Consider the following 72,089-nt stretch of genomic DNA (forward strand, 5'->3'; position numbering starts at 1 on the left):
GGTTCATACATGCCTTGTGGAGTTGGAAGACAAAAATAAATAAAGCCACATTTCAGTTTTCAATGTGATTTCTTAAGAGTTCTATTATAAAGATTTAGGGAAAAGTAACCTACAAAGATGGGATATTTATAATTTGTTTAGCGATAAAAAGGAACAAATAGGCGGCTGAAAAGTGATGGAACACTGCAAAAATTGTTCATCTATTTCTATCACAATCTGCTTACCAACTTGTGCTTTCATTGATCGTTGCTTTAATTTTCTTTTCTTTTCTTTTTTGCCAAATGCTTTAAATTGTTTAGAATAATCAATTTTTCGTCTCAAAAAGCAAAAGATTTTATGTACAGTAGCTTTGGAAAAACTACATCAATCCCTCTCTAATCTTTGTTTAAAATTTATCAAATATATAAATTTATCTAAATGTGAAATTTTTATGAATGTCAAGTATGGCTTTATTTTGATAATTGAGGCACTTTGGGTTCGATTGTTACGAGAGAACTATTAAGTTTTTTACTTGGTTCCCACAAAAATTGATAGACCGAGGCAGGCCAATGTTTGGCAATCACTTTCATGAGTGAGGAAGAAGGTGCACATCAATGTCATTTGGTGGTAATGGTTGCACTTGCTGATTTTGGTTGGATAGATGGATCGTTAATATTGATCCACTTTTTAATTATGTTGAAGGTCAAGTTAGTGGGCAAGGGCGAAGCCAGAAAAAAATTTTTGGGGAGGTCGAAGGAAATTTTAATTTTTTATAGTCTATATATTTATAATTTTTAAATGATTAAATTGAATTTTTATAATTTTAGGGGGCTAAAGTGCAATTTTCCTTTACTAATTTAAAATTTAAAAAAAATCTAAAGAGCCTAAATGAAAATTTTCCATTTTAGGGGGGTCGGGGCCCATGCCTGCCCCCTGGTTTCGCCCCTGTTAGTGGGGTGAAAGATATTACGATTGCGAACATGGTGGGCGCAAATGCTAAGTGGCAAATAGATATGCTCTTGCCAACTTTGGGGCGAAACATAGTTGATCACACACAAGGCTGTTCGGTTCCATCTGATGTACTTGGACGAGATGCAGTTAGTTGGGGTAGTTCCCTATTAGGGCAGTTCTCCTTACCTCACTTGTATCACGACTTTGCTAGTAACTATTGGCAAATATCCATACTTTCAAAAGTCAAAGGTATGGATGTCAAAAGTTAGAACTGAGAATAAAAGTATTTATGGCATTGAAATTTGGTTTGAATTTTGGCATGGGATAGTTGCAATTTTGGTCCCTAATTGTATAGGGATTTTACAAGTTGATCCTTGAACCTCAACTATAAATAGGCCTAACCATTTCTCATTTTCTTCATCCCATATTTGTTATTCTCTACTTAAAGCATTGTTCTCTCTCCCTATTTGTAAATTTTTACTTGTATTTTGGAGTGAAATATATTTGGTAATGCCCGAGGACGTAGGCAAAATTTGCTGAACCTCGTTAAAATTCTGGTGTTCTTTATTGTTTATTTTTGCATATTTTTTGTGAGTGTGATTGTAGTGATTTATTGTGCTATTAAATTACGATAGAGGGATATTCTGGCTAGGAAGACCTGGTACTTAAGTGATCCTCATGATCCACCTCTCTTTCTTGAGAATTGAACTTAGTGTGATTTTTCAGTACAATAATTTTACTCTTTTACACGCTTCTGCGTAACAATTGGTATCAGAGCTAGATTCGTACTTGGGGAATACGATCGTTTACACCACTATTCATGTACATGACACTGTTCACGTATACAGTAGTTGGGATTGAGGAGAAAAATGGCAGAGGCATCGCCATCAGCAAGGACTACTGTGACCAATGCAAAATTTGAAGTAGAGAAATTTGATGGTACCAATAATTTTAGTATTTGGCAATGTGAGATTCTGGATGTCTTATGTCATCAAGAGCTGGATATAGCCCTTGAAGAAAAACCTGACAAGATGGATGACAAGGAGTGAGCCAAGATTAATAGACAGGCGTGTGGTACAATACGTCTATGTTTGGCCAAAGAGCAGAAGTACTCTGACATGAGGGAGACATCAGTGAAGAAGTTATGGGATACACTAGAAGAAAAGTTTCTAACTAAAAGTCTTGAAAATAGGCTTTATATGAAAAAGAAACTTTTTCAATTCACGTATGCTCCCGGTATGTCGATGAATGACCATGTGAACTCATTCAATAAAATTTTAGTAGACTTGCTAAATTTGGATGAGAAATTTGAAGATGAAGACAATGCATTATTGTTGTTGAATTCCCTTCCTGATGAATATGATCATCTTACCACCACATTGCTTCATGGGAAGGACATGATCACATTTGATGCAGTCTGTAGTGCGTTGTATAAATCTGAGACTCGAAAGAAAGATAAAAGATATCATAGAGATACAACTGCAGAAGTCTTAACAGTAAGAGGTCGTTCACGCAGAGCAAACCTAATAGAAGGGGAAAGTCCAAAGGGAGACCCGCCAAAGATGAATGTGCCTTTTGTCGTGAGAAAGGGCATTGGAAAAGGAATTGTCCTAAGTTACAAAAGGGCAAGGCTATTTCTAATGCATGTGTAGCGAAGCATGATGAGGAGTTCGGCTTTAGCTTGGTTGGCATGACAATGGCATGTCCTACGGATGAGTGGATTTTGGATTTGTGATGTACTTACCATATGTGTCCTAAAAATGACTGGTTTTCTAGTCTTAAAGAACTAAAAGGTGAAGTTGTTCTTATGGGCAATGATAGTACTTGTAAGACAATGTGAGTGGGTACAATCCAATTAAGGAATCACGACGGCTCAATCCAAGTCTTGATAGATGTTCGCTACGTACCTAGCTTGAAGAAAAATCTCATCTCATTAGGGGCGCTAGAATCTAAAGGGCTCACAATCACTTTGAGAGATAGATTATTAAAGGTAGTAGTCGGGGAATTGACGGTGATGAAAGGCACAAGAAGAAATAACTTGTACTTTTTAAATGAAAGTACAGTTATTGGATCAACATCAACAGTTTCTACAAAACATGCAGATTCAGAGGCTACCAGGTTATGGCATATACGATTGGGACATGCTGATGAAAAAGATTTGCAGACTTTGGCAAAGCAAGGCTTGTTGAAAGGTGCAAATTCTTGCCAATTGGAATTCTGTGAACATTGTGTTCTGGGCAAGCAGACGAGGGTAAAATTTGGTTCAGCAATTTACAATACGAAAGGAATTCTGGACTACGTTCACAGTGATGTGTGAGGACCTACCAAAGTGGCTTCTTTGGGAGGTAAGTACTATTTTGTTACTTTTGTTGATGATTATTCAAGAAAAGTATGGGCGTATCTAATGAAAAGAAAAAATGAAGTATTAGATGAATTTCTGAAATGGAAAAAAATGTTGGAAACTCAGACTGGTCGAAAGGTCAAACGACTTCGATCAGACAATGGTACTGAGTACAAAAATGATCTATTTCTACAAGTATGTCAAGATGAGGGCATTGTGTGACACTTCACTGTTTGAGATACGCCACAGTAGAATGGGGTGGCAAAACGTATGAATTGGACTATACTGGAGAAAGTTCGATATATGTTGTCCAATATTGGATTGGGCAAGGAATTTTAGGCTGAGGCAGTTACATATGCGTGCCATCTAATTAACCATTTGCCATCAGCTACAATAAATGGAAAAACTCCTATGGAGATGTGGACTGGTAAATCTGCTACTAATTATGATTCTTTACATGTTTTTGGTTCCACTGCATATTATCACGTAAAAGAATCTAAGTTAGACCCAAGAGCAAGGAAAGCATTATTCTTGGGTATAACTGGTGGAGTAAAAGGATATTGTCATTGGTGTCCTAATACAAGGAAGATTGTCTTTAGCAAAGATGTGACTTTTGATGAATCAACCATGTTAAAGTACAAGATGCACAAAAGGATGGTAAAACCAGTAGTATTTTGCAGCAGGTGAAGCTTGAAAAGGTTAATGATGATCCAGCTAATATTGAAGAGACAAATATGAAGAAGTTTCGACCCAAGAACCTCTACAGCAACAAGATTCAATTGCTTATAGGAAGCCAAGAAGAGAGATTCGTAAGCCTGCTCGCTTTGATGATATGGTGGCCTATGCACTTCCAATTGCAGATGATGATGTTCCGTCTACTTATACAGAAGCAATAAGTAACCCTAATGGTGTAAAGTGGTAGCAAGCCATGAATGAAGAAATGCAGTCTCTTCATAAAAATAGGACTTGGGAGTTGGTGACACTACCTAATGGAAATAAGGCAATTGGATGCAAATGGGTATATGCAAAGAAAGAATGATTTCTTGGTAAAAATGAAATTCGATACAAGGCTAGATTGGCAGCAAAGGGTTACGCTCAGAAAGAATGAATAGACTACAATGAAGTGTTTTCTCTAGTTGTGAAGCATTTGTCTATTCGGATTTTACTAACCTTGGTTGCTCAATATGATCTTGAACTAGTTCAGCTTAATGTGAATACCGCGTTTTTACATGGTGATTTGGAAAAAGAAATCTATATGACTCAGCCAGATAGATTCAAGGTTGCTGGTAAAAAAAATTGGGTTTGCAAACTGACAAAGTTGCTTTATGGATTAAAGCAATCTCTGAAGCAGTGGTACAAGCGATTTGATCTGTTCGTGAAAGGAAAAAGGTACACAAAAAGTAAATTTGATCATTACGTGTATTTTTAGAAGCTACAAGTAGGAACTTTCATATTCTTGCTCTTATATGTTGATGATATGCTGATAGCATCTAAGAGCAAAGTTGGAATTGAGAAATTGAAGACTTAACTCAATTTTGAGTTTAAGATGAAAGATCTAGGTGAAGCTAAGAAGATTCTTGGCATAGAAATATGTAGAGATAAAGCTCATGGCAGAGTTAGCTTGTCTCAGATAGCTTGTCTCAGAAGCAGTATTTGAAGAAGGTACTACAGCAGTTTGGCATGAACGAGTAGACAAAATCTGTAAGTACCCTGTTGGCTTCTCATTTCAAGCTTTCTGCACAACTATCTCCTTCAACGAATACGGAACAAGAATACATGTTGCAAGTTCCGTATTCTAATGCAGTGGGTAGCTTGATGTATGCAATGGTGTGTACAAAACCCGACATTTTACAGGCAATTAGTATAGTAAGCAGCAGAGGCGAAGCTAGGGGGCTGGAAAAATTTGAAATTTTTTTTAGTAAAGGTAAAATTGCACTTTGGCCCCCCTAAAATTATAAAAATTTGATTTAATCCTTTACAAATTATAAAGATATAAACTATAAAAAATTAAAATTTCATCCGGCCCTTCTAAAAAAATTTTCTAGCTTCGCCTCTAGTAAGCAGGTATATGCATAATCTTGGAAAAAGACGTTGGCAAGCTGTGAAATGGATTCTACGGTATATTCAGAAGACTGTGGATGTCGGATTACTATTCAAGCAGGATAACACACTTGGTAAAAGTGTTATTGGGTACGTTGATTCTAACTATGCCGGTGATTTGGACAAACGAAGATTAACCACTGGTTATGTGTTTACATTTGTTGGAGGACCAATAAGTTGGAAGTCTACACTACAGTCTACAGTTACGTTGTTAACCACAGAAGCCGAATGCATGGCTATAACAGAGGCTGTAAAGGAAGCTATTTGGTTACAAGGTATGGTTAAAACCTTGGGATTGGTTCAGGAGCATATTAACGTGTATTGTGATAGTCAAAGTGCTATTCATTTAGCAAAGAATCAAGTCTATCATGCATGCACAAAGCATATCGACGTACGATTCCATTTTGTGTGGGAAATTATTGATAAGGGGAAAGTTTATCTTCAGAAGATCAAGACAGCAGATAATCCCGCAGATATGATGACCAAAGTGGTAACAGCAACCAAGTTTGAACATTGTTTGAACTTGATCAATATCCTGCAAGTTTAACAGTTGAAGAAGGCACTATTAAGTATTGTTGTCAAAGGTAGAAAGAATTGTGTAAAGATAAGACTATCCTAATCAAATCTTCAAGGTGGAGATTATTGGAAAATATCCATACTTTGAAAAGTCAAAGATATGGATGTCAGAAAGTTGGAACCGAAAATAAGAGTATTTACGGCACCGAATTTTGGTTTGAAATTTGGCATAGGATAATTGCAATTTTGGTCCCTAATTGTATAGGGATTTTACAAGTTGATCACTGAACCTCAACTATAAATAGGCCTAACCATTTCTCATTTTCTTCATCCCATATTTGTTATTCTCTACTTAAAGCATTGTTATCTCTCCCTATTTGTAAATTTTTACTTGTATTTTAGAGTGAAATATATTTGGTAGTGCCCGAGGATGTAGGCAAAATTTGCTGAACCTCGTTAAAATTCTAATGTTCTTTATTGTTTATTTTTGCATATTTATTGTGCTATTTAATTACGATAGAGGGATATTCTGGCTAGGAAAGACCTGGTACTTAAGTTATCCTCGTGATCCACCTCTTTTTTGGGAATTGAACTTAGTGTGATTTTTCAGTACAATAATTTTACTATTTTACACGCTTCTGCGCAACAGTAACAGCTAGGAAAAGGAAAGATTGATTTGGAAGCGGGTTTGGAAATTGGCTGTGCCGCAACGAGTGCGTTAGTTTATATGGTTAGTGTTGCGACAGAGAATCCTTACTAATGAGAAGCGTCATCATCGGTGTTGATGAATATTAGTGAATCCATAAGAGTTGCGAGGGAGAATCCATATTGTAGCCTAACCAACAGTTTACTAAGTTGGTATTGCATGCCGTTCGCCACTGCGAGCCTGTTAGGGCGATTTGGCGTTAGTTATTTAATCAATCAACTCGACATGTTCTTTACCAAGCTGCTGGCTGCTTAGATAAAGGAGAATTTTAGTGAAGTGGCTCGCACTGGAATATTAGCAGGGTAGATTTGAGAGAGGCTAAATAGGTATATTTTTTAGAATGAAAGTAAGTCAAAGTCTATGGTTGCCAGGCACTGTTGGGCGGAGGCCATGTCTCATGGGGTGGTCATGGTAAAAGTTAAACTCGATGGTGGAAAAGTGAGCGGGACCGGTTATTGTATGCCGTTCAGTGGTTGAGTCAAGGTAAACATCGATATTGCTATAGACGTTGCTTCAGGCACAGTTGTTGTAAGGGGTTGATTCGGAACTCTTATGGGAATTGGCTATCTGGGTTCAATCGAAGCATTGGATAGATCTCTGTGCTATGGGAAAAGTTTCAGGAGATTGATGGCTTGCGGGTAGCATAGGGTAAAGGGTACTGTTAGGTGATCTTGGAGAATGATAATTAGGAAGCTACACAGGTAATAACAGATGGACTCGTTGGTATCATTACCAATAGCTCAATGCGACACATTCAAGGTTTATTGGAATTGCAATGGGAGGTGCCGATGCAACATGGTTGTGGACTTTATGGCCAAGGCGTTTCACAAGAAAGCTGCTGCCCTTCAGCAGTTCGAGAATCCTATACAAAGGTTTTGGGCGATATTAGCTAAGGATATAGGGCGCAATAGTCTGTAGTGGTGTTGCTACTTTCTTGTTTCAAACCAATTGTTTTATTTAAAAATTCCTATTAACAATATATCAACAAGAAGGAATTGTATTCTCCCTTCTCAATAGAATAATCAAAATTTTCTTCCTGATTTTCCACTTTTTTAATTGAATTTAAATTGTTTCAGGAAAAAAAAGCTAAAAATTAAGAGGAAAATTCTTATTTACTATTCTCCTATTAAAAAAGAATAAAAATAACATAAAAGAATAAAAATAACATAAAATCACAGTTTTGTAACTCAATTCTCTATTTCAACATGCATTTGGTTGAAATCATTATTTTAAAATTAATTTATTCTAAAAAGATCCCAAAGCCCAAATGAGTCCGAAGTACTAGTCAACAAAGAAGCCCAACTATGTAGAATCTGGCTTTCTTGCAGGGTCCATTTTAACACTGTAGATTAGGGGTTTGGCTTCTCCAGTTCTAGGGTTTTTCGCCATTTTTCCTAAATGAAGACTTAATTTATTTCTCATCACTGACTTCCTTCCACTCTCTTCTCTACAACCCATTTTCATTCTCTTTGAAAATAAAATGCCGCCATTAACGTCTCTGCAACTCCGTCGGCTGCTTCACCGTTGCGTCTCTTCGCCTTCTCCCTTTCAGCCCCATGCTTTGCTTTCTCCGAAACCTCAATTTACGCCCACCCATTTCCCCAAATTGCCATTTGTGATCTCTAAACCCTTCTCCACCCAGAACCCTAACCCTCAAACCCCAGATCCGGTTGCTTTATCTATTTCGGCTGAACTCCTCAAGGACCCTTCTTTAGACCCTCTCACTATCACCCCTAGACTCCAGCTTCACTTTTCTCACATCAAACCAACCCCTTTGTTAATCTCCCAGACCCTCAATCTCTCCCCTGAAGCTGGCCGAACCGTTTTAGGGTTTAACGATTGGGTTTTATCGGACCCCGATTTTAACCACACCGATGAAACGCTTTCGTTTTTCATCGATTATTTCGGTCGAAGAAAAGATTTCAAAGCTGCCCACGATCTCCTTGTCAATCACAAGTCTGTTGCCGGGCCTAAAACTCTTAACTCCTCCATTGATAGGCTGGCTCGTGCTGGCAGGCCAACTCAAGTTCTGGGGTTCTTCGAGAGAATGGAGAAGGATTATGGTTTCAAAAGAAATAAAGAATCACTGAAGTTAGTAGTGGAGAAATTGTGTGAAAATGGCTACGCGAGTTATGCTGAGAAATTGGTGAAAGACTCAGCCAACGAGATATTTCCGGATGAGATGATATGTGACTTGTTGATCAAAGGTTGGTGTGTTGATGGGAAGCTTGAAGAAGCCAGAAGATTAGCTGGGGAAATGTATAGGGGAGGTTTTGAGATCGGTACAATGGCGTATAATGCAATGCTTGATTGTATATGTAAGCTTTGTAGAGAAAAAGATCCATTTCGACTTCATTCGGAAGCTGAGAAAGTTCTGCTTGATATGGATTTTAATGGGGTTCCAAGAAATGTGGAGACTTTTAACTTGTTGTTGAATAATCTTTGTAAGATTAGGAAAACTGAGGATGCAGTGAAGTTGTTTTTTAGGATGGGGGAATGGGGGTGTTATCCGAATGCAGAGAGTTATTTGATTTTGATTCGTAGCTTGTATCAGGCTGCTAGAATAGGAGAAGGAGATGAGATGATCGACGGGATGAAATCTGCTGGATTTGGTGATCAGCTTGGCAAGAAAGAATATTATGGATTTCTGAAGATTTTGTGTGGGATTGAAAGGGTTGAGCATGCAATGAGTGTTTTTAAGAAAATGAAGGCTGATGGGTGTAAACCCGGCATTAAGACTTATGATTTGTTAATGGGGAAATGGTGTGCTCATAATCGGCTAGATCGAGCCAATGCACTCTACAATGAAGCTCTGAAAAATGGGGTGCCAGTGGAACCTAGGCCGTATCGTGTTGATCCAAGATATATGAAGAAAACTAAAGCTGTGAAGAAGAAGAAGAAGAGGGAGACTTTTTCTGAGAAAATGGCTAGGAAGAGGAGACGGCTCAAGCAAATTCGACTGAGTTTTGTAAAGAAGAGTAAAGGAAGGATGCGCAGTGCCTAAACTTATTTTTTTCCTTACTGAAAATTTAAGTGAAATGACAATGTCAATTGGAATTTGAGGTTCTTTTCTGATCTTTGGTCATTTGTCTTTTTATGATTTATGTTGTAAAATTTCAGTTCTTGTTTTTACTCTAATATTGGCAACATTAGAAATAAAAATTGTTCCGAGTAATTCATCTTACTCAATCTAAGACCTTACAACAGGAGGATTGATGGTTTAGGTCTTGAGTTGTGACATGCATTTTTAGTTTTCAAGAATCCTTCAAATAGAATAGTTGATCAAACATTGCAGATGCAAAATATATGTGACTTTGATCTTAGGACATTGCTATTTTCTAAATTTACTGCAAGGTGACCCTGCAACCCTGTCCCTCGTCAGTGTACCAGGCAATGAAAATTAAACAAAAAAATTGCCTTCCTATAGGCTGTGTCACCCCTTGGTTATGATGTATTGCCAGCTAAGTCATAATGGTCAATTGCAAGTGTCGATACCTAGGATCTATTTTATTTGTCTTCTTCTGGTTTATATTTGAAATAGGTTTGAGTTTGGCCTTTCTTACAGGTTCCATGGTAGTGTTATGGTTATTCTGAGTGCTTAGATTGCAGAATTTATAAGCAAAATCTGTGCCTGCTTTTGCTATTCTGTTGATAAACTGGTACACAATGTTGGAAATGTTGATTTATCATATAATAAAGATAGCATATTCTAGTTCCGTGTTTGCATTAAAAATGTAGGAATTTGCCTATGTTTGGAGATAAAGAGTTATATAGATATTAAGTGAAAGAAACGAAATGGGCAATATCATAATGTGGACGGCTTCCTTACCGTTTTAGGTCTTTCAGCCTCCTATTTGTTGCCAAGGCAGTAGCTTACCAGCTTCTCAGTAAACTACTAACTTTATACCCCTTTTTGGGGGTCTTTTGGTGGCCGAGCCTGTAAAAGGTAGAAAACTAGCTACTAGCGGGGAACCGGAGTTGATATTCTGAGGTGCACCAATGATGCTTAAGTCAATAAATGTTGGAGGGGCAAGATAGGGAAATTTAGACAAATATAGTTTTTAAAATATGACTCAGAACGCAGTGTCTTTCATTTATATTTGATATTCTGTATAGTTGGCAATAATCCAACCTCTCTTTTGGCTCGTGTGTCTGGTAACTCAGCTTGACTCGAGCATATGGTCCATTTAGCTAACGGGTATACTGGTTGGTCTGTTTCCTCGAGGCCTGAAAACTCATCTTAAGTAAAGGCCGGTTGAATTTGGTCTCTGAACTCGTTTAGGTTTCAAGTACTGTGATATCTACAGAGTACCCTAGTTTCCGCTAACCATGAGATTTCAATGCTGTAATTTGATGGAAATGTTTGAATTCAAGAAATGAAAACTCTCTACGGCACTAAAAGCTGCAGTGGCATCCATGTTTCAGGGTGTATGAGGTTATGTGGCTTGACCATTTTGAAGCAGGTAAGTGCCAAACCAGAGACGTCAGCACCTTTGGGTGTATAGTGTGTTCTTGTTCTGATATTGGTATGTATACATGCTGGTATGAACTGATTCCATAGGTAGGCTTTGCCAAGTCAGATGAATTAAGTTGTACAGATCTTCCCATGTGCTCAGGATTTCCCTTCCAGAATCGAACAGAGCTGTCAATCACAATGAATCAGGATGCAGGCTGAGTGAAATGGGGGGAGAGGTCTTGTTGGTCGGAGTTCCTTTGGAGGAAAAAAAGGTTAGAGGGTGTTTGGAATTTGCACTTTGACCCAAAGTGGTAAGGGTGGGAAGAGAGATGGGAGGTCTAATCCAACCGCTTTGCCACTTCTAGTGTTTATTGTTAATAAACAAATCCAGATAAAAGTGTTTGAGATTCCATAATTAAAGGACAAATAACAATTGGATCGCTTTTGTTTAGTGTGTATTTTTATACAGATAAAAATCACATGCAAAGGTGCTAACATGTGGTAGCTTGCAAGCATGTGATGGGAGGGCTTTTCTTAATTTTACCTTTTGATTCATTGAATGAATGTTACTCCAGTTTGGGAGTATCAAATTTTAGATTTTCTTGTATTATTTTGGAGGGCTCCCCCCGGTATTAATATTTTTGTTTCAAATAGACGTAGTACGTGAATTTTAGACCCAATACTTCATCAAAACCATACAAAAAGGGAAAGGCTTGTGGTTAACAAAAGAGAAAAAAAGATGCTTTGCGTAATCTTGAATTAATATTTTAAGGGTAAAATATTTGTTTTAATTATTATTATTTTATTTAATCAGTTAAATATTTTAGTCACAGTAATAAAAAAGGATGATATTATTTGCCTAATAATAAATTTAATTTTCCAATAATTACACATTCCATCTTAAATGTTAAATATAATAAACTCAATAAATTTTATCAGTTGTACTCTTTCTCACTCTAGCAACACACCCCTCAACCCTTTTGTCACCCACCGTATGCGTCCCATCACCATTTGGATCACATTGGTTTTTGTCAATTTGCAGCTTGGAAGTTCTATCTAGTTTTAGTTGGGTAAACTTAAATATGAAATGGTTACTTACTCTCTTAAAATTGTGTTTTTGGTTGTCCATCGCAAGATTATATATAGTAAAATCAACTTTTAAAGTTTACTCTAAAAAATTAAAAAAATACATAATTTTTAAAAAAAAAAAACTATAATAAATCCAAAATTGCATAAAACTATAAAAGATATATAAAAGTTTTTTATGTAATAAGTGTTATTTGATTTATCACCGCAATCTACTTCTGTTAATTATTTGTGGCAAACCTGGATATGATTTTGCATCTGTTTTAATGTTGAAATTGGTTCTTTTGTAATGAGTCTATTATGCAGATTTATTCCACTGGCATTCCAAATGAATGCGGTGGACACAAAATCTGATGAAAAAGGCGTTAATAAAATTAAATAAACTTGTTTGAATTTAACTAATTTCGATTACAATATTGTTATTTTGTCCTAAAATACAGGTCCAATACAAAACCATCAAAACTCAAGCTTAAAAAAATTTAGTAATATATTTTCATGTATTGAGCTATTTTAAAGGCTGCTTTATAATCAATTATCTAAATTGAGCTTTTTCCTACATCAAAAAACCAAGCAAACCAAACAGAGTAACCCACAAACCCAAAGACACGATTCAAGAGAAACGACCAGCTCCCAATAACCGAGCTTCTCATAAAGCCTGAATGTTTTCTTTGAAAATTTAGCTATAAAATCAACAACCTAATTATGCTCCATTGGTGTATGCCTGCCTTCTCATAATAACACGTAATATATGCTCCTAATTAAGATACCCCATAATTGCTTGCACACTATCACTTTCTAAAATCATCTTCCTAAATCCCTTTGCCAAGTAACTTCCAATCCATCAAGTATTGCCTGAAGCTTTGCTTGGGGCATTGAGATATTTCACCCAAAGCCAACTACCCAGTTTTCTCGACTTCTGTATGACTCCACCTGCTATTGTAGCATTCAAATTATTATCACAGGCATCATCAATATATATTTTGGTCTATCCCCTTAGTGCAATGCACCATCTACTTCCCTAACATTGCCCTCTGCCACCTCTTACATGTCTCACCCAATCACTAAGAGAGGTTCTAGTTGTTTATTTATAAAATTTGTTCGATTTTTAGATTTATGATCAAATCTATAAAATACATAATAATTAGAGGGTTAAATTTATTATTATACTAATGAAAAAAAATTCATGTAAACTTTTCGCCATTCAATAACAAAGAAGTAATTGAAATATTTAATTTTTCAAAATTAAATGATTATATCTAAAAAATTAATAATTAAATGATAAAAATAAAGTCAAATATATAATTAAGCCACTATTCTTATAGCCTACTCATATTTTAGAGAAATGATAAGGAAAGCTCGCTACAGTGAGCTTCCCATAAGCTCCCTTTAATAATAAATAGAGTATTGAGTAATTTGGTAAAAAAATAAAAGAAAGGTTTTTTTTTTATAATTTTTAGTACTCCCTTATAATTATTAGTAATTTTTTTTATAATTTTTGGTATACCTTGATAGGTTTTGGTATGCTTTCAAAATTAAGTTTTGGCCTAATAAGCGTTTTTTTTATTTGAAGGTATCTGTTCGAGCAAGTCCAGTGACAAATTCTCTGTGTTTGTAGGCTTATTAAGAAGGTAGATGCTGGACCATAAATTTTAAAGCTACTCCATATGCTAACCATGAGTTTCAAAATTATTCTTTTTTTGTTTGATACACCTTATATTTTTTATATGCTTTCAAAATTAAAATTTGATATGAAAAATCAATTTTTGGTATAAAAATACTATTTTTACATACTAAATAAATTTAATTATATATAAGGATAAATAAATAAATATTGAAAATTACATAAATAAAACAAACCACTATTTCATACTCCCTCAAATTAAAGGAAAATCCTAATATAATAATCCTAAAATAACAAAAAAAAAACACAAAATATAATAAATACCCTTCAGGGAAAATTCTAAGCGATTAAATTAAATATTTATAAATTTATCCTTACATATAAAAAGTTTTCTAGCATGCAACAATAATATTTTTAAAATATCAAATATTGGTTTGTCCTCCTAACAAAATTTCATAGTATGCGAAAATAATATTTTTATACCAAATGTCAAAACATAAATTTGAAAGTATATCGAAGTACCAAAAATTATAAGAAAATATTATTGGTTAATTTTAAAATATTTTTTTTTATTTTTTTAATATTTTAATTTTTATTAATATATAAAAAATTTATTAGTACTAAAAAATACTAGTGACATCAAAAATTATGATTAAACACAAAAAATTATGAATAATATAATTATATTCCATTATTCAAAGTCTAAATTATATTACGTCATCCAAGGTATTTATTGATTAGAAAAAAATTTTAACAAATTATTTTGTGATACATTATATTTTTTAATTAAAATTAATTTTTTAAAATAGAATTAAATTAAATTATATAAAAACTAATTTTAATTAAATTAAAAATTTTCATATTTTTATTCTCCCTCCTAATGATTCTTTCTTCTTTTTCTTAATGCATTTTTAAGCATTTGACAAATTTTCTTTGCAACCATTTTTTTCTTCTCAACTTCTTCCAAATATTTGTATTTAATATTTTATTTGAGTTTCTTATTACAAAAGTTCATCCAACATTAACTATTTTATACGAAGTATATAAAAAAGAACAAAGAGAGTTACTTTTAAGAAAAGAAAATTCTTAAGTTTTAAATTGGGATGAGAAATAAATCTAAATTGAGACTTAAAACGGAAAAAAAGTTGTTGGAATTTAGGTTCGTCAAAATAGGGTTCGAATGAATTTTTCAAAGAGTTTTGAATTTTTTGTTACCAGAGTTCTAGAGTGTGAACAAAAGAGTTGAATATGTTTATACTTTTTTCTATAAGGAAATAATATTTAACTTTTTTTGGATTTTTTAGGTAAAAAATTATCACATGTCATAAAATGATTAGCTAAATTTTTTTTAATGACAGGAGTAATTTGGCTAAGAGACACCATTTGTGACAAAAAAAAAGTTTATGTGCCAACTTGGAAAAATATATAATTTAAGTATTACTTTGGATAATGGAGTATAATTTGGGTGACAAAAAAATATTTTGATACCAGCTTAAAAAGTATAATTTAGACATATTTTGTGATTAAGCTAATAGAAGAAAATTGTTAGAGATTATATGACCTGAACCTTGTCACTTGTTGAAGAAATATATACAGCGACAAAATAAGGGGATTTGTGGGGTCGTAGCCCGCCATAGATAGCCATTAAGCACAAAACTACACCTCTACAATATGGACCATACATCATAAGTTGAATCCGTATAGAACTATTCTTATTTTATTTAGCTTTGATTAGAATAAAGTTTTTCAACCCTTAAATAAATGTAGTCGAAACTCCTATTGTATAATTTATTTTTTTACATTAGTAAATTTCTCTTCCTTTGTCCGTATTTATTTTTTAAAAGGATTTTCACTAAAAATATGTATATATTTTTTTTATTGCTTTGTGACCGTTTTACTATCACTATCTACGTTCATTATGTTATAGGCCAATTTGGCCCACTTACATTTTCAAACCCATAACCCAATAATTTAAACCCTCAAACCCATTACAATTAAACCTTTACAACCAGACTCAAACCTTAGCCCACCTAAACCAACCCTTACCCACTAGCCCAATACAAATCAAACCCAATACCTAACCCTAAGCCCAATCAACCCAAAATCAAAACAAAAACAGAAACCCTAGCCACCTATCCCCTTCCTACTTGCGCCGCAACCACCTTCTGACACCACGCCACCGACGTCAGCCCACCAGCCACCAACTCTACAGCACCGTTCAACCACCCTGCAAGCAAGAAAGAAGACAAGACAGATATAATAGAAAATAGGTGCAAAAGGGTTATAAAAACCCAAATCAAAAACTTGTAAACTCTCTCTCTCGGCAGTTCAAAAAATACACAAAAGATAATAATACAAAAATAGCATTTGACGCACAACCAAGGTCAGAAAATCAAAGATATCAAAAATAAAAAACTAGAGAACTTAATGTGATTTTTTTCTTTTTTTCATTTTAGTTTAGGTCTTAGGCCTATTTTATACATATATATACTAAAAATATAATAAAATAATAAAATAAATAACAACAAAAAAAGGAAAATTTTTACATTTTTTTAAAAATCCGGCCACCGTGACGTCGGCGACGGACGACGGCCGGTGAGGGTCCGGTGACCTGCTTCCCCACCGGATTCTCTCCCCTTTTCTCTCTTCTTTTTTTTTTTTTCTTTTTTACCTTTCCAAATGATTTTTTAAGTTTTTTTTTATCTTTTATAGGGGACCAAAACGCACCGTTTTAGTCCCCCTTTTAATTAAAACGACGTCGTTTTGGCACCGGGTTGGGTCGACCCGACCCGCTTCAGGTCAGGATCTGCGTGTTTTTGAGCAGAAGGGAAAATTGCGCATTTGGCCCTTCCGCTTTTCTGAGATTTCGCAATTAAATTCCTATGGTTTTGCAATTTGGCCCCATAATTTTTAACGCTTTTCAATTTAGTCCCCTCGTGCTACGCAGCGTTTTGTCAACAGGGAATATTGCGCTTTTGGCCCCCATTGTTTCCACGCGTGTTCAAGATAGTCCTTTCCTGCTATTTTATTTCTAATTTCGCCCCAAAATGTTGTTTTAAGTTCGATTTAGCCTTTTTTGTCAATTTACTGCCTTATTTTCAAATTTATTTTGTTTCATTTCCTGTTATTTATTATTATTAATTATAATCTTTACATACTTTTTTTTTGTATTTATTATATGTAGTAATGTATATTTTATTATGTATGCATGTGTATATGTACTTAATATATTTTTGTATATATTTATGTAATATTATTACTAGTGTTTTTAATTCTCATATGTATACATTACATAAATATTTTAGTATTATACGTGTATATTTTTTTTATATATTATGTACATGTGTTTTTAATATTATACTTTATATATCATTATGTATATTTTTAATATGTATATATTTGTGAAGTATCATCAATAGTTATTATTATTATTTAGTTTTAAAATGTACGTATTGTATTTATATTTTAATATTACGTTATATATGTTTTTGTATTATGTATATATTTTAAATATTATATACTAAGTATTTTTAATATCCCTATTATTATTTTAAATATTATTAGTTATATTTTTGTATATATTACTCTATGTACATATTTCTATATTATCCCATGTATATATTTCTAATACTATATTATGTTTTCATACATATTATGTATACACTTTAGTATTATTGTTATATATTTTTATACGACCTTATGTACATATATTTCATTATTCTTGTATACACATTTCACATATAGTATTATTTTCGTATATCATTATATTTATTATTATACCCATGATTTTCACTATTATCACTTATCATTTTATCTCAATTTTATTATGTTTATATGTCTCCTATATGTCACGTATGTACATTTTTTAATGTTCATTTTATTCATGTATATATTATGTATATATTTTAACATTGCAAGTTATGCTTTAATTATAGTATACACTTCTACACTATTTTATTCGTGTATATATATATTATTTTACGTATGTGTTCTTAATATTATTATTATGTATATACATTCATTGTTTTCATTTCATGTTCAAGTCTAGTTTTACATTATATCTTTATCGTTTGTAATATTATTGTCATATTCGTTACTTGCTTCAATGCATTTCTGTCTTTTGTTTATTTTTATTTCATATCAACTTGCTTTGCATTATTTCGAAAATCTTATTCTTGTTTTCCAATTAATTTCAATGCATGAGGCAACATATCGGTTTAACACCAAGTCGTCGATTTCATCGCTATGTTGGGTGAACATCAATCGACTCGTGTCAAAACGATATATCCTTCTCAAAAAATCAAAAAAATTGAAAATTCTTGTTTTTTCAATCGGATCGCGATTAAATCTTATATTGAACTTGTGTTTTTGAAAATCAAGACAACCCGTGTTTATAAGATACCAATTTTGGGCGTCGCGAGGGTGCTAATACCTTCCTCGCGCGTAACCGACTCCCGAACCCTAATTTTTTTCTGGATTTTCACGTAGATCTAAATTTGGCCCTCATTTAAAAAAAATGTCTTTCTAAAAAAAGATGATTTATTAGGTGTCCGATCATACCTAGGAGAAAAGATCGGTGGTGACTTCTTTTTTTTTAAAAAAAATCAAACTTCAATTTTCGAGTTTTCACTAAATCGCCACAATTAGCGACCAAAACTAAAATTACATCGCTACACATTATAACAAAAATATTAATAGTTATCAATAGCAAATGATTTAAAGTATAATTTAATATGAGAAAAAAAACCCTTAAAATAATAGTTGTTGGTGAGTCCAAATTCTAATAGAAAATTAAAAACTAGTGTCGGCAAAGCCAAAATATCTTGTATTGAAATGAGACACATTGTCCATGACATAATTTCTACCTAATTGCAAAATTATATACCAAAGTGGTCCACATTTTGGTGTAAAATTATTAGAAATAATTGGCACAAAAATTGATATTAAATAAATAATAAGAAAATTAGGAACAAATAGCTAAGGTTTGGTGGTTGAGTGCTGGGGCAATTCAACATTACAAATTCTAATTGGAGAAAAACGAAACAAAGAACACCCAGAAACGTCTCCTTTAGTCCTTTTGGCTTTTACTACTTAACAAGTCATTTGAATTCTGTGCACCGACAGTACCTGCATTTACCATTAACCCCAACCCCATGATAATATATAATAATTATATTAAATATTTTTAAATGCAATTAATAATCTAATTTTTTGTTATCTTTTATGAGTTTATGTCCCACTTGCTTTTATTCCGATTTCCATATTTAAATGTTCAGCCGTTCCATTCCAGTGTTGCCCCTGCCCCCCCCCCCATTTTGTTTCGTGACAATTACACAATGGAGGTTAAGAGAGTAAATTACATTATTTAAATGTAATTTTTAATTTAATAATATATGGGAAATAATTGAAGTAAAGAAAGGGGCAGGATGGTGATTTGTGTGTGTGCATGTGGTTAACGAACGAGTAATAACCGACAGCTTGCACCCATATGGATGGAGCATGTACCTCTCTGTCTCAGACTCTGTACTAAAATGCTTTTATAAGCTTCACTTGCAACTCAACAGCTGACCTCTATCTTCTCCATTTGATGTGAGAAGGATCTTTCTTTCTTTATTCTGCACATCTTAACCTTAACCACATCATAAGATAGAGATCTCTTAAACGGTCGAGTTATGGAGACTGTCTTTTCAGCAGCAAGTAGATCCATTTCCAAGCTCATTAGCTTCACCGCTTTGCTTCTTTTCTTGTTTTCCTGCTCTACTTTCACTTCTACTGGTAAGTTTCCACTTCTACTTCAATCTGGTTCTTTATTTACTTCAAGATAGTTGGAGCTTGAATGTCTTTTCATTGTTTTAGTTTTGGAATCTGACTTTTGTTGATATAAAAAGGCAAATTGGGTTGCTGAGATTAGTTTCAAAACTTGATTTTCTTGTTTCTTTATAGAATGTGTTTATTGGATTTGGAAACCTTAATTCAATTATATCTCATTTTGGCTTCTGGTCTAAATTTAAAACCTTCTTCCTCAGTGAATGGATAAGCTACTTTTTTTTTCTTTCCTTTTAATCAGTTTGGTATTTGTTTAATTTCCCAAAGAGGAAAATCTAGGCATACTGACTGAAAGATCGTTTTTTTTTTAACATTTACTGTCCTCATTCTTGCTAAAATAGCTTGCTCGATTTGGGTTTTTTTTTTTTAGTAACGAAGAGAGGAAAGAAAGGACTAAAACAGATGTGAACACAAGATTTATGTGGTTCTACCAACTGAAAAAGAGAAAAAAATCTACTTAGGAATGGAGATCTGTGAGGTGTGATAAAATTGTACGCTGTTTTTTTTTTCTGAACATAGAGATGAGCAAAGTTGACCCAACAAAGATTTTAAGATTTAGTGTCATAACGCAAGAGATAATTATTGAAGCTTAAATTTGAAGTCTCCATCATTAAAATCATAACTCTAATACACACACAAAAAAAAGAAGGGTGCCCACTTTTATGGTGTACCAATGGAATCATGGAACTGCTTAACATCTATGCCATTAGGCTGTGTTAGCATTTCAGAATCTAACTTCTTATTTGGATCCCATATGTGTCCAGAAATTGCGACAAGTACTAAGTACTAAGTAGTGCTAGACAGGCCAAAGGTCTATACCGAGGCCAAGGCTGAAAGGGCAAACTGCTATTGATTTGCAAACTTCATCTTTCTCATGTTCATTTTGGATTTGTGATCCAGTTCCAGACCTAAATTATCAATGGTTTTTTGTTTGAAATTCAATGCCTTAAGTGTCTTGTAATTTAAAGTTTTGAGATCTTTTCTTGGTTGTTTCTGCAGAAGCTTATGATGCGCTTGATCCAACTGGAAATATCACTATCAAATGGGACGTAATAAGTTGGACCCCAGATGGCTATGTTGTAAGTTTTACCGAGGGTCCATTTTCTTTTACATACAAAAGACTAATGACTTCAACACTGAAAGGAGCATCTACTTTCTACCAGAAGTTTAAAGATCAAAGCATTCTTTTTACTTTTTCTCTGTTTGCTCTAATTTAAAGTTCTTCAAAAGACATCACTTATACATACATATTTACTTGCGTCTTGTATACAACTGCCTTTTAAAGTATGGAACAATTGAGGCAATGTCGCTGTTTCTTGTTTTCCCTTTTCTTTTGGAAGCACACTAAAAGTATATACTCTTATTCAACACATATAGAACTTATAAAACTTAGGCTGAAATTTTACCAATTCAGCATTGCAGTTCCATTATTTTTCATTTTGAAGTTAAAAAGGTGTTATTTTACTTCTTATGATTTATAATATTATTTATCCTCCTTGTGAATTTGGCAGGCTGTTGTTACAATGTACAATTTCCAACAGTATCGCCATATTCAGGCACCTGGTTGGACATTGGGGTGGACATGGGCCAAAAAGGAAGTAATCTGGAGCATGATGGGAGGCCAAACCACGGAACAAGGGGATTGTTCAAAATACAAAGGAAACGTCCCTCATTGCTGTAAAAAGGATCCCACAGTTGTGGATTTATTGCCTGGAACTCCTTATAACCAGCAGATTGCAAATTGCTGCAAAGGGGGGGTATTAAATTCATGGGTTCAAGACCCGGCCAATGCAGCAAGCTCATTTCAGGTTAGTGTGGGCGCTGCAGGAACGACGAACAAAACTGTGAGAGTGCCTAGAAACTTTACCCTGAAAGCACCAGGTCCAGGATATACTTGTGGGCCTGCCAAGATTGTGAAACCCACTAAATTCATAACGGCTGATAAAAGGAGAATAACTCAAGCTATGAGTAAGTTACTTGCTAAGCTCATGTTCTGCTCTTGTAGTAATTAAGTCAGATATGTCCCCTTTTTGGCATATTTTATAGATTTTTCATTGAGCAACACGTTACTGACTCTCATTTTAGTAATATCTACAAGCTTACATACATGCTTCACTTGTATATCTGCTGTGAGATAATTTTAAAACTTACATGTTATGTTCTCGATATGAATGTACATAAAAAAGTATCGAACTAAAGTACTAAAGCTTGATACATAAGTGAGATAAGATATTTTTTGTTAGTAATAAGTCAGCATGAAGGAATGAGAATTTAAGTCTCATCTTATCTGCGAATAATTGCAGTGACATGGAATGTTACATGCACATATTCCCAATTCCTGGCTCAAAAGACTCCTACATGTTGCGTCTCGCTCTCTTCCTTCTATAATAACACTATCGTGAATTGCCCGACATGTGCTTGTGGCTGTCAGAATAACTCAACTGAATCTGGGAGTTGTGTAAGGTAAGTTTCTCAATTTTCTGTCCTTCCCTCTAGTTGTCCTTTTACATTTTGCAGTCATATTTATTTTCTTGTTGATGACACTTTCCAGCGAAAGGTCTTCACATTTAGCTTCAGCTGTTCCGGGCAAATCTACCAATGCACCACCTTTGCTTCAGTGTACGAGCCATATGTGTCCAGTTCGAATTCACTGGCATGTTAAGCTCAACTACAAGGAATACTGGCGTGTGAAGATCACGATCACCAATTTCAATTACGCATTGAACTACAGTGAGTGGAATCTAGTTGTGCAACACCCCAACTTTGACAATCTTACACAACTTTTCAGCTTCAATTACAAACCATTAACTCCTTATGCTGGCTTAAGTAAGTCTATGTTTGCCATTAATTATTTCTTTGCTGTAGCAGCATTTTGTTTTCCAGAATCTGTGCATTGTTTCGGTTATATGCTAATATATGCTTTTCGACCATGAACTGAAGCTATAATAAACTTTTCTTTTGCAGATGATACTGCCATGTTATGGGGACTTAAGTTTTATAATGATTTCCTCAACGAAGCTGGTCCTCTTGGGAATGTGCAGTCAGAACTATTATTCAGAAAAGATGCATCAACTTTTACTTTTGAAAAGGGATGGGCTTTTCCACGGAGAATATATTTCAATGGTGATAACTGTGTCATGCCACCTCCTGATGCCTACCCTTGGTTGCCGAATACTGGTTTGAAGCCAGTTATCTCTCTGTTTCAGCCAGTCATGATGATCTTGGCGTCATGTGTTTTCTTATGGGCTAATATGTGATGAATGCTGTCTGCGGAAACTGCTAAAGCTATTTGTTCGACATCCTGCAATTTGCATCTGATTTCATATTATCACACTGAAGCTTTTGATGATCGATTCAATGGTGTTGGAATAGTTTGGTGCGGCAATGTAACACGCTAAAGAGTGGATCAAGGTGCACAATCTCTGGTCCGTATAGCATGTGGTGTATTATTTATATGTTGGGGTTTGTAATTTACACCATTTCTTTTTGGAGTTAACTGCTTTGTTGTATGTTTCATTCACATCATACACATGATCGATTTATTTGTAGAATATCCTTGGAACAAGTTTATAGCATTGTATTCAGGAACATCTCTGAGAAATTATAGTGATATATTGTTTGTTTTGTTCCAATTGAGACATGCACCGTGATGCATTGATGCAGCTCAAAAGCAATTGCATTTAGTTCACATTTTTTTTTCCAACTACTATAACAAATTGTCCCATCCGGACTTGATCTGTAAGCTTCTAGAAATCGTCCCAACAAAGCTCTACGGTAAACAAACCACTCTTCTTATGTGTTGCAATAGTTTCTTAGAATCTTCTTCTCTGCATGCGATCTCTAAAGGGTCAAAATAAACATAAGGAGTGATAACATCATTGCCGATACTGCAATCGAATTAATTTTGGCAGAGTTTGGTAGAAAAGGGTAGGTATCTGGAGGTGGCAGCAAGCATTCATCGCCGTTAAAGTAGACTTTCCGAGGAAATGCCCACCCCTGCTTGAAGGTAAATGTATCCTTGTTTTTCCCTAGGAGCACCTCTGACTGAACATTTCCTTGAGGCCCTGCTTCCATTAATAGGTAATTGTAGAATTTCATGCCATAAAACATGCCTGTATCGTCTGCATCGATCAAGGTGTTAATGAGTCTGGGTTCCGATAATGCTTTGCCAGGTTAGTTCTGCAAGAGTTTCATTAAATAGAAGTGAGTTTCAGGCACTCACTTATGGATTCATAGGGCACCAGAGGCTTGTAATCGAAACTAAAGACTTGGGTGACGGAGTTGAGATTCGGATGCTGTGCAACAAGTGTTTACTGTGTGTAGTTCATGCGGTAATTAAAATTCGTGATGGCGATCTTCACACGGCAGTAGTCCTTGTAGTTTAATTTAACATGCCAATGCACCCTAATAGGGCACATATGATGTGTGCATTGCAGCAATGGTGCATTGTCTTTCCTTGGAGTGTTCATCCCTTTCCTATGTGCCTGCTTTGAATCACTCCTGCAAAATCGAGCCATAATGAGCTTTGAGCACCAGGAATGAAATTTCGTCCAAATTTATAATGTAAACACTTGAATATAGAGATTCAGCGAGAGGCTTACATAACACAGTTGTTTTTGTTCTGGCATCCGCAAGCACAAGCAGGGCAAGGTGTGATAGTCTCGTTATAGAAATACGAGAACGAAACACAACAACTCGGGTTCCTTGAGGCGAGATATTGTGAATAAGTGCATGCCACATTCCATGTCACTGCATTAATGGAAAACGTTTAGACGACTGTGGAGAATTCAGTAGAGAGTTGCATTTGCAGGTGAAAAAATGCTTACTCAATGCCTGAGTTTTTCTCCTACGATCAGGTGTGAGGTAGACTGTAGAAGGCACGACTTTAGCAGGTCCGCAAGTGTAGCCTAGTCCTGGACCGAGCAAATTGAAATTTTTGGGAAGTTTAACCGTCTTATTCGAAGTTCCTGCAAGTCCGACACTCACTTGAAAGGCTGTGACGGAACCTGTAGGATCTTGGCCCCAAGCAGACATGACGCCGGCCTTAAAACAATTGGAGAACTGCTGGTTGTAAGGAACTCCAGGGAGCAAATCAACCACTATAGGATTTTTCTTACTACAGTGAGGTACATTTCCTTTGAACTTGGAACAGTCTCCTTGCTCAGTAGTTTGAGCCCCTACCATGGACCATATCACTTCTTTCTTAGCCCATTGCCACCCTAGGGTCCATCCAGGGTTCATGATGCTACGATACATTTGGAAGTTGCTCATCGTCACTGCAGCCTATTAGAACACAAAGATCAATATAGACCATGATCAAGGCCTCTCCCTTTAGCCCAGTAGCATAAACACAAAGATCAATACTCCTATTTGAAACTAGCAGCATAATCACTCAAAACCAAGTTACATAGGCGAGAAGCAAGTCTTCTTCCACAATTTGTTACTAAAAGTCAATATAAAGAAAATCACAAGCTGACACGTTAAAGAAACCCACCACATAGCCATCTGCTGTCCAAGAGACAATATCCCATTTTATTGTTATATTTCCAGTTGGATCCAATGGATCATATGCATCTAAAAACATCAACTAAAAATTAGAAATCAGTGGTAGCAAAAATAGATCAAACATGAAATTTTGTTTTTTGTAGCAGGAACTTTACCAGCATTAGGAAGCATTAGAAGAAACAAAACAACCGGAATACATGTGGACTTCATTCCTGGAAATAAGCAGCATTTTCGACACCCATAATAACACGTTTGGGTAGATTGATTGAATCTCATTTCTTCCATTGAAGTCTCCAAAAATTCAGAGCAAAGAACTCAAAGGAGAGAGTGGTTTGTAAGTTGTGTTTGTATTACTGCATTGTGTTAAATAAAGGTAAGGGAAAAAGTCTAATAATATTGGCAATGAATGAAGCTTGGAAAATGTCTTACCAACTGGTTGTTAATATTTCATGGGAAATTTAATTTTTAATTTGAAACACGAACACACACAAAAGGTATAGTTGTCTGCATTTTGAAGCAAAACTTTAAGCAAGAATGATGGCAAAGCTGACAGGAAATTTTGAGAGTTTAAGGAGCAGCAGAAGTGCTCAAAGATTATTCAAGCTTTCAGTGCATTGCTTCTATGCCAAGAATCTGGATATTTCCCTGTCGTACCCTATTCCTTTTAAAGATCCATCTTCATTCCCTTTTCTTACTATCCTCGGCTTAAAATCAAATTTCCATTAAAAAGTCATAAAAACCAGTAGTAACACAAATATGACAGTGAGATAACACGTCAAAAATTTTATAAAAATTTATATAACATTTTAAAAATGATTTATGACAAAAGAAGGTAACAGGAAACTGTAGGGTTTAAAAGGATTGGATTCGGCGTCTAGAGGATGGGGGAGCAAGGCAAATTAAAGATACAAGGTAATGAATCTGATATCTCAGCTCATTTTCAGAGAAAACAAAATTAAAGATATAAGTTAGTGAATCTGATATCTCAGCTCATTTTTAGAGAAAACAAAATTAAAGATATAAGGTAGCTCTCTTGTACGTTATATCCATTATTATTTCTTCCGAATAACCTTTTCACTATATCTATGTAGGGTTATTGAAAGGGAACCATAATCTGAATGCTCTTACATTATGGGTTGGATTGAGTTGAGGCTTCCTAAAATTAGACACCTTCATGCTCTTTGCAACTAGTCATGGCAAGTTAAAGTTTCACATATAAGTCGTGATCGGAATAGTTGCGCAGACTGTATGGCCCGTATCCAGCGGAATTGATCATATTTTAGGCCCCTCCAGTGGCTGTTCGCGGGTGTCTACTGCAAGACTATGCTGGTGCTGTAGATGAGTTATAAATAAATTTATGTTAGCAACTGCTGGGAGAAATTATTGTTACTCCACTTTCTAACTTTGCTCAATCAACTTAACATCCAACCAGACTTGTTTGACAGGGATCGGGTTACTTTTCGGTCGGATATATCATGTATAGCCCAAGTGTTGGGGCCCTTATAAGGAGGCAAAACCCTTCAACTTGAAGGGTTGCACGGGTTCCTCTTAACTACACTGCTGGACATTTCCTTGAAATAACCAGCTTCCACGAATAGTCGCTTATTGGCCTTGGCCACCCACAAATAGCAGGAAATAATAATAAAACCCTTGTATAATGTGTATATATTGATAATGTGAGTTCTCTTCAAATATATTCTGGTTCAAATACTATCATACGTGAGTTATCTAACCTAATGGTTCATTGTTATGGTTTTTTCTTTTTGTACAAAAGGAACAAATTAGATAGATAACACGTACGATATAAAATATTCCCGTTAGCATCAGTTGTCAAAAGAGGGGAAAGACTCGGAGGGGGCACATCACAAACAAAAGATGGTGTTGAACAATAGTATCTGAGATAGACAAAGTAAGAACATCCATACATCTATTCTTTACATTAAATATGCACTTAAGTGACATTCTTTTCCAACCTTGATGGGAGAGCCTTACAATCAGAAACAAAAGTTGAAAGTAAAAAAATTAGCAAAGGAAGCCTTGCGTATCATCAATTTCAGGATGACACAAATGCTAACTCTGCCACTAGTATATGGTATACCACGATAGTTAGGAATTTATTATCCATCTTTCATTCTCATCATGAATGATCACCCCAACATCTGTCTTAGAATTAAGTTTCGCCCACCCTCTTTTAGTGGCCTCTCTATGATCAGTGTGGGGATAGCACATCTTGTAGTCTTGATAGTGAGTGCATGAACAGATCCTGCTTGATGCAGCGCACGTTAGGGAGCGTGATCATGCAATGCAATTTACCTTACCAAATGGGACATATTATTGTTGCTCCATTAATGTTAAAGTGTGTAGTGGAGTGTGATCATGCAACTAGACTTGTTAAATATGGGTTAGACTTAATTTTCGGTCTGACATAATCCCCTCAATTACAGCAATTAGCAATTATTGGGTTGTATGGGTTCTTCTAATTACAGTGTTGGACCTTTCCTTCAAATAACAATCTTCCCTTTTATCAGTCGCTTATTGGGCTTGGTCAACGACCACTTATGGAATGAGTTTCAACTCTTACAATACAACATTTAACAGTGGTTTTCTCTGTGAAGGTCAAAATAAGTACAGCAAAAGCATAATCATAATCATAAACCGTCAAAATCTCTCAAAACCCCACACAGTAATTTAAAAATCGGTAAAGCCCAACTTAAATCTGAATGTTTTTTTACCAGAAAAAGGGATCTATAGATTTTCGGTGGGCACTGAAAAGCTTAATAAATCCTTGCATCGTCTCTCCCGTGGATGGATCATTCAAGTTTTCTTTATGAAGGCGTTCTCTACAATTGAAGAGGAAGGCAAACGAAAACTAGAATGATTAATAGCAGTGAAGAACGGCTGGCGGCAGTGAAAGAGATAAAATGAAACCCTAAAAATAAAACCCAGTATGAACTTTTTCTACTCTCCTTAATTGTAATTGGTGAGAGCCATCTTTTCAATTTTAAAATCTTTAGGTATTTATATATTTTAAATTTCGGAAATAATTTATATTAGAATCATATCATAAAGTATAATTTTTAATCACTGATAAAATATCCTTAGTATAGTTTTTTCAATTAAAATTGTTTTCTATTTTGATGTTATACATTTTTTTAGAGTATATTGAATAATAAGAATGGTTTATTATTTTAAAGTTTCTAAAATTATATATTTTAGTATTATTTTAATATAAATTATTTTCATAAATAAACCAAATATAAATATAATAATGATTAAGCAGAAAAATTCTGAAACAACCGACATCCAATGATGACCCAGTCAACCAATTTCCAGTATCCATATACAGTGTTAAAAGATAGAGTTACAGGGCCAGCCATCCGGACAAAGAAAAAAAGGTAACCTCCCTCTGCCAATCCGCCACGTGTGTGTCATTGACATGACCTTTTCCTTGGCGCACATGGAACACTCAGGCACGTCACTGTACCGTTCTCCACATAGATCGTGTTGACCACGCTCGTCTCACATGTGCCAACTTTATTATTACAATTGTAAAAAGGAGTTGGGAAAAAGTGGGAGGAAATAAAAGATAATTCTTTTTATTTTTAAAATATCATTTTTATCCTTGATTTATTTTAATAATTTATTTTATTATCTTTTATCAAATTAATAAACTATCAAAATTATTTTTTGTATTTTTGAATTATTTGGACTCTTTATTTTTTAAGTTTGTAAAAGTTGATTTATATTTTTTAACGCTTATAATTATTATTTTATGAAGAACATTAATTTTTATAATTTATAATTTAATTTAATTATTATATGTTATTTGAATAGGTTTTAATTGAAAGTTTTATTTAAACAAATTATTTAATTTACTTTTCACATCTTAACCAAATAAAAATGTTAAAATTACTTTCCTTTAAACGATAAATAAATATTTGTGATAAAAAAAAAAACAAAAATATTTCTTGCTTTTCTTTAAACTTCCCTTCCCTTCTCTTCCCCTCCTTTCCTTTATTTTTAATTATCTAAACATAGGATTAGTTTCCATTATAATAAAAAAAATAAAAATTTAATAAAATGTTAGTAAATGAAATAATAAAAAAGATTAAACTTTGAAAAGATAATAAACAATTATTTACCATTTTAAGTACAATTAAATTGTCTAAATTAAAATTAAAATAATTTAGAGAACCCAAATATAATTTACACAAGGGAAGATTAAAACCTAAAAACTCTGACATCCCAACACCTCATCTTTACTAATTGAAAATAAATTAATAAAATCAAACTTGCATTTAATAGTTAAATCATGATGTTGAATTTAAGTTTTTTTTATTCTCTTAATTAAATAGGTTTTTAAGCTAATAATATTTAAATATTATTTTTAATCTAAATATTTGGTATTTAAATTTTAAATCTCTACCTAATCTTAATTTTATTAATGATATAAATTTCCAACATCTACACAGTTCTATTGTTTTTTCGTTTATGAACAATCCGAAGTACTACACAGTTCTATTATTTTTAATCTAAATAAAGTTGTCATAATTTTAAAACTCGTCACAATTAAAATTTAGGTTGTACTTTTAAGTACATTGCCACTTCAAATAATAAAAGATTTTTCTATTTAGATTTTGAGACGAAAGAACACCTTATTTATATTAAGATCATAATTAAATATGTCGAAAATTTTCATGGGTTATCGAAACTATAGATAGTCTAGAGTCCATAAATAAAACTGAAAAAAATTATGCTGATAAAAAATGAGTGACAAAAAAAGACAAAAAAGTTATCATTACATTATAAGAAAGAAATTCACTTGTTTAGTTCTTTAGTTCTTAAGGAGCACAAAAGAAAGAATAAAAGAGGAGGGGGCCGATTGAGAAAATAAGAGTAGAAAAAATTTACAATATATGATCTATCTGTATTTAAGTACCAACTTCAAATATTTAAAATAAAAAGCGAAAGTCTTTATTTCAAAATACTTTGAATATGAGATGAATTTATTATTTTGATTTCTTACTCGTTTTGTTACTGAATTAAGTTGAGCGGTTTTACATTTACAAACACACAAAAAATGATTTCTGTAGAAAAGAACAATTTTTTTATGTTATGACTCTTCCATATATGTCTGCTTTGGCTTGAATGGACATTTTAAAGAAATTTTAGTTTAATTCTATAATAAAAAAAAGGGAATTCTTGAATTGAGTTTTTTCTTCCCAACGAGAAAGCATATCACACATTGAAAATATAGGAGTTTAATTAAAATGGTTAAGTAAGAAGTGAATTGGATTTGATGACTAAGTATTCGAGAGTCCTCTCTATATATTCAAGTTTGAACTCTCTTCCTCTCATTTTATTTTTGGCAACCTAGGGTAAAGTTACACACTCAAAATATACATGGTCAAGAGTTAAAAGACTAAACAAAAAATGAGTCTTAACCTTAATAGTTAAGTGTAAGTTTCCTTTCTTTCAGCCCTAGGTTTGAGCTACTCCTTTCCCTTTCATTTTCTTTTGAATTTCGAATGCTTTGGGTAAATTTACAAGTTTCACCCCTAGGTTTTCAAACCTTAGCTATTTAATCATTTTTTTCCCATTTTGATTAGGATTTCCTCTTTTCAAAAATTCTAGTAAAATTCCACTTTATCTTCTATTTCTTTTCATTTCATTTTCTTTACATCATATTTTCATCCTATCGTTGTTGATTATTTTCCTTTACCAAATCAATCATCCCATGTTTAATCGTTTCTATATTGATTTTGTAATTACCATAAATAGCATCCGTATCATTGCCAAAAAAACAATAAACACACTTTGTTTTGATGATAGATCTTTTATTTTTATAATATTACTATCCGACGTTAATTTTTCATTTGATTAATCAATATTTTACAGTTCTTGACAAATTCTTGATAATTTTGTCGAAATCTTGACACTAATTATTAATTCAAAATTATTCAAAATATTATTTTTATTAAATTTGTTCTTAAAATTATTCAAAATTAAAACTAAATAGTAAAATTCAATGACGAAGCTTAATAAAAAAAGAAAAAAGAAAAAACTGAAGTAATAATATTGAGATAATATTCAATCGGCTAAAATCTTAATACCTTACCTATACAATGAAAAGAAAAGAAAAGATGATATATTGTTGATTTTATTTTAACAAAGTAAAATAGATATAAAATTTAAAGCTTAAATTTATTTATTTTAATCTTATGGTTAAAATCATTTCAATTTATATTTTAAATTTTAAAAAATTTTCACTACAAATAAAATCGAAATGGTAGGCTGCGTTTTCCTACTAAAGAAAAGTTACCTTAATTTTGTTCGCACGTGTCACCCGTTGTAAATCCTACTCTTATAAAAACACGGTTCCCCTCTTTCATTCCCCTATCTCAAGCAGTCAAGCTCGCCCCTCCCTTCCTCTCTGCTTTTACTTTGCTAAGTCCAAGCCTTCGACAATGGCCGAACCCTCTACCATTTCACCAGCTCCCCTCTTGAAAGATGAGCTCGACATAGTCATTCCAACCATTCGGAACTTGGACTTTTTGGAGATGTGGAGGCCCTTTTTCCAGCCTTACCATCTCATCATTGTTCAAGATGGTGATCCTTCCAAGACCATCAAGGTTCCGGAGGGCTTCGACTATGAGCTTTACAATAGGAACGATATCAACAGGATTTTGGGTCCTAAGTCTTCTTGTATCTCTTTCAAGGATTCTGCTTGTCGCTGCTTTGGTTACATGGTTTCCAAGAAGAAGTACATTTATACCATTGATGATGATTGCTTTGTAAGCTAAAATACTTATCTCTTTCCTCCTTTTCAATTTTGGGTTTCGGTTTTATAGAATAAAAAAAAAACAAGTGTCTGGTACTTTTGGAGATCTGGGTTTCAGTCAATTCTTGGAATTGGAATTGGGTTCTTTTATTTTCACTGTTCTGCATGTGGGTTTTATGTGTTGGATCTTGATGTGATCTTTTAGTCTTCTGGGCATGCAAGTTTAGATCTTGATGTAATTTGGGAATTTTGAATTTTGTTTAGTATTAAAGTTAAAATGTTCTTTTTAAATACAATTTAGTGGTAATTTCCCATCTTGATTTGCTATTTGGATCTGCAACTTTTTCCCTGCTCCCCGGCTTTAGCAAATAACATGTATTTATCTGTGTTTCCTGGTATATTTTCTATAGTTATCTGCTTTTACTTGTTAGGCTTTCGAGATAGTCATCCTACATTTACTCATTAACTAATGTTGAGCCGTTGTTCATTCAATGGTGATGTAAATCTTAGTAGCCTTTGTTAACAATTTCTTAGTCTTTTGCTGTTTTGTCATGTTTGTAAATTTTGAAATGTAGGTCGATTTTCAATGAGATCTGACCATGAAGTGTTGTGCTTTTCTGGTATTCTATACTCCATCTTGCCATGTATGTAAATCTGAAGTTCGAGGCTGCTTGTGATACAGGTTGCGAAAGATCCGTCCGGCAAAGACATTAACGCACTGGAGCAGCACATAAAGAACCTTCTTTGTCCATCTACTCCGTTTTTCTTCAACACTCTCTATGACCCGTACCGAGCTGGTGCAGATTTCGTTCGTGGGTACCCATTCAGTCTCCGTGAAGGTGTTCCCACTGCCGTTTCTCATGGCCTCTGGCTCAACATCCCGGATTATGATGCACCAACTCAGCTTGTCAAGCCTCTTGAGAGAAACACCAGGTGTGTGTATATATATATAACCTTCACATTTTGTCTGACGTATGTACTCGTACAAATGAAGACTAATTCCAATGTCTAATTTCTACCAGGTACGTTGATGCTATTATGACAATACCGAAGGGAACCCTCTTTCCCATGTGTGGTATGAATCTGGCATTCAATCGTGAATTGATTGGCCCTGCTATGTACTTTGGACTCATGGGTGATGGTCAGCCTATTGGTCGATACGATGATATGTGGGCTGGCTGGTGTACCAAGGTATCTCATCATTCTTGCCATCACCTACTGATTTGTTGCTATTACACTTGTCTGTAGCTTTATGTAAGTTTCCTATGACACTGCAACCGTTAATATAGCCTGTGGGTTCATATTCAGGTCATATGTGATCACCTCGGACTGGGAGTGAAGACAGGATTGCCTTACATTTGGCACAGCAAAGCGAGCAACCCGTTCGTGAATCTTAAGAAAGAATACAAAGGAATTTACTGGCAAGAAGAGTTGATCCCGTTCTTCCAGTCTGTTACCCTTCCTAAGGACTGCACCTCGGTTCAGAAATGCTACATCGAAATCTCCAAGCAGGTCAAGGCAAAACTAGGCAAGGTAGATGACTACTTCAACAAGCTGGCTGATGCTATGGTGACCTGGATCGAAGCATGGGATGAGCTGAATCCATCTGGTGCAAAATCCGCCGAGCTGTCCAATGGTGCTTCGAAGTAGGCTTGTTCAGTAAGCAGCTAACATATTGTTTAGCAGCCCTAGGCTTGTTTGGGGATCACCGACACTTGCCAAAGCTCCATTGCTTGGAGTGCTTATTTTGCAGGTTGGAGGAGGATGGACACATTGTTATTTTATCATATTATTACTGAGTTTAGAACAATAAAAAAATGGATGGCTTTATGGCTTTTTATGTATTTGGCACTAGAAATTGATGGCTTATATCTTAAATTATTTTTATTTAGACAATGATTGGGATTGTTTCTTTTTGAAAAGTTGTTCTTGAATTCGAATTCTAATTTTAATTTGTGGAATATCAACGAATCGGATTTTAAGATATTTATTGTATGATTTCTAAAACATGATTGAACCTACATAGAATAAAAATATATACGCATAGTTACCAAAGTACGTGGATGTTTCCGCCAAATATTCATACCAAGAGTCTTTGTGCCGGCAGATAGATCTTGGAACTGTGACAAAGCTGTAATTTTATTGTCGGTATTGGGCAGTGGAGTCCCATGTGATGTGATCCCAAATCCAATAATCCGACCTTGTTTCCTTGTATTAGAGCAATGCATGGACATTGACATTCCAGCGAAGCATCATTAGGTTTCCACGAAAAGGAAAATAACATCAGACAAAACTGTCATCTTCTTGTTCTTCGGAACATCCAGCTCATTTTGGGATTTTGATTTGGTCCCACCCTCTCCCTCCTAACTTCATTATTTATCTCTTATTTAATTTTTCATTTTTTTGGTATATCGTTTTTGGATGATCTGTTTATATTATAGGCTTCGTATATAATCATTGAGAATCCAAAGTTTTAGCTGCCTCAATGTGTTATAAAAGAAAATCAAAAACTGATTTTTTTCATTTTTTTTATTATGTCAAGAATATTAATTTAATTATAAAATGTTAGTCATGGTTAAACCAAAAGCCCGTAAATGCGGCTAATGATTGAATCTGTGGTTATGTTTACATAAAGAAGACCTCCCAAATTCAATTTCACCGACAAAATCTCTACTGGAATGGGGCCACGACCTTTTTAGCCCATAAAAGGATTTCAGTAAAAAGACTATACGCCGTTGCCGGTGATCGAACCCGGGTCACCCGCGTGACAGGCGGGAATACTCACCACTATACTACAACGACTTTGTTGTTGGTTTTTTCTACTATTAATTATTTGTTGCATTTTCGTTCTCATAGATTGTTGACCTTTTCACAAACTGAACACTTCTATTGCTATCATCTTTTTTGGTAAGTTTACACTTTATTCACTTAATCACAAGTTATACAATAAGATTTTGGGACCTCATTTATAGCTATATTCTAATAATTTCGTTACCATCTAGCCTCCTCTTTCAATAGAAAAATATATTGAACTTTATTCAGTTTTACAACTTAATTTTCTTTGAAATGATTTAAACCCAAAACTTTAATGGAAAAGTTCTCTTATCTCCATTCACTATCATTGGATGATTGCTTGACTCTGATATGTTCAATATTCTTAGCAAGACTTTTTCCTTGACCTTTGAAACATCCGCGTTTTAACTAGGGGTTAGATACAGTGATGGATCGGGTCAAGAATTAGTATAAAATTTTTGAAATATAATTAATAGGAATTTTGAGTATTAAATTAGGAATTATATAGATCCAATAAGAAATTAGAAAAAAATACTCTTTAGATAGGAAATTTTAAAATAGATACATTGATTTAGTTGAAAGAATAAAGAAATTGTTGTGACCAAAGTAGGAAAAATATTAAGTTGGGATATATATATATAATAGTAGAGGAAAGGAAGGAAGGATTAAAAATACATTTAACCAAAGTGTTGTAAGAGTCATACTAGGAAATATGAAAGATGAGAAGGACAAAGTGGTAATTAGCCAAGTAGATATTTATTAGGTGTAATGATATGGGTAAAAGTAAAAAGATGGATGGCTTAAGGACTTAGTAGCAATTAGACCATTTTAATTAAAAAAATGAGATATTTTAATGGAATGGTGTAAAAAGTGGGAGAAAAGATGAAAATATATATAATCATTTCACAAGCCAAACCGTCACTTCTTTCACCCAAGTTTCATCCAACTTTTCTTTAAATTCCCTTCATGTCCTTCCACCATTGTTGAACCATCCAAGTTTCAAATCTTCATTTTTCTTTGAAATTTTCTTAGTAAAAATTAAAGAGTTAAGGTAAGAAATGATGAAATTATCATACCATACATGTTTATTTTTATTAAATAGTATAGGAAAGTCACTTGATTATAGACCTGTTCATGGGTTTGGTCACCCGACTCGACCCAAAGGCTCGCTTGAAATGTGGGAGGGTTTGGGCAAAAATATAGGCCTGAAAATGGGCTTAGACAAAAAATAAGGTCCGTTTAAAAAACAAGCTGGGCCTCGAGTAAGGCATTTTTGGCCTGACCCGAATTTATTAAAAGGAAAAAAAAATCTATTTTTTTAAATATTATTTTCTTATTGTTTTATCCTTATTTTTTAAAATTTATTTTCAATTTATTGGGAAATATTTATTTTGATGTTTTTTGTATTTCTGATGTATTATATATATTTTAAAATTATATAAAAATTAATATGGGCGGGTCGAATCGGGCCCAAGTTTTAACATTTTTATCCAGGTCAGGCTTGGGCAAAATTTTAGGCCCCTTTTTCGGGCTAGGTTAAGCTCGAGCCTAGCAAATGGGCTTAAATTTATAGTTGAGCCTGGCCCGGCCTGGCCCATGCACACCTCTACTTGATTGTGGTTTTTTAACATATAAATGTTATATGTTTTATATGAAATTGAAGAGAAAGAAAAGAACGAAGAGGACCTAATTGAAGAAAAAGGGAAAGAGAAGGCTAAGGAGTGAAGAAAGAAGAAAATACATCATCTCAAACTTTTTGTTGTAAGTACTACAAGATTTCTTTTAAAATTATTTTTATTTAAATGCTTATATTGTAGTATGGAATTACTTAGAATAGAAATGTAAAATATATATTTAAATTTGTAAATAGATAAAAAAAATTGATTATGAAATTATGAAATTTGTAAAGAAAATTATAGGTAGAGAATGTGAAATGGTATATTGTTTGAACACTAAGTAATGATGTTGTAGTAAAAGTATATGTGTGAAAAAGCCACGATATTTGTGATTTGTGAAATGGGGACTAAATTGTAAATGATGGAGAAATGAGAAATCTTTTTCGAAATATTTATGTAAAGTATTTAAATGTATGAAATTCAGCTTTAATGCCCAAGTAGACGGAATTTTGAACTACTAGGATATTAGTGGCATGCCATTAAGGGACCTTAACGCGCTCTACGATTATTAGTACATTACTGCTTTCCGTTTAGCACATTCGTGCTCTCTGTATAGCACTTTAGTGCTTTCTGTTCAATAGTGCATAATAATGCACCTCTGTATTTGTTCCGTATATCCGGTGTATTCTATAAAGTCTACTTTGGGCTAAGAATATGAGTTGTGAACAAAAATGAATCACCAATGTGTTGAGGTAAGTTTGATAACTTACAAAATATAAGTTAAATTTTATTAAAGTAAGGTATAGCTGAAGAAACTTGTATGTGTGTAAATATGTATTAATTGAATAAGTTTAAAATATTTTGTTATGATTCATTTACCTATTTATTCTTGTAATGCTTACTAAGCCTTCACCTGCTTAACACATTTATTTCTAACGCATAGGAACAGTTAGACTTGAAGAGGTAGAGCCGGGTTAGGAGATCTCTCATCTCATCACATCCTCAAGAGCTTCAAGAGTAGGTATCATATTTTGAATTAAAATGGCATGTACATAGGTAGAGCAAATGTGTTCCCATGTGTTAGGGACTAAAATACAAACTCTTGAAACTCTATCTATTTTGTTTTACTTGAAGTATTTTAATTCTATATGAAATGAATTATTGAAGCTATAAGTATGTTTGCAAATGTGGTTTGATAATATGATGATTATGATTGATTAGGAGTAATTTTAAGTAATTTTAATATATTTTGAATTGGTCTTAAGTGTTGAGAAGAATATATATATTGTAGGGGTTTTAGTGAACTTTTAAATTGATTTTTGCCAAAATTTATCCAAGGGTATAGGTATCGATACCTAGGCTATGAAATACAAAATTTCCAAAACAAAATGTGATTTTGTTATTGTTTGTCATTGGTCTCAATATTTTTTCCTTGTTTTGAGTAGAAATAGTGTTAAAATCATTTCCAAACATAATCTAACATCCAATAATGACCCCATACATTTATATTAATAATTTTTGAGTTAAATAAGTTAAAATACTATGTATAAATACTTAAATTAAATAGTGTTTAGCCAAAACCATTTTGGCACCAAATGTAATAGTCTTATATCAGGTTCGTAAGATCAGACCGGGTATAGGGGTGTTACAACCTTGGATTAAGCCTGGATCTTCTAGAAGTCTTCAATAATTCCTAATTGAATTTAGTATGTATGTATTCTTTTTTGTTGTACTTAGATTCTCTTTTCTCTATTGTCCCCTTGCTTTTATAGGTCATGTTTGGGGCTTAAAACAATAGACTTTCTTATTTTTTTATTTGCATTTTTGGCATTTTTGTTTGGTTTTATTGTGGTTGTGGTGATATTTGTTTGTTGGTTTTGGGTAATGGTGTGTGAATATTTTGATTGCAAATTTTTTTAGGTTACGATTTTAACCGAAGGGAAACAGTGAGTGGATGAAGTATGAAGGTTTCTGAGTTGGTTAGTTAGAGGTGAGGCATGAGATTGATAATGAGTTTGCTAGGGTTTGAGGCTTGAGCTATTGTTGATATTGTCTAGATTATAAGGCTACGGAGTAATGGTGCAAATATTGAGTAATGAAAGTGTAAACTTACTAATAATTTAGTAATCAACTTGTAACTTTTTAAAATTGAATAACTAAAAAGATGTTAATTTTAGCAGGCTTAGGAACATGTTTCCTTCTATTGAAGGATTAGAGAATAATTATGAATAAAAAATATTTATCAACAAAACATGGCATTGCAATTATTTGAAGAGGAAACACAATATTGTTAAAACTAACATTATAACATTATTAAATTAAGCAAAAGATTAATTAAAGACATGATTAGAAAGGGACCACATCATAATTTGTTAACTTGTTGGCGGTACTTGGAGCGCATCACACACTCAACTAAATCAACTTTTAATTTAATTATTTAATAATATAAACAATATAATAATAACTCGCATTATGTAACGATTTTATGTATTTTCTAGCATGTGGGGTTTGATTTCAATAATTGAATATTAAAATTATGGTACATGAGTTAAAATAATCTTGTAACAAATAGATAGCAATTGACATAAAAATAAATAAATAATAAATTTATTCTTGTATTATTAAGTTAATACTTTGTTTAAAAATTAATTATTTTGTCCTAATCTTATCACATAAATGATCAATCGAACTTGTTTTTTTACAATATTGCCCTATTGAATATTTTTCAAATTTGTAAAATTATTTCAAGTTATTTTTTACTTAAATTTGGAAAAGATTATATTTTAATATTTTTTGATTTAATTATTAATAACCCATAAAACAAAACTCTATCATTATTTAATTATTTTAAAACTTTCAAAATCTGAAGCCTAAGTTTGAATTTAAGTGAAAAATTAATTTTAATGTTGTTGGAATCAAATTAGATTGATGGATTTAATCGGTCAAACTGGAAATAACTATTTGAAAAAAAAATTTGAATGAAATTTTAAGGGAATAACTCAAAATCACCACTCAGCTGATTAAAAATCAACGAAATGATTAACATGAAAAATAAATAAAATAAAAAAAACATAAATAAATCTAGGGGAAAAAAATTTAAAATTGTGAAACAAACTTTGTTAATATATTTTTAGTTAGTTAACTTTGGGTTTTGATGTTTAATTAGTTTTGGATTTTGTTAATGTATGTAACACCCCAAACCCGGCCCAGACGTTATGGCCGAATCTGACGTGCCACATTGGAGTTGAAAACCCACGTTCCGTTTTAGTGTTTTAAAAACCATATATTTTGTTGAGTTAACAAAGTGTATGGAAGCTGGGCACCAGGTAGGTATCCGAGACAGAGGAGGTGAGCCATGAAGGCTGCTTAAGTACCAAGCTCTTCGATTGGATCCAATCCTAGACATGCCCACAACCATTACCACACTTTGTTATATGAAGTTTAAATTTGTTTAAGTGGACATCTTTGATGAATTGAATAATCGTGGCCTTATGATATTTTGAAATCAAGTATCGTTTTGAAAACACGTCCTAAGTCTAGCCCATTTGAATAATTATCAACTAGTTTTAAAGTTATTAAAAATAAAATAATCCCGAAAAGAAATAAAAGAAAAGTTAAAATGACCTTATTACAACCCAAAAATAAGTAATAATTAAAGGAAATTTAATGGAAACCAACGCTTGTTTAAAAGCCCAAAGGCGATCACTGTGGCCACTCTGAATCCCCTCCGGCTCCAAGTCCCCACATCAAAGCTCACCTACAAGGTTAAGGAAAAGGGGGGTGAGTTTGGAAACTCAGTATGCAACAAGCCCCTTTCAGAGCCCAAAACAATAGCATCCTGTTGGGCCTAAGCCCAAATCCAATCTCAACATGTACTGGGTCGTAGCCCTTTTCATATTTCATTTTTCATAACACTGGGCCGAAGCCTTTTCATATTTCATATTACTGGGCCGAAGCCTTTACTGTAAACGGTATGGCCCATAGGCCCATTTCAATATCACATGTAATGTCAAATGAAAGAATGCAAGCCCAATTGGGGAGACTACTCAACCCACCATCTGCTACTCTCCACCCGTACCAACCAACACACCATGTGGGGATTAACTCAACCCACCCCGCCATAACTCTCCACTGGCAGCATAGCTGCTTTATCATATAACTGGAGGGCTAGCCTCTTTTAATGACTAGGGCAAAGCCCTTTTAATAACTGGGGCATAAGCCTTTTATCATAACTGGGGCATAAGCCCTTTAATAACTGGGGCATAAGCCCTTTTGCACTTCCTCCATCCATATAAAAACCCAACCCAATGCATTTATGAACATCTCATGTGCATATCATACATGTCATGTGCATATCATACATATCATGTTTATCAAAATCCCATGCATTAAGTTCATATATAAACCCTAGGGGTATAATGGTCATTTTCACCTAAGGGCAAAACGATCATTTTCATATTATAAGGGTAATCCTATAATTTTACCAAAAATTAGGGTTTCCATGTTCGTTAACGGTTATTAACAATTTCTGGGTGCAAATAGTGATTCTGGCCCATTTTTAGCGAAACCGAGTTATTGGGCCTAAAACCCCTAATGGGCCCTACTTAGCCAATTTCTTCATCTAGACCCATTTAGCCTATATCCACAACAGTATTAACAGTCTTAACATGCAATTTAACAGATTTCCGTTTTCTACCAAATTTACCCAAATGGGCCCGAAAGCCTATTGGGCTCTAGTTCAGCCCCTCGAGGCCCAACTTATCGTGAACTCCATAAAACACGTTCTTATCGTTTCCAATGTTCCTGATCATCATCTCAACGAATCTAACTAACTAATGAGCGTTCGCTTGCTCACGAGTCCTCGAAATGTCAGAATTTCAGCATTTTGGCTTTTCGGCATTTATCACTTTAAGCTTATGAAAAGGGTTCGTTACACACCTGTTTGGCGATATTCCTCGACGAGATCTCCTACACGATTTCTCCTATAATCCATCGTTAATAATCAGCTTCCCATAATTGAACCAAACCAAAAATCATCTAATACTAATACTTACACATTCGGCCACCATCCATAATGGCTTTAAGAATCTTACCTTTGTCGCGATTGATGACTAGGTCTAGCCACTCCGGTGATCCAAGCTTTTCACACACTCCTCGATCGGTAGCCTTTAATCCTCACTAGCACCAACAAACCAAATAACACCAAAAACCCTTTTAGCCTTAGTCGACAGAGGGGTTTTCAGCTTTTCTTAAACCACAAGATACAAATGGAAAGAAGGTTCGAATACTTACCAAGAGATCTACTCGTTGAAGAACGTTCCAAATACCTTCCTACCCCATATCCGTTGTGAATCCAACTTAAACGTGTGTAGAAAATAGATCTAAATATTAATTCCCGAATCACTAAAATATGAAGCTTTCGGCTTTTCAGCAAATATTAATCTAAGCTATTACGAGGGTTAGTACACACCTGTTACGGGTTGAAGTTAAAACGTTTCCATAATCAATCACCTACGATAACCACCACCTGTCACTCAAACTTAACTAATCCAATATCAATATATGTAAATCCTAAGCACATCAGTCATACGGAACATAAAGGCATATTCGTTATTTTACCATACAGGGGTATTACGGTCATTTTACCCTACAGGGGCTTTACGGTCTTTTTACCTATTAGGGGTATTTTAGTCATTTCATCCTACAAGGGTGTTTTGGTAAATCTACAAAATAAGGGTATTTCAGTAATTTTGTAAACCAATGATATTTCTATAATTTTTAGAAAGTCAAGGGTATTTCTGTAATTTTGTAAATCAGGGGTATTTTGGTAATTTTACAAATTGAGGGTATTTATGTAATTTCACAAACTAGTGGTATTTCGATAATTTTACAAACTATGGGTATTTTGGTAATTTTACAAACTAGGGGTATTTTGGTAATTCTATCCTACAGGGGTATTTCAGTAATTTCACAATCGAGGGTAAAATGGTAATTTTGTAAACTGAGGGTAAAACGGTAATTTTGTAAACTGAGGGTAAAATGGTAATTCTGTAAATCGAGAGTAAAACGGTAATTCTATAAATCGAGGGTAAAACGATAATTCTATCTTACAGGAGTATTTCAGTAATTTTACAAATCGAGGGTATTTCAGTAATTTTATAAATCGGGGGTACTTTGGTAATTTTACAAGTCGAAGGTATTTTAGTAATTTGGTAAACTAAAGTATTCTAAACAGGGATAACAATACGAATGGCCCTAAAGCCCATTCTCAACCCAAATGGGCCCACACGCTCGTGTGGCCCTTTTAGCCCAAATCTAGCCACATATATGAGATTCACCTAGCCTAGTCCAATATTTACTACACAATCAAACAACTTATCCAATTGGGCCCACATAGCCCCTTTCAGCCCATCGTTGCCCGAAGTAGCCATCCTACAGCTAGAGTAGTGAGAAATACACACCTGATAGGAGACTGGAGTTAATCCACACTCCGAGCACTCTTAGCCGATGCCCAACCCAAACGAGCACGCCATACAGCGAAAGGGATCAGCCAAGAAAGGTACCTCTACTCTCCTCATGGTTCTTTCTATTTAAAGCCAGCTTCGCATCCACTCTTATGTTAGCTTCCCGATGTGGGATCCCTCCAACATTAGAGTTTAAATTCAACACCAACTCTTGCCGCCCCCTGTTAGCAAAATAAATGCTCCTTGCTTGCCATGGGATTCAAACCCATACCTCCCCTCAGATGCTCCACACGCTACTTGCCACTAAGCCACAAGGCTTTTTGTGTCATATTTTATCCCCAATTAATTATAAGGTCTAAAGGCCAAAGTCCAGGTTCCCTTTTAAAAAACCAAAATAAATTGCAAGAGCCAGGCTTGAACCCAAGCTCCCATACAACCTTAATGACGCCACAACCACTAGATTACAAGCTTCCTTGTGTCATTTATTTAACACAATAATTTTAAAACCCTCATCCAAGCATCCAGGTTTTTTTCACTTAATACCAAAATTTTTGCTAAAGCCCAAGTTTGAACCTAAGATTTCTCTAACACTTCTCACGGCCATTAACCACCAAAGCGGACATTTAATTGTGTCATTTCATTGCACAATTAAATATCTATATAAAACCTCCTTACGGACCCACACTCAAGGCCCAATACTTCTAGGCCCAAATTCGGGGTGTTACAATGTATTTGTTGTTTGAAATGATTTTAATTAATTGAACAATATTGGATTCTGTATGAATTTTGACTTAGTTTAAAGATTCGTTATTTTATTTACTTGGATTTATATTGTTTATTTTAGTACACTATTCATTGAACGTAATACTCATTCAACGGAATGACTATTACCTCCCTATTACTTACTCTCTCGTAATAGCTATTCTTTGATACCAAAGAATAGCTATTCTATGCAATTTTGAATAACAAAAAAAAAATTAATTTTTAGATTAGTCATTTAAAAATTGGACTCAGAAAATATAAAAATAAAATATTTTAATATAATTTAATATAAAAATAATTATATTAAGAATGTTATTAAATTATATATTTTTATTTCTATTAAATTATATTAAAATATGATTAAATTATTTATTATAATTTTATTAAATTATATTTAATAATAATCTTATTATATTTTATAACAACAAAAATAATCATCTACCTAAAATATTTCTGCTAAGGGTATTTTGGTCATTTTAGCTTTTTTCTTATATTATTACAACATCTATTTACATTCAACCAAATACAAGAATGCTATTGCAGTTTTATTCCATTGCATTTAATCAAGCAATTGAATTACTGATTATAGTTTTATTCCATTATAACCCTATTCTATTATAGCCCTATTCAATTCCAGTAAACCAAAAGTGCTTTTAATGTTTTAATTAAATTCAAATTTTTTAATCGATGTTTATGTATTATTGTTATTATTTTTAGTTTATAAAATTTTAAGATTTTTTTTTGCATTTATTGTTTGCTTGAATTTATGTTATTAATGTTTGTTATATATATAGTAACAATTTATATTTTAATTGAATTTTTTTATTAATTAATGTTTTTAATCGTCAATGTAAGTATTTGACCTTATTACTAAAAGGAATAAATCTTAAAACTTACAAAAGCAAATATTGTTATACAACATCATTTTATGTTTACATATTACATACAGAAATGATAATATTTATTTTATTTAAAAATAAAAGGGATAAGTATTAAAATTATAGATAAACTTTGTTTCAATGCGTAATGTTATACTTGAACCTTGCTTTTGTATGATTTTATACATGAAAATTTGATTTGATTTAATTTTTACAAATCACTAACAACATTGTTAAATTAGCATATATAAGATTTATATATAGCATACACAAACAATTAGATTAATCCAATATAAAAATAAATATATGCGTTAATTTATTTAAATATGTACAATTGAACGAAAAATAAAATTTCGTATATATATGAACTATAATTCAAATTTTATATGTATAATTATACTAAATCAAAATTTTGTATCAAATTACACATTGAACCAAAATTCATACATAGATTTAATATTTATTCCAAATAATTTTTAAATATATAGTTTTAGGATATATCCCTTTAACTTATTTCAAATTAAAATAAAAAATTAAATCCTAATATATTAAAAAAAGTATAACTCCTAAATCATTTAAAATTTGCTCTAATTTTCTCTGAAATACACAAAAATAAACTTGATTTAAAAATCGAAATAAAAATTTGACATTCTCTCTAATCACTAATCCTAAGAATATGAACATTATGGCTCCATTTTAAAAATTTAAAACATTGAATATTCGAAACATAAAAAAGGCCAGATTTGGTGAATGAATACATTTTATAAAAGAAAAAGGATGGTATGAAAGATGGACATCATGTCATTCTGTATCACTTTTTAATTATTTAATGATATATTGTAAAAAATATTATATCGTTTTTCATTGAAAAATTCTATCATTTATGTATTATCAAGTCCACTTGAAAAATTAAATTACTAAAAATATTAAAATTTTAAGAAATTACTAAACAAATTTAGAATTGAGGTGTTACAATTTTGTTGTAAAATATTAAAATTTTAAGAAATTACTAAACAAATTTAGAATTGAGGTGTTACAGATGTGTGAAAGGAATTTTGTTGTAAAATATTAGAGTAGAATTAGTGGAATGGTTATGGTTTAAAGTGTTCCAAAGAAACATGACTGTTAGTTTTATAATATTTCATGTTTTCCATAAACAAATATCATATATAGATCATTTTGAGCGCATATGAATTATAATATTGGAAAAATAAATAAATACATTAAAATTTGTCAACATAATCCGATTAGGTAAGTGTATCTTTTATGAAAATGAAACACAAGCATCATGTTACTCTTCCCACTTGGATAATAAAAACAGTCTGTTCAAAAAATGAATTTTAATAAAAATTAAATATTAAACCTATTTTAAATATAAATCAGATCAAGTTTATAATATATATTTTTTATTTTATATATTATCAAGTTTATATTTTTAGAAAAATTAAATATAATATACTACAATATAAACATTAAATTATATTAATTAGTTTATGCTTAAAATTTTATTAACATATATAATTAGTAAATATTAAAAAATAATTATATTTTAAAAATAAAAAATATGCTTAAATAGATTTGGATTAGTCATTCCAAATATTGAAGAGTGTAAGCAAAATTTGAAATCCATATTTGGAGTTACACCTATTCATGAAAGGTTATTAATAGGTTGAAAAAAAATTCTATCTAACATATAAGTTAGATTTGAGTTTTAACATTTAAAGTTCGAGCCTATCGTAATTTGACCAATTTATATTTTTATAAAATATTTTATCTTTCTTTTACATATTATATAATTTATATTACATAAAATTAAATAATTTTTTTTTTACAACTCACGCTTCATTTGGTGGTTAGCTCAGGTCAGGACAAACATTTTTGCACCATAGACCGGGTCCGTGAAATTAATTTAAAATAATAAAGAAGGGGTAGAGTATCATGGGTGTGATCCAGTGTGATTCTAGAAAGGGAGTTTTTGAAGGAAAATGTTCAATGGAACATTTTTTTTAAATTATTTAATTAAAAAAAGTAAAATTTAATTAATAATATTTTTGAAATTATTTTTTGTCATCTAATTATTAAGTAATACTGTTTTTGTTGGAACAATAATAATTTTAGTATTAAATTTTTATATTTTCTGTTAATTTATCACCGATTATATATAAAATGAAAATGGAACTTTTTTTAAAAATTTAAAATTTCTAAATAAAAAATAGATATAATGGAGAAAATAAGGAAAATTTGTTTTTAAACCCTCAAATTTTTTTATGTATTATTTATATAGAAATACCCGACACTTTATTCTTAAAAAAACATAGAAAAAACAAAAATATTAAGCAAAATTATTGCTTCCCTGTTTTTACCTTATTTATTTTTTGACGTTGTTTTTTTGTTATAAGAAAAAAAATTCAGAATATAATTTGTTTTTGAAGGATAATTTAAATGAATTAAAATTTTGAATTGTGTTTAGAAAAAAAAATTTACGGTATATTTTGTATTTTATAGTTAAGAAATGGCATCAAAGTCAATTTTACAAGCCATTGTAATATTAGTTCTAAATGTTCTTCAAATGCATGAAACTCGACCTGAAGATATGACTAGTTTGCTTTCGAGAAATATTTAATGAAGCATGTAATGATCAATTTTTTTTGTTTGTTATGATTTTAATTTGTTATTGGATTCTATTGAACGATAATTTCTTTATTTTTCATACATATTAGTTTTCAATTACAACATATTCGAGATTTTATTTTTTTTATAATTTTTTATTTTAAAAATCATTGAGTTTTCTTTATAATTTTTATATAGAATCAGAGTTAAATTGATAAAAAAATATAAAAGAGGAAGGATCAAATTATTATTCTACCAACTAAAAAGTGCCACTTAATAGCTAGGTGATAAAAAAATATTAGTGCTCAAATTATATTTTTTTAATTAAGTGATTAAAAAAAATTTTACGTATAATTTAGTGACTATTAGTGTAATTTACTCATATTTATAATTGTAATTTTTTTTCAAAAACACTCCAAAATATAAACTTACTATATGAGACGTTTGAGTTATATAATTCAGTTTCAATCGGATTAAGTTTAGTTTGGTACGTAGGCTATTTTTTAAAATAAAAATAATTAAATTATAAATAAAGTTAAAAAAATAATAACTTAAGCACTAAATTATGAAAAATCTATATAACAATTAACAGAGAATCTCTAGACAAGTTTGTTGCTAATTGTGATTTGATATATTTGTCTTCTTCACTTGTATGGTAATAAGATTCTGTGTCATATTTAAATAAATTAAACGTTTTTCAAAAAGCTCTTCTGCAGAGAAGACTTAACCCGCCATACCTAACAATCTGTTTCATATTTTTTAAGTGTATATGTGAATTTTCTTTTAAGGCTATTTATAGAGCCATAAAGCTAATTGCACCGCACCCATTTCATCATGGAATCCTTCTTCCATTCCCAACCGATTTCTACTGAGAAAGAAAACGGAGACCTGCTTTCAAAATCATTCCAAGATATAATATCGACTCTCCCCAAAGGAAATCCCTGGGGCTTTCCCGACCATTTTTTACAGTACCACGGGTTTTGGCACAGCTCGGTTTTCCTACAAGGAATCTTGTCAGCTCAACAACAGTTCCAGGCTCAACCTGCTGATATCATCCTTTGTAGCGCCCCCAAAACCGGCACAACCTGGTTGAAGTCCCTCACTTATGCCACCATCACAAGAACTTCATACGATGATTCTACCAGCCCTTTGCTTTCCAAGATGCCTCATGATGTTGTGCCTTTCATGGAGCTTGATCATGCCCATTTTTCCACTCATCGAGATCTTGGAATCCCTGTTTTGGCTACTCATATGCCTTACTCTGCCTTACCCAAATCAGTAACTGATTCCGGTTGTAAAATTGTTTACATATGCAGGGACCCCAAGGATTCATTTGTTTCATTGTATCTCTTCGTTTCCAAGCACCAGAAATCCGAAAATATGCAAACCTTTAATCTTGATGAAGCTTTTGAGCAGTTCTGCCGAGGTGTCTGTTGGTACGGACCTTATTGGGACCATGTTTTGGAGTTCTGGAAAGCAAGTTTAGAACATCCGGATAAGATTTTGTTCTTGAAATATGAAGAAATGAGTGATGATACTATTTTGTATGTTAAGAGATTGGCTGAGTTTATTGGTTGCCCTTTCTCATCCGAGGAAGAGGAAAAAGGAGTGCCTGAAAAGATTGTAAAAATGTGTAGTTTTGAGAACTTAAGTAACTTGGAAGTGAATAAAAATGGGAAACATCGTGTAAGAGGGATGGAAAACGCGAATTATTTTCGGAAAGGGAAGGTTGGGGATTGGGAAAATTGGTTGACACCTGAAATGGCTGCACGGTTGGACCAGATAACAATGCAGAAATTGAGCGGTTCGGGATTAACTCTTTAATTCAATGTTGAAGAACTGGTTTAGAGTTGGTGTGTGTTTGTCTACCCTTTGAGTAAGGATTAGTTAAAGCCTGTATTGTAATTCGATGGAACATGATTGATCTATGATTGTCTTTGTGCAACAGCTTTTGTCTCAATGAGAAAGAGCAATAAAATCCTAACATTTCATGCTAACGATAACAACTATAATCAATGATATTGAATGTAAGCCTCCTCGCCAACTTTGAGTTATGCTAAATGTTGATTGAGTTCAACTAAACATATCGTCTGTCAATTCCCTGTTCTAGGGGATAATTTACATGATAAATTTTAACTACCAATTCAAGTCTTATTAAAATATATAATATTGAACTTTACCGATATTAAAGAGGAGTAATATGTTATAATAAATTAGTCACCCCTCGATTGGTATCGATATTGTTGCCACTGTAAGAGGACATGAGTTTAAGTGCGTTGAAGAGTATTATCCTCTTACTTAAGAGTCATGGGTGCAGTTTTAAAAAATTTACTTAGAGTATATTTAATTTTTAAATTTTTACTTTATAATTTTTATAACCAACCCAATGCGAAACATGGATGGGCTATACTAGTAATATAAGAAATTAGAGTGAAATAGCAAAGAGAAATTGGACGAAAAAAATAAATAAATGTTGTTTAATAAATTAAAAATTAAGTGATGAAATTTAAATATTAAAATATTAAATACTAAATTGAAGTTATAAAATATATTTGATATATTATTTAAAATTAAATAATTAAATTTAAATTTTAAAATTAGATTTAAAGAATCATGTTAAAAGAAATTATATGGTATTTTATTGAAATTTTTTTTATCATTTATGTTGTATTATGTATTATCAAATGTAGTTGAAAAATTAAATCACTAAAAATATTTTAATAAATTATTAAACAAACCCTTAATCAGTTTAGTGAATATTTAGAATTCAGTGTGAAAAGGAATTTTGTTGTAATTTAGAGTTTGAAGTGTTCCAAAGTGAAACAATAAGAAATATGACTGTTAGTTTTATAATATTTCATGTTTTCCATAAAACATTTTGACAGCATAAAAAAATCCCTTTAATATATAAATTAAAATTAAAATATATTAATTAGTTTATGTTTAAAATTTTATTAACAAATGTACTTAATAAATATAAACAAATAATTATATTTTAAAAATAAAAATAATATAAGTGTGCCTAAATTTGAGAGGTGTGCATGGGCCGGGCCCATAAAAAGATTTCGGCCTGTTTTCAAGGCCTGGGCCCGGTTCGGCCCGAAATATGGGCCTAGAAAATTTTCCAAGCCCGGCCCAGGAAAAAATGGCCCGACCCCGGCCCGATCATATTATTTTTTTGCTTTTTTTATTAAATAAAAAATTTTAAAATATAATAAATCAAATATATTTAAAACATAAAAATAAATATTAAAAAATAAAAATAAAAAATGAGACTAAAATAATTCTTAAAATAATACATAAATTAAAAATATAATAAAAAGTAATTATATTAAAATTGAAAAATTGAAACAAATTAGAACTAAATTAAGAACCAAATTATATTAATAACAAAAGTTTTACAATATCAAAATAACATTAAAAACAACAAGAAGAGTAAAGTAAATGTACTAAAGTTACTTAAAATTAAAAATAAAAAAATAAAAAATAATTTAATATTAAAATCGGGCCAGGCCGGGCCAGGCCCGGGCCAAAAAAATCTTACCCGAAACGGGCCTCGTTTTTTGTCCAAGCCCATTTTTTGGGTCTATATTTTTATCCAAACCCTCTCATTTTTTGGGCGGGCCGAGCGGCCCATGCACACCTCTAGCCTAAATAGATTGGATTAGTCATTACAAATATGGAAGAATTTGGGCAAAATTTAATATTTATATTTCAAGTTAGACCTATTCATGGGTTGATTTATACGCAAAAGCCCACTTAAAATATAAGAGAACTTGGATAAAAGTACAAGACCCAATAATGGGTTTGAGAAAAAAAAAAGATCTAGAATATGGATTCGACTTGAGCTTTAACATTCAAAGCACAAGCTTGACCTAGCTGATCGATTTTATAAAATATTTTATATGATATTTATTTATTATGTAATTCATATCACATAAAATTAAATATGTTCTTTTTTTTTTTGCACAATTCGCCCACCACTGGATCGGGTAGGGACATGTCTTTTTGCACCACATATCGAGTTAGTATGCATTTAATATAAATAATAAAAATTATTTTTTAAATTTAATTATAAAAATATATAAAATATCAACTAAAAATATTTTATATTTTTAAATATATTTAAAATTTTTAATAATAAAATGTGCTTTTTGGGAAAATCAAGTGGGCTTGAAATTTTTTTTTAGAACTTGACCTCAACCCTACCTAGCCCATAGGCACCACTACTCAAAACACATAAAGCCAAAAAATCAGTAAAAGTACTAGAGAAGCCTATGTACAGAGGCATAGATTGTATTTTGGTTGAAAAAAAGGATAAATTAGCCATTATACATTTTGGAATGTGCAAATTAGTCCATCCATTAAATTTTATCTGTTAAATAATGTGAGACGTTAAATTTATGTTGAAAATTATTTTTTATGGATAAACTATAAAAAGGTCATCCAACTATTAATTTTTCAAGTTAGTCACTAATTTTTTAGAAATGAAATATTTTAGTCACTTTGAGTTGATGTAAGCTTTTTTACCTGTCTAGTAACAAAATTAGCCCTTTAATGTTTACACATTCTATTAATTTGATCCTAAATATAAAAAATTCAACAAAGTTAACCCATTATTTTTACAAAAAATTTCATTTTATTTCTAATTCTAAAAAATTCAATAAATTTGGCCATCAACATTAACAAAATCTACCAATTTAATCTTAACTCTGAAAATTTAAATAATATTTTTTAAAATATTCATTTTTAGCCCTTTATGACCCATTGGATAACCTATATGAAATATTAAAATAAGAAAACCATATTTCAAGTCACTTGCAAAAGAACTCTAAAAGGTTGGGATAAAAAAAAATTAAGATCCAAAAGAAAATAAATGCATTAAAAACGCTATCTATTCGGGTAGTAATGCAACTAATTATTCCAAACAAATTTCAAATAAATTGGTTTGATCCAGTATGATGCCTAAATTATAGTAAAAGAAATTATTGCAAGTGACTTAAAAGATGATACTCTTTCTTATTTTAATATCTCGCATGGGTTAGCTAATGAGTTATGAAGAATTAAAAATGAATTTTATTAAAAAATATATATATATTAAAATTTTTAGAGTTAGAACTAAATTGACAAATTTTGAAAATATTGAGAGCCAATTTTTTTTTTTAGAATTAGAACTAAAAAAATAAATTTTGTAAACACCGAGGGCTAAATTTGTTGAATTTTTTTTTATATTTAGGATCAATTTGATAGAATGTGTAAACAATATAGGGACAACTTTGTTACTAGACCAATAAAAAAAACCCACATTTACTCTAGGTGACTAAAATATTTAATATTGAAAAGTTTACTGACTAAGTTGAAAAAATTAAATAGTTGGGTGACTAAAATAAATCAAAAAATATTTTTATAACTTATAAAAAATAATTTTAGTAGTCTTTTAACACATCAACGTATCCAACTCCTAAGCTAATATGAAATTTATGAAATGAGTTATGATTTCAGAAAATGGAAACTTGATTTAATTGTTTGGAAACATATCATTAAACACTATGCAATTAAAAGATAACATTTCATGTCCCCAAATGCTAACGACAACTATACGAACCTTTGATCATGTTCTTATAACAACTTTCCGGTCCTTTTTTTTTCAGGCAAATGACTGCAATGGCTTACTTTGCTGGAGAATCCCAAATGGCAATTTCTGAATATCCATCTTCAGTAGCACAAGCACGAAACATGCCAGTGGTGTTGAAGAGCATATCGACTTCTCCGGTGGAAGGCACGGCAATTAATCCTGCATTGCCCCGTGGAACTCGGTCCATAGCGTAAGCAGCAGCTTCCTTGAGGGAAAGACCTTTGAACTCCATAACAGCAGCAACATCCCTTGCAATGGTACCACGGATTATTGCTTCTCCTCTGCCTGTAGCAGAAACGGCACAGAGATGGTTCGCGTAAGTCCCTGCACCGATGATTGGTGTGTCCCCAATCCGGCCTACCATTTTGTTCACTATTCCACCAGTTGATGTTGCAGTAGCCAAATTTCCTTCACTGTCAACAGCCACACATCCAACAGTGCCAATCTGGCTATCACCATCAGCAACAGCAGCTTCTTTTGGCACCTCCTTTGGAATTGGTTGAGTGTAATCAAGCTGAAGATTAAAACAAAACCAAAGACATAAAACTTGAAGCATCGGTTCAAAATCAAACTTTGGACAAGAATAAGTTGAATGCTGGGGAAACATTTTCCAACACAAGGATAAACAAGCAGAAGAATTTTTTTCGATGCCATACTAAGATATTTCAAGCAGTATTGAGGTCTGATGTTCTATGGTTTTATACGTTATATTTTCGAAAATCGTAAAAGAAATAGACAGTTTGAAGTTTGAACAGACCAAGACTATAGTTTGTATAAGAAAAATACTTGAACTCTGTCAGCTTCTTGTGCCTGCTTAAGTCTTTCAATGTTTTCAGGGGTGATAAAATGGCTCATCTCAACAGTCTCAAGACCCTGACCCGATGTAGAACAAAACAGACACAAGAAAAGCAGATCATAATCACTTCAATAGTAATTCAAAGCTATAAGCAGTATTTAGTTTTCTTTGGCCAGTTATCAAGGAATTAAGGATGAGTGTCGTATAGTACGTGTGTCACATGGATATACTTACTCTTTTTAAAGTTTTTGCATATGTTTGGAGGATCATAATCTCCTAAACATGTTTGCTATTGTGTCTGAAGAAGGCAGAATTCGAAGGGCTAATGATATGTTTCACTCCACTTAATTGAACAAAAAGGATACCAAACTAAGCAAATAAACAACATAGTTGATGTAATTGATTGTAGAGTATTTGTTCGATCGAATTGAGTCTAATTGAATTAAAAAAATTTGAGTTAATTGAGTTGACGAGTCCTATTTTGTCATCCGAACATGATTTGAAATTTTTTTCGAATCAAGTCAAGTAAAATGAAATTTGAGTCGAATTGAATCAAGTGAAATTATTCGACTCAAATTAAAAAAATTAAATATGTATTCTGTTATAGTATAACTAATATCATGTTAGAGCACAAAACCATATATATTTGAAAATTTTTTCAAAAGAAAATAAAAAAAATACTTTAGTATTATAAGTTGAATAATTAATTAATTTATTTAGATCCCAAAATTATTATTTTAAAAAAAATTAAAATTTTAACTTTCTTTATATATTCTTTAATTTTTTTTAAATTATTATAATTTTTAAAAAATATAAAAAAATTTGAATTTTTATAAATATTTTGAATTTTAAAAATTATTTTGAATTTTTTTTTATAATATTTGTTGAGAGAGACCAATTTATTTAATTTCAAAATTGACAAGAGTAATATTTACACAAATTTATTATTCGAATGATTTGAGTCATTCAAATTGTAAAATTTAACTCGATTCGAACAAGAAATTCGAATTAATTATTTTAGTTTACTCAAATAACTTGATTCAATTAACTCAAAATTTATTTTTTTTAGATTTTTTCTAATTGAATTGAGTTTTGCAAAATAAAAATTGAAGAAAATGAAACTTACCTAAAAGAAGAGTATGTCGCCTAACATTTGACAAATTAGAGCAATAACTTAAAATATTTTAAAAACCTTGAATGTTTACTTAGGAATAAAGTAGAACAAATAATACTAAAGGCAAGCAACAAGGAGCTAAAGCATAAAAGGTTCAGATTTTTACAAAATTTAAGAACAGACCCGAGAGACCTTTCAGTGACATGGATGTTAAAGAGCATTAGCAAATCAAAGATTGCATGTCACCTACTTGTTCCCTTGCGAAGGCTCAGCACCATCAAATGCCAGATAAATATGAGGAGTCTTGTCCATGACTAACCGCGCAAGGGATATGGCATTCACAACAGTGCTGACACCTGAAACAGCTCCACATTTCATTGTCTTGCCATCCATGATGCATGCTTCCATCTCAACCGTACCTGAGGAGGTGAGGACAGACCCCTTTCCTGCATTGAAATGCGGATTGTTTTCCAGTTCACGAACCTATGAAGCAAACGACCGATAAACCCAGAACTCCTTAGAATATGCTTACAACAACAGCAAGAAAAAAAAGAGACTTGTTTTGGCCTATTCAGAATCAGATAAAGAAAAGAACCCATTTCATGTTGGCATAAGCTCTTGAAATCTAGTCCCTCTGGCTTCTAGGTACTACATGTCACTAAAGTTAGAACCACTAATTCTTGGCTAAACCAATCGTCGTTTCAAAGTTGCAGAATTTCACAATCAAATGTGCCCCCAAAAGTAGTGATTAAAAAGAAATTTCGGCTACAATCAGAACATCCAAATATTTATAGTCCACCCATTAGGTCATACTATCTACTTTACATAGGCACCAACTATATTGCAAACCAAACTACTTATTTGACATAAACCAAGACTAGAGATGCAGTGAATATAAATAATAATAATAAAAGTAAAGTTATAGATTGCAACAAAAGCCAATACCACAAGTTCAACAACGTCCAAGGGGTGGTTATGGGCTTTGAGAGCGGCGATCCCAACGTCAAGGCAGCGGCGGAGGCCAGCTTCACGAGGGAGACGTTTTTCTGGGGGCAAAGAATGTGCAATGTCTCCAACGCCTCCATGAACAGCAATTGCCCACCCCATTTCTCCTTCTTTTGCCTTGTAAACTCTAAAGCCCCCACTTTCCCGCTCCCTCTCCTCGCTCTTATTATTGACTTTGTATGTATCTCTTCCTATTTATTGGGCACTTATATTTTGGATTTTTTAACCAGATATAAAATAATTAATTATTTACAAAAATATTAAAGTAAATGATTCATTCTATTGTGATTCTTGGTGTCACTTGACACACCGGCAACACCATTCACTCATCATTAGTTAATAATATATTTTTTTAATAGGTGTTGCCAATTTGTCAGGTAACACCAAATATCTAAACTGTAAAAGTTAACAAGGAGAAAATCTCTTCTTTAGTAGTGAAATTGGTATGAAATGTCACCGTAAACAGTAACATCAGTGACTATTGGGTACAACAATGAGGTTTTCAATTGAGAAAAAGAAGGGAATGAAATAAAATAAAAAAGACAACTAAGTACCATGGTTAGAGTTTTCAATTGAGAAGAAAAAGATAAATTTAAATGGGAAAAAAAGAGAGAGTAAATGAAAAATAGAGAATTAAATATGAGAGAAAATAAAATAATGTATATAAAAAAAATAGAGAATAAAATATTTTATTCTTTTTTCTTTCTGAGCCAATTAATTATAATTATAATTATTTAAATTATATTAATATATTTTTGTTTTTATTTTAAAAACAAAGTAAAACATTATTATCATTTAACTTACTAAGGGTCACTAAAACTACATTCTAATTGCATTCATCTGCCTGGAGAGTGCTATAATAAGATGGATCAAATTTAAGTAAGCGTAAGCGTTTGATTAAATAAAAAAAAATTAAATTAATTGAATTGACAAATTTTATTTTATCATTTTAAATTGATTTAAAATTTTCTTAATGAAATAAAATTTGAATTAAATATATTTATTTGAGATGAAAAACATAATATTAATATATAGGCAACTTTAAACTTACGTTCAAAGTCTCAAAATTATTATAAATATTCAATATTAATATATTAAAGTTAGGACTGAAACCGATAAGGATAGACTGAAAAGAAACGCTTTAGGCAAGTGGGTTTAACACAACTACTACTCTTATCTTCTTCTTCTTCTTCTTCTTTTTTTCTTTTTTTTTTTTCTTTTGCTTTTTACAAAAATTGGTGAGTATTCATTTGAGTAAGTGATAGAAAATTCCTGAAGAAAAGGTTAGATAATTCATCTTTGAATCAGGTAGCTGGCTGGAATCAGGTACCAGATTCAATGTAAATGCATTGTCCATTATATATATATATAAATGTCAACTTTACAAGTTCTTTCCCTCTAATTATTATTGACTGTATTTGCAGTACTAGATTCAATGGGGGATAATTAAACAGAAAACAAAGGGGTAACGTGCAGCTGCAATTTCATAAACATTATATATATATATAGGTATTGAGTTGATTGATATGAGATGGGCCATTGATGATGGAAGCAAGAAAGCAGCAATGGAATTAGTGGAATGAGATGAAGTGGGAACATGTGTGGCTTTCCACATTAACCACTAAAGCTCTCATCTTTGGAATGGTAAATTTTTGTTTCTCTTTTTAAATGAAAAGGGGGAATGACCATTAAGATTCAATGTGCGGACAATAGGGTTGAAATGGAACAGCTTTTTAAATGGGCAAAAAGGTGTTGAAAGTGGAAGAAGGTGAACACAGAGACAGGGATATACTGTTTGTGTCTATATGATGTTCGTCAAAATGCTGCAATCAACCCCACATTTCCATTTCTACTATAAAACAAGTAGGGAAGCCCACATTTTCTACATTGGAAAAAAAATCAATATCTCCAAGGAAAAAAACAACAAAGAAGTTACATTTAAAGTTTCTTTTCTTTTTCATTGTTTGGATTCTACATAAAAACTTGTATAAATCCAACAACAAAAAAGAGCATGTAACATCACTGAAATGAAAATTGCAAAAGAAAAATGGCGATGGACCTCGAAACTCTGGTGTCGGAGATAGTTTTCAAGTTAGATTTTACTTTTGTTTTTTCAAAATGGAAATTAAAATGAAAAATGAAAAAAATAAGTTTAAGGTAAAAATTAGAGTTTAAATATTTTTTTCAAAAACAAAAAGTTTGGTTGTGATATCTAAAGTTATATACACTTAATTAATTTGTTATCAAGTGTGAATTCCTTTCGAATCAGAAAATTTTTCATAAAATTATAATAAAAAATATCTCTACAAATCTTCTAAAATAATTTATTAAGATGATATTATTAAAATAATATTATTTTTAAAATAATTAATTTAAAATTAAATTATCTGATAGAATTTCGGTAGAAGTGTGATTCTTTTATTACTCAATCACTGAAAAATCACCGTTATTGACCGTCGGATTTTTGTCGTCACAATCACGCCCCACCATCATTGTGCCCACTGGTGTTACCGAAGGCGCGACACCCTCATGACACCTAAAGTCGATTTGATTGCTACTGGTTAAATCCAGGCCAGTGACGAAGCAATTAGAACGTCGGCTCAATTTCACATATAGGATTAGATTCGACTAGTTTTGAATCTCGATCTTGATTTTTTATTCTCGATTTCAATTTTTGATCTCAAGTTCCATTTTTAAGTTTAATTATGTTAATTGTCTGACTTGAAAATTAATTTCTAAAAATATAATATTTATTTTAATTAATTTAATTTTGCTTGATTATAATTAATTTTTTAAAAAATCACTGAGATTTTCAGAACTTAATTTTTTAAAAAATTCTTTAATCAAATTCTTTACCTGAACAATTCTCATAACTGTCTAATTTAATTCCATGACGAATAAATGAACTCAATTAAATTATCTCCAAAATCGTAGGAATTTCTTTTGATTCAAATGCAATCCATTTGAGCTTTTATCATCCTTGGCCCCTTTCCAATTATTTAATAAGATATCAGTAAATTTGATAATTTTTTTTACTATGGATCCAAACTCTAAATCCTAAATCTCAAACCTTGAACCCTACTTGTAGGAAAATGGCTCGGACAATCCCTCCAATCTCGGAAATCCCTTTTCACATGCAATCATCACCCTCTCCCCCGCAAAATCAATGAACACAACTCCTAAGCTTATATGAAATTTATAAAATGAGTAATGATTTCAGAAAATGGAAACTTGATTTAATTGTTCGGAAACATATCATTATTAACACTAAGCAATAAAAAGATAACATTTAATGTCCCCAAATGCTGACGACAACAACTATATGATCCTTTGATCATGTTCTTATAATAACTTTCCAATCTTTTTTTTCAGGCAAATGACTGCAAATAGCTAAAGTTTAGCAATGGCTTACTTTGTTGGAGAATCCCATATGGCAATTTCTGAATATCCATCTTCAGTAGCGCAAGCACGAAACATGCCAGTGGTGTTGAAGGGCATAGTGACTTCTCCGGTGGAAGACACGGCAATTAATCCTGCATTGCCCCTTGGAACTTGGTCTATAACGTAAGCAGCAGCTTCCTTGAGGGAAAGACCTTTGAACTCCATAACGGCAGCAACATCCCTTGCGATGGTACCACGGATTATTGCTTCTCCTCTGCCTGTAGCAGAAACGGCACAGAGATGGTTCGCATAAGTCCCTGCACCGATGATTGGTGTGTCCCCAATCCGGCCTACCATTTTGTTCACTATTCCACCAGTTGATGTTGCAGTAGCCAAACTTCCTTCACTGTCAACAGCCACACATCCAACAGTGCCAATCTGGCTATCACCATCAGCAACTGCAGCTTCTTTTGGCACCTCCTTTGGAATTGGTTGAGTGTAATCAAGCTGAAGATTAAAACAAAACCAAAGACATAAAACTTGAAGCATCGGTTCAAAATCAAACTTTGGACAAGAATACGTTGAATGCTGGGGAAACATTTTCCGACACAAAGATAAACAGGCAGAATAATTTTGTTCGATGCCATACTAAGATATTTCAAGCAGTATTGAGGTCTGATGTTCTATGGTTTTATACGTTATATTTTCGAAAATAGTATAAGAAATAGACAGTTTGAAGTTTGAACAGACCAAGACTAAAGTTTGTGTATAAAAAATACCTGAACTCTGTCAGCTTCTTGTGCCTGCTTAAGTCTTTCAATGTTTTCAGGGGTGATAAAATGGCTCATCTCAACAGTCTCAAGACCCTGACCCGATTAAAACAAAACAGACACAAGAAAAGCAGATCATAATCATTTCTATAGTAATTCAAAGCTAAAAGCACCATATATTTAGTTTTCTTTGGCCAGTTATCAAGGAATTAATTAAGGATGAGTGTCGTATATGAGTATGTGTGTCACATGGATATACTCGCTCTTTTTAAAGTTTTTCCATATGTTTGGAGGATCGTACTCCCCTAAACATGTTTGCTATTGTGTCTGAAGAAGGCAGAATTTGAAGCGCTAATGATATGTTTCACTCCACTTAAATTGAACAAAAAGGAACTAAACAAATAAACAACATAGTTGATGAACTTGATTGCGTCAAACTTGCAAAAGGAAGATCGCATGAAGAAAATGAAACTGACCTAAAAGAAGAATATGTCGCCAACATTTGACAAATTAGAGCAATAACTTCAAATATTTTAAAAATCTTGAATGTTTACTTAGGAATAAAGTAGAACAAATAATACTAAAGGCAAGCAACAAGGAACTAAAGAATAAAGTGACATGGATGTTAAAAAGCATTAGCAAGTCAAAGATTGCATGTCACCTACTTGTTCCCTTGCGAAGGCCTCAGCACCATCAAATGCCAGATAAATATGAGGAGTCTTGTCCATGACTAACCGCGCAAGGGATATGGCATTCACAACAGTGCTGACACCTGAAACAGCTCCACATTTCATTGTCTTGCCATCCATGATGCATGCTTCCATCTCAACTGTACCTGAGGTGGTGAGGACAGACCCCTTTCCTGCATTGAAATGCGGATTGTTTTCCAGTTCACGAACCTATGAAGCAAACGACCGATAAACCCAGAACTCCTTAGAATATGCTTACAACAACAGCAAGAAAAAAAGAGACTTGTTTTGGTCTATTCAGAATCAGATAAAGAAAAGAACCCATTTCATGTTGGCATAAGCTCTCGAAATCTAGTCCCTCTGGCTTCTAGGTACTACAAATCACTAAAGTTGAACCACTAATTCTTGGCTAAACCAATCGTTGTTTCAAAGTTGCAGAATTTCACAATCAAATGTGCCCCCAAAAGTAGTGATTAAAAAGAAATTTCAGCTACAATCAGAACATCCAAATATTTATAGTCCACCCATTTGGTCATACTATCTACTTTACATCGGCACCAACTATATTGCAAACCAAACTACTTATTTGACATAAACCAAGACTAGAGATGCAGTGAATATAAATAATAATAATAAAAATAAAAGTAAAGGTATAGATAGCAATAAAAGCCAATACCACAAGTTCAACAACGTCCAAGGGGTGGTTATGGGCTTTGAGAGCGGCGATCCCAACGTCAAGGCAGCGGCGGAGGCCAGCTTCACGAGGGAGACGTTTTTCTGGGGGCAAAGAAAGGGGGATGTCTCCAGCTCCTCCATGAACAGCAATTGCCCACCCCATTTCTCCTTCTTTTGCCTTGTAAACTCTAAAGCCCCCACTTTCCCTCTCCCTCTCCTTGGTCTTATTCTTGGCCTTTTATGTATCTCTTCCTGTTAATTGGGTAGTTGGTAATTTACATTTCACACGAAAGGAAACAAAACAAAACAGAGACTATGCTGTGGTTGATACTAGCGAGTCACTCACGAGATAGCCCACTTATATTTTTCCCTAATTGGTCACCAGTTTCCTCCCTCCTCTAACATAAGTCTTACGCCAATCACATACTTCCTAATTTCCCTAATTGGTCACCAGTTTACGGATTTAGTTTTACGGATTTAGGATTTTGAGTTCTGTAATTAATTAGATTCAGGGGATATAATTCACTATTCATAATAAATAATTTATTTTATATTTATATTTGCATATTAAATTTAAATTATTTAAATAAATTAATCTAAGACTAAACGATAATTAAACTTGAATGTACTTAATGGAATTCCACATGTTATTAATATAGAAAGGAGATGCCACCCTAACCAACAAGGTACTTGTGTAAGGCCACCTAGTGTTGGGCATGGTAATGCTAAAAAATATATACATAACAAAAAAAAATGATTATATGAAACTGAGATATTATGTCATTAGTATCATTTTCAAATAATTTAATGTCATTTCAATATTTTTACAGTAGATATTAATTCTTTTCAGGACGAAAAGACTAAAACGACATTAAATTATTAGAAAGTGATACAAATGACATAGTATCTCAATCTCATAATATCCCTTGTCAACATAACAATTAACCAATAGAATTAAAAAAATTTCACAAGCAAATTTAGAAAGTCCGCATGTGTTAATTTTTAACTTTTTTATATAATTTAGAGGCATTTAGTGGCCTCTGAATCTTATTTGTGAAGCTTTTTAATTTCATTTTTAATATACAAAATAGTTATTCATATTCCTTTAGTTAGTATTTGATATATTATTCATGATTTTTTTTAAAAACCCCGTTAAAATGTTTAATTTCACTAACAAAGTTTGATTTTTACTACACATCTCATTTTTTTAAAAAAACTTATGTTTTATTATTTACGACTTCCTAAAGGAGCATGTATTACCCATTTAGGCCTTATTTTAATGTTTCGAAACTTCATTGGTAGTGTATGAAATAAATTTTCATTTTTTATACACTTAAAAATATACAAGTAGAACAGATATAGACAATGAAACGAAGATAAAAAATACAATATATATAAATGGGATGAAATATACATAAATATTTAAAATTAAAAAAAGTATGCAAAAAATAAAATTAAAAACAACTTGTACAAGTAATTCATGATTAATATGAAAAAAAAGTTAACAAAATAAAATTTCAATTAAAAAGAACAATCCTCTAATTAAAATATTTATAAAATTATAAAAGAAAATAATCAAATTACTTATATTTATGAAAAATCATTAAATGATGTTAAATATTAATTTGTATTTAATTAATAAAACTCTTGTTTTGTTTGATGTAGGTGATCCAATCCAAGTCCAAGTTGTTGACCTAAATACAGGGTTTTGCAGGATAAAGTCAACGATTAGAATAAAGTCAACTATTTTTTGAATTGTTAAAAAAATATAAATCTGATAAATTCACATTAATAGTTACCTGTAATACCCCGAAAATTTTTACAGTAAAATATCATCCGTGATATAATAAAATAAGGAAATAAAGTGACATAAAGGGAATTTTTGAGTGATGTCAATATTGAGAAGTATATTATGATATATTAATTCAAGAAAGGACTAAATTGCAAAGATGAGAAAAGTCTTGTTGCACAAGAGTAAATACTCAAAATTTAAGGGGTTGAAAGTGTAGATATAAAAAAGTTGAAGGACTAATGGTGCAAATATTTTAAGGGTGGAATGATCTAGAAACCAAGAAAAATTGATGAATTAGGACCAAATTGAATAGGTAAAAAATTATGAGGGACTAAATCGCAATTTTACCAAATTAAGTGATGACTCAAGGATGGAATTCTAAAAGATCATGAAGGGCAAAATGGTTAATTAGTAAGAGAGAGAATTCTAGAATGTAATGATTATGTTGATGATATTTTAAATTAATTAATTAGATAAATATTATTTTAATATTTTATGAGATGTTTATTATTATTATATTATTATTTATTTAATATAAAAGGAAGGAAAGATGAAGAATTATCAACACATTTCCTTTCCCATGCAAACTAACGTAAGATAAGAAAAAGAAAAGAAGTTTGCTTTCTTTACAATTTAGTCATTCCACCAAAAATTCATTATTTTCACCTAAAAATTGAAAGAATTTCCATAGCCATCAAGAGAGAAAGATAGCAAGGAGGTGATGGGGAGCAAGAATATCAAGTTGGATTCAAGAAATCGAAGTTGGAGGAGAGAGAAAAATCAAGTTAAAGATTGAAGTCAATAAGAAAAGGTAAGTACATCAAGATTTCAATATGTTTTTAAGTTTGTTATTATTGATAAAGCATGGAAATAATGTTATAGTAGAGTTTTCTTACATAAGGTCCTATGTTCTTGATATGTTAGTGAAGAAAAAATAAGAGAAAGTGATGAGAAATGGTGTAGAAAAAGAAAATAAGGATGTTATAACATGGTAATTAATATTTTGTACTAAAACAGTTTTGGACAGTAGCAGTAGTCTAACTTTGAAAAATCATCAAAAATTGTAGAAATCTAATTATAGGATGAATAAGATATGAAATTAAAGCTTATTAAGTCTAGTTTCTTATAGAAAAATTATGTAAGCAATGAAATTCTAAATCATGAGATATGATGAATTTTGTGAGATAAGGTCAGAATGATTTCGGGTTCCCCTGTTTTGAATTTGTAAAATCATAAAAAAATTTGATAAAAATAATTAGGGGCTTAAATTTATATGTTTAGAATACTGAATGAGTCTATTTTCAATAGAAACAAATATGAACATCATTCGAATTTTGTACAAGGAGATAATTAATTTTTAGTGAAGAAGGGTCACAACTGTCAGACAGCAGAATAGGGGTAACTTTAAAGAATAAAATGTACTTATTGACTAAACCAAAAATTCTGAAAATTTTATGGTAATAAGATATATGAGTCTAGTTTCAGAGAAAATTATCGGATCTTAATTTGGAGTCCTATAGCTCCAGATATAAATAATTTAGTGACTATGACATAGATGGACAACTTGAATATTCATAAAAGTAAATAATAAAGATTATATATAATGTTACTTACAAGTGTGCTACATACATCAAGGATGTGGAATGGAAAGGAGGAGGAGGAAAAAATATATGAATATTCATTAAGCATGGCTAATTTGCATATTTTAGGCTTAGGGACTAAATTAAATAAAAGTAAAACTTTATGGGTAATTTTGTAAAAATGTCAGAAATAACCAAATTGCATGAAATGGATTATTTTATTATTTAAATTACAAAATTGAATGAAATTATTAATTTAGTTCAAGATCGGGGGAATACATGTTTTAGGGATTAAATTGAAAAGTGTTGAAATTATGGAAAATTCTGATATTTTATAGAATTCATGGATTGTTATCAATATATATGAGAATAATAGCTGGAAATAAGGATTAAATTGCAAGAATTTTATTTTCCTGACCCTAAGGACGAAATCGTCATTAATTAAAAGTTTAGGGGCAAAATGGTAATTTTGCCTAGAGCATTAATTAAATGCATTAGAAGATGAAATGAATGAAAATGATGATCAAATTTATTTATAAAGATCCGGACGACTCAAATATGAGACTTGATCGTGGAAAAGAAAAGATATCGGATTAATGAAATTATAAACACAAACAAGCAATGAGGTAAGTTTGTGTAACTTGAATTATATTTTAAATACTTGAAATATGTGGTTATGTGATGAAAATATGATTTGAATGTTCAATTCATGATATTTGATGAAATATTGATAATACTCGATATAAATTGAAAATAAATCCCAGTTGAATGAAAGGAAAATTCGATGGATCTCTGAAAAGGAATTGACGGTAAAAAGGATCTAGCCCGGACGGGTGATCCTATTCTGATATAGCCCTCCCGAAGAATACGTGTAAAATGGATTTAGCCCGGAAGGGTAATCTGAATTAGGGTCTGAATTTAGCCTGGACTGGTAATTAAGATCCAAGCTCATTAGAGTAATTATCGTTGAAGGGGATTTAGCCTGGACTGGTAATCCCGACAATACTCTATGAGTTTATATTACAGGGGATTTAGCCTGGACTGATAATCTCACTGTAAAGATGAGGTTCGCGGGAGTGTGCTCTCTGATATGAAATGTGTAAGACCATGGTTGAAAGATACCATGGCAACCTGATATGAAATGTGTAAGACCATGGTTGAAAGATATCATGGCAGCCTGATATGAAATGTGTAAGACCATGGTTGAAAGATACCATGGCAACCTAATATGAAATGTGTAAGACCATGGTTGAAAGATACCATGGCAACCTGATATGAAATGTGTAAGACCATGGTTGAAAGATACCATGGCAACGTGATATGAAATGAACAAGACCATGGTTGAAAGATACCATGGCAACATGACAGAAAATGAGTAAGACCATAGTTGAAAGACACTATGGCATCATGTCAAAGATAAATAAGACCGTGGATGGGAGACACTCTAACATCTGTTGAACAATTGATATTCAGGTAATATGTATCAGATGACGAATGGTTATATGAAATAATTATGAAGATAGATAAACGAAATAAGTATAAGTACATGGAATATAATTTATGTTAAGTTTGATATAAGCTATTACCGGAATAAATATACATAAAATATATGGAAATGATGGAGCATGAAATATTGATATAATGAAATGAATGATATATGCTTATGAAGAAACGGTAAGAGCATGATATGTTTCATGACATGTACATATATGATTATCTTTGATATGTTGATACAAGGAAATTATGTAAGTTGAGACTATTATTAAACTCAAGTGCGATATGTTGAGAAAATAGATATATCAATGTTGAATTTATATGAGATATGTGCAAGTATACTAACAATGTTGCTGTTTGATGCTTATACAAGTGTCAAACTGTTGATTGAATGGTAATATATTTATTTATATGATGCATAGAATCGGTAAGTATTTAAATTTTTTTTTTGTGATCTGTAAATGGTAGTAATGCTTCGAAACCTTGTTCTGGCAGCGGATACGGGTTAGGGGTGTTACATTACCTAACCTGGTAAATAAATTATGTTACTTACATTTTTATTAATGTTGAAAAGTCAATTAAAGGGTGAGTTGAAAAGTTAAAAATGGGAGGTACAAGTGGCACCGAAAGAAAAAGTGATAGGCAAGTTGTTTAAAGTTGAATGGGATAATTGCAATTTTGGTCCCTAATTTTTTAGGCCATTTGCAAATTGGTCCCTGAACCTCAACTATAAATAGGTCTAATCATTTTCATTTCAACTATCCCAACCAATCTTTCTCTCTTAATTTTCTCTCTTCTCCCATTTGAGAATTCTTAAGGAATTCTATTTGTTTGTAATATTTTGGAGATAGTAAAGTTATCATCTGGTGTTAGTGCCCGAGGACGTAGGTATAATTTACCGAACCTCGTTGAAAATCTTGTGTTCTTTCTTGTCCTATTTTCTTTCAATATTTGAGGGTATAATAGTAGTATTTAATTGTGCTATTAAATTACGATAGAAGGAATATTCTGACTAAGGAAAGACTTGGTATTTAAGACATCCTTGTGATCCACCTCTCTTCCCTTGGAATTGAACTTTGTGTGATTTTTTAGTATAATAATTTACACGCTTCCGACCCTATTGGAACAACAAGTGGTATCAAGAGCCGAAGGTTAATCGTAGTATACTCTGTGGTTGCAGTTTAAACTGATCTTCCACATCAGAAAAGATTTCCTTAGGTATATTGAAAGATTATGGAGAAAACAGTCGGTGTAGGAGCTTCAACATCGTCCATGTGGACAAGACGACAATTGCAAATGCAAGATTGGTCGTGGAGATCTTTGATGGCACGGATCATTTTGGTATGTGGCAAAGTGAGGTTCTAGATGCCCTTTTTCAGCAGGGTCTAGACATTGCCATTGATGAAGAGAAACCAGATGATGTACAGGAGAAAGATTGGAAGGCGATCAATCGGTTGGCATGTGGCACAATTCGATCATGCCTTTCTCGAGAGTAGAGGTATGCTTTTTCAAAGGAGACTTCTGCAAATAAGTTGTGGGTGGCACTTGAAGAAATTTTTTTGAAGAAAAACAGTTAAAATAAGCTCCACTTGAAGAAAAGACTGTTTCGCTTCACTTACGTCCCAGGTACCACAATGAATGATCACATCACCAAATTTAATCAGTTAGTCACTGATTTGCTAAATACGGATGAGACATTCAAAGATGAAGATTTGGCTTTGATGCTATTGGGGTCACTTCCTGAGGAGTTTGAGTTCCTAGAAACTACTCTACTTCATGGCAGGAGTGATATATCTCTGAGCGAAGTCTGTGCGGCCTTATACAGTTATGAACATAGAAAGAAGGACAAACAAAAAAACTTAATCAGAGATACAGAAGCTTTAGTAGTCCGAGGTCGTTCATACACTCGGAAGAAAACTCAGAAAGGGAGATCAAAGTCAAAGTCCAGACTCGGGAAAGATGAATGTGCCTTTTGTCATGAGAAAGGCCACTGGAAGAAAAATTGTCCAAAGCTGAATAATAAGGGAAAAGCTGTTGTAGATGCTTGTGTTGCAAAGCATGATACCAGTGGCTCTGAACTATCACTGGTTGCATCATCATTGTCGTTCCATTCAGATGAGTGGATATTGGATTCGGGTTGTACCTATCATATGTCCCCTAACCGGGAGTGGTTCTCTTATTTAGTAGAACTAAATGGAGGTGTTGTTTATATGGGCAATGACAATGCCTGTAAAACTGTTGGGATAGGTTCAATCCAATTAAAGAATCAAGATGGACCAACCAGAGTTCTGACTGATGTTCGGTACGTGCCTAGTTTGAAGAAAAATCTCATCTCATTGGGAGCCTTGGAATCCAATGGTTCAGTTGTTACTATGAGAGATGGGATTTTGAAAGTGACATCTGGCGCACTTGTGATATTGAAGGGCATCAGGAAAAATAACTTGTATTACTACCAATGTAGTACAGTTATTGGAGCAGTCGCTGCAGCTTCCGGTAACAAAGAATTGGACTCAATGCAGTTGTGGCATATGAAGTTGGGACATGCCAGCGAAAAATCCTTGCAAATTCTGGCAAAGCAAGGATTGTTGAAAGGTGCAAAGGCTTGCAAATTAAAATTTTACGAGCATTGTGTTCTGGGAAAGCAAAAGAGAGTGAAATTCGGCATTGCTATCCATAATACAAAAGGTATTTTGGAATATGTTCACTCAGATGTGTGGGGGCCTTCCAAAACACCTTTGTTGGGAGGAAAACACTACTTTGTTACTTTTGTTGATGACTTTTCCAGAAGAGTTTGTGTGTATACCATGAGAACTAAGGATGAAGTGCTTGGAGTTTTTCTTAAATGGAAAACTATGATCGAAAACCAGACTGGCAAGAAAATCAAGCGGCTTAAGACGGACAATAGAGGGGAATATAAAAGTGATCCGTTCTTCGATGTGTGCCAAGAGTATGGTATTGTTCGACACTTCACAGTTAGGGATACACCGCAGCAGAATGGAGTGGTAGAGCGTATGAATCGAACATTGCTGGAGAAAGTTCGATGTATGTTGTCCAATGCTGGGTTGGGCAAGCAATTTTGGGCTGAGGCTGTGACATACGCTGGCCATCTTGTTAATCGTTTGCCATCATCTGCATTTGAAAGAAAAACTCCTATGGAGGTATGGTCTGGAAAACCGGCTACAGATTATGATTCCTTACATGTGTTTGGATCCACTGCATATTATCATGTGAATGAGTCAAAGTTAGATCCGAGGGCAAAGAAAGCTCTTTTTATGGGAATCACTTCTGGAGTGAAGGGATTTCGTCTTTGGTGCTTAAGCACAAAGAAAATGATCTGTAGTAGAGATGTTACCTTTGACGAATCTGCCACATTGAAAAAGGTAGCAGATGAAGATATTTAGACAAGCGATACTCCACAGTAGGTGGAGTGTACTCCAAAACAGGTAGAGTTTGAGCAGATGGGGATATGCCCAGTTAATAAGTCTAATTCTCCAGCCACAATGGAGGAATTAGAGGTTGAAGAGGTTCTCACCCAAGAATCGTTAAGTACACCAGAACCAGTTGCAGTTGCAAGGCCACGGGGAGAAATTCGTAAACCTGCTTGATTTACTGATATGGTGGCCTACGCCCTTCCCGTTGTTGATGATGATATTCCTGTCACTTATCAAGAAGCAATGCAAAGCTTAGAAAGTGACAAATGGAAATGCGCCATGGATGAAGAAATGCAGTCTCTCCGGAAGAACAATACTTGGGAGTAGGCGCAATTACCGAAAGGTAAAAGGGCAATCGGATGCAAGAGGGTATTCGCAACGAAAGATGGATCTCCTAGCAAGAAATATGTTCGCTACAAGGCAAGATTGGTAGCAAAAGGCTACGCTCAGAAGGAGGGAATTGACTACAATGATGTATTTTCCCTTGTTGTGAAGCATTCCTCCATTAGAATTTTGTTGGCCTTGGTAGTACAGTTGAATTTGGAGCTAGATCAACTTGATGTTAAGACGGCTTTCTTGCATGGTGAGTTAGAAGAGGAGATCTATATGACTCAGCCCGAAGGATACACAGATGCTGGTGGTAGAAATTGGGTTTGTAAGCTGAACAAATCGCTATATGGATTGAAGCAATCCCCGAGGCAGTGGTACAAGCGATTTGATAGCTTTATGAGAAGGCAGAAGTACACAAGAAGTAAATATGACAATTGTGTGTATTTGCAGAAGCTGCATGACAGATCTTTCATTTATCTACTCTTGTATGTTGATGATATGTTAATCGCTTCGAAGAGCCAAAAAGAGATAGATAAGCTGAAGGCTCAGTTGAATCAAGAGTTCGAGATGAAAGATCTAGGTGAGGCCAAGAAGATTCTCGGCATGGAGATAAGTAGAGATAGACAGAAAGACAAGTTTTGTTTAAATCAGAAGCAATATCTGAAAAAGGTATTACAATGTTTTGGTGTAAATGAAAACACAAAACATGTAAGTACCCCACTTGCTTCTCATTTGAAACTCAGTGCTCAATTATCTCCGAAGACTGAAGATGAAAGAGAATATATGGCGAAAGTCCCATATGCTAATGCAGTTGGGAGTTTGATGTATGCGATGGTGTGTACAAGGCCTGACATTTCACAAGCTGTTGGAGTTGTGAGCAGGTATATGCATGATCCTGGAAAAGGACATTGGCAAGGTGTGAAATGGATTCTACGGTATCTTCGAAAAACCGAAGATGTTGGTTTAATTTTTGAGCAGGATAAAGCACTTGGTCAGTTTGTAGTTGGATATGTTGATTCCGACTTTGCTGGTGATTTAGATAAACGTCGTTCAACTACGGGGTATCTGTTTACTCTTGCAAAAGCCCCAGTGAGTTGGAAGTCTACCTTACAGTTTACAGTAGCAGTGTCTACTACAGAGGCGAAATATATAGCAGTTACAGAAGCTGTTAAGGAGACTATTTGGCTTAATGGATTGTTGAAAGACTTGGGAGTTGTTCAAAGTCACATTAGTCTATATTGTGATAGTCAGAGCGCTATTCATTTAGCGAAAAATCAAGTCTATCATTCAAGAACCAAGCATATCGACGTAAGATATCACTTTGTGCGGGAAGTTTTTGAAAAAGGAAAAATTCTACTTCAGAAGATTCCGATCGCAGATAATCCCGTAGATATGATGACCAATGTGGTAACAACAATTAAGTTTAATCATTGTTTGAACTTGATTAACATCCTGAAAATTTGAGCACCTTCAGGTGTATGGCGCTCGAGAGCGCATTTGGAGGCACTACAAAAGATAGCTTTATCGAATTTGGGGGTTGAAGGAAGTATGTGAAGATGTGATTATCCTAATCAAATCTTCAAGGTGGAGATTGTTGAAAAGTCAATTAAAGGGTGAGTTGAAAAGTCAAAAATGGGAGGTGCAAATGGCACCGAAAGAAAAAGTGATAGGCAAGTTGTTTAAAGTTGAATGGGATAATTGCAATTTTGGTCCCTAATTTTTTAGGCCATTTGCAAGTTGGTCCCTGAACCTCAACTATAAATAGGCCTAATCATTTTCATTTCAACTATCCCAACCAATCTTTCTCTCTTAATTTTCTCTCTTCTCCCATTTGAGAATTCTTAAGGAATTCTATTTGTTTGTAATATTTTGGAGATAGTAAAGTTATCATCTGGTGTTAGTGCCCGAGGACGTAGGTATAATTTACCGAACCTCGTTAAAAATCTTGTGTTCTTTCTTGTCCTATTTTTCTTTCAATATTTGAGGGTATAATAGTAGTATTTAATTGTGCTATTAAATTACGATAGAAGGAATATTCTGACTAAGGAAAGACTTGGTATTTAAGACATCCTTGTGATCCACCTCTCTTCCCTTGGAATTGAACTTTGTGTGATTTTTTAGTACAATAATTTACACGCTTCCGACCCTATTGGAACAACAATTAACACAACTTCATCTTTTAATATTTATATATATACCAAAAATTCTATCACTTGAAATTATATATTTAGAATACAAGATATATTTAAAAAATTAAGTTTAAATATGTTTAAAAGTTTTCATATTCTTTCAAAATTTAAAAATTAGTCATTATATTTTAATTTTAAGATATTGAGTCCTTGTATTTTTTTTATTTAAAAATATTGGATCTTTACATTTAATTTTACCGTTAAAGTTAACAATGTC

General features: G+C 32.7%; 5 protein-coding genes, 2 long non-coding RNA genes and 2 pseudogenes across 7 annotated transcripts; 5 read left to right on the forward strand and 4 right to left on the reverse strand.

The window, feature by feature from the left end:
• Positions 1-7,888: 7,888 nt before the first annotated feature.
• On the forward strand, positions 7,889-9,777 carry LOC107951210 (pentatricopeptide repeat-containing protein PNM1, mitochondrial). Its single transcript, XM_016886159.2, has one exon. The coding sequence runs from the start codon at positions 8,074-8,076 to the stop codon at positions 9,595-9,597; it is 1,524 nt and encodes a 507-aa protein (XP_016741648.2). The 5' UTR covers positions 7,889-8,073; the 3' UTR covers positions 9,598-9,777.
• A 5,825-nt stretch (positions 9,778-15,602) lies between these two features.
• Positions 15,603-16,335, reverse strand: LOC121211044 (uncharacterized). Its single transcript, XR_005906431.1, has 2 exons — positions 16,303-16,335; positions 15,603-15,983 (listed from the first exon to the last, which is right to left on the reverse strand). It is a non-coding gene; the product is annotated as an uncharacterized lncRNA (long non-coding RNA).
• A 2,821-nt stretch (positions 16,336-19,156) lies between these two features.
• Positions 19,157-23,214, forward strand: LOC107951209 (protein COBRA). Its single transcript, XM_016886158.2, has 6 exons — positions 19,157-19,531; positions 20,582-20,661; positions 21,094-21,550; positions 21,886-22,045; positions 22,134-22,408; positions 22,547-23,214. The coding sequence occupies exons 1-6, from the start codon at positions 19,429-19,431 to the stop codon at positions 22,837-22,839; spliced, it is 1,368 nt and encodes a 455-aa protein (XP_016741647.2). The 5' UTR covers positions 19,157-19,428; the 3' UTR covers positions 22,840-23,214.
• Positions 23,200-25,940, reverse strand: LOC107951208 (COBRA-like protein 4; annotated as a pseudogene).
• Positions 25,941-31,458: 5,518 nt separating this feature from the next.
• LOC107951207 (probable UDP-arabinopyranose mutase 2) lies at positions 31,459-33,764 on the forward strand. The gene is made up of 4 exons (XM_016886156.2): positions 31,459-31,881; positions 32,551-32,801; positions 32,891-33,059; positions 33,177-33,764. Exons 1-4 carry the CDS (start codon positions 31,555-31,557, stop codon positions 33,516-33,518), a joined length of 1,089 nt encoding a protein of 362 aa, XP_016741645.1. The 5' UTR covers positions 31,459-31,554; the 3' UTR covers positions 33,519-33,764.
• A 14,026-nt stretch (positions 33,765-47,790) lies between these two features.
• On the forward strand, positions 47,791-48,988 carry LOC107951206 (flavonol sulfotransferase-like). The gene has a single exon (XM_016886155.2). It carries the CDS (start codon positions 47,826-47,828, stop codon positions 48,813-48,815), a length of 990 nt encoding a protein of 329 aa, XP_016741644.2. The 5' UTR covers positions 47,791-47,825; the 3' UTR covers positions 48,816-48,988.
• Positions 48,989-52,487: 3,499 nt separating this feature from the next.
• LOC107951205 (isoaspartyl peptidase/L-asparaginase 1-like) lies at positions 52,488-55,714 on the reverse strand (annotated as a pseudogene).
• A 929-nt stretch (positions 55,715-56,643) lies between these two features.
• On the forward strand, positions 56,644-57,316 carry LOC107951204 (uncharacterized). Its single transcript, XR_001698360.2, has 2 exons — positions 56,644-56,867; positions 56,966-57,316. It is a non-coding gene; the product is annotated as an uncharacterized lncRNA (long non-coding RNA).
• Positions 57,317-58,755: 1,439 nt separating this feature from the next.
• LOC107951202 (isoaspartyl peptidase/L-asparaginase 1) lies at positions 58,756-61,524 on the reverse strand. Its single transcript, XM_041083246.1, has 4 exons — positions 61,058-61,524; positions 60,358-60,591; positions 59,702-59,788; positions 58,756-59,429 (listed from the first exon to the last, which is right to left on the reverse strand). Exons 1-4 carry the CDS (start codon positions 61,217-61,219, stop codon positions 58,950-58,952), a joined length of 963 nt encoding a protein of 320 aa, XP_040939180.1. The 5' UTR covers positions 61,220-61,524; the 3' UTR covers positions 58,756-58,949.
• Between the last annotated feature and the right edge of the window lie 10,565 nt (positions 61,525-72,089).

The sequence above is a fragment of the Gossypium hirsutum genome, chromosome A12 (genome assembly GCF_007990345.1).
Source record: "Gossypium hirsutum isolate 1008001.06 chromosome A12, Gossypium_hirsutum_v2.1, whole genome shotgun sequence".
Lineage (NCBI taxonomy): Eukaryota > Viridiplantae > Streptophyta > Magnoliopsida > Malvales > Malvaceae > Gossypium > Gossypium hirsutum.

What these genes read in the sequence shown, in the direction of transcription:
- LOC107951210 (XM_016886159.2), top strand. Translation starts at nt 8,074, where the DNA reads ATGCCGCCATTAACGTCTCTGCAACTCCGTCGGCTGCTTCACCGTTGC.
- LOC107951202 (XM_041083246.1), bottom strand. Translation starts at nt 61,219, where the DNA reads ATGGGGTGGGCAATTGCTGTTCATGGAGGAGCTGGAGACATCCCCCTT. An exon ending in AGGCCTTCGCAAGGGAACAA is followed by an intron (nt 59,789 to 60,357) that starts GTAGGTGACATG and finishes TAATCGGGTCAG; the next exon opens with GGTCTTGAGACTGTTGAGAT. An exon ending in AAGAAGCTGACAGAGTTCAG is followed by an intron (nt 59,430 to 59,701) that starts GTATTTTTTATA and finishes TTTAATCTTCAG; the next exon opens with CTTGATTACACTCAACCAAT.
- LOC107951207 (XM_016886156.2), top strand. Translation starts at nt 31,555, where the DNA reads ATGGCCGAACCCTCTACCATTTCACCAGCTCCCCTCTTGAAAGATGAG. An exon ending in CCATTGATGATGATTGCTTT is followed by an intron (nt 31,882 to 32,550) that starts GTAAGCTAAAAT and finishes CTTGTGATACAG; the next exon opens with GTTGCGAAAGATCCGTCCGG. An exon ending in GGGCTGGCTGGTGTACCAAG is followed by an intron (nt 33,060 to 33,176) that starts GTATCTCATCAT and finishes GTTCATATTCAG; the next exon opens with GTCATATGTGATCACCTCGG.
- LOC107951206 (XM_016886155.2), top strand. Translation starts at nt 47,826, where the DNA reads ATGGAATCCTTCTTCCATTCCCAACCGATTTCTACTGAGAAAGAAAAC.
- LOC107951209 (XM_016886158.2), top strand. Translation starts at nt 19,429, where the DNA reads ATGGAGACTGTCTTTTCAGCAGCAAGTAGATCCATTTCCAAGCTCATT. An exon ending in GAGAATAACTCAAGCTATGA is followed by an intron (nt 21,551 to 21,885) that starts GTAAGTTACTTG and finishes GAATAATTGCAG; the next exon opens with TGACATGGAATGTTACATGC. An exon ending in GAATCTGGGAGTTGTGTAAG is followed by an intron (nt 22,046 to 22,133) that starts GTAAGTTTCTCA and finishes GACACTTTCCAG; the next exon opens with CGAAAGGTCTTCACATTTAG.